Genomic DNA, 72,089 nt, shown 5'->3' on the forward strand with positions numbered 1-72,089 from the left:
CTACATATAAGGCATTTAAAGCTCAATTTTTATGGACCAGTAAACAAAGCTTAGTAGTACAGTTTTATGAATGCTGAACCAACGGAGATTGATTTAAGTGGTAAGCTGATCAAATTCGTTTAAACAAATTTCGATTTCAAAAAGTTTAGTGTATGTAATTATTTTGTTGGAGACTTATTCACCACAGCAAGGTACGCCACTTGAGTCGGGTCCAAATTATATTTTATTTTCCTTCCTTACAACCCAAGAAAGGACAAAAAATATTATATATTTTATGAATGCTGAACTAAATTTTCAAAATGCTCATGATTTATACTTTATAGCACATGGAATGAATCTATGAAGGAGAAAATTAGTCCAGTATAGAATGCTGGTAGTAATATTTAAATCATATATAAATATGTTATGGGATAGTCACCAAAAAAAAAAAATATATGTTATGGGATTATCAGTTATTAACATATTTTTAACAAATCATTTTACACTTTTAAATTAGTGTTACAATATTTCAGAATATATAAAAACTCTCACAAGGTTAAAAAAAATTTAAATATAAGAATTTTTTATAAGTCTCTAACAAAGAAAGAAATATAGAATAGTTTTAATAGTCCTGTTATATATACAAGTTTTTTTTATAAACAAATTTAAACAAGTTAACTCTAACCCAATAAAATCTATTTGCATAACGCACACGTGAAACCATGCTATTTTTCTTTACGTTTCTCCACCAACATTTGTATCCCGTGTTCCTCCTCCTCCTCTTTCTTCTTAGTCTCCTTTTTCTTTGCGTGCCTCCTCTTTTTTCTTTGCATTTCTTCTTCTTCACGTATTTAATCATCATCGTTGTTCTTTCTATTGTTGCATTTTTTTCTCCTCCTCTTTCTATTGATTTTGCAATATTATGTATTTTTTTCTTCTTTATTTGATTCTTTTCTCCCAAAAAGAATTATGAGAAAATAAATTAAAAATATCAAGAAGAAAGAGCAGCAGAAGATGAAGAGGAGGAAGAGGAAGAGTTTTGAATTCTGTAAAATTTATCAGAATACAAATATAATACATCGAAATTTTCCAAAATACACCGAAACGAGAATGGAATAGATTTATCACAATGATAATTCAGATTCAGAATTTCTACACCGAAAGTTTGCTACAAATGCACAAAAATGATTATTTTAATGCATTTTTTCCTTTTTTTTAATTTTTTCTTTCTTTTAGTTGAATGAATGTAAGTTCATCATCTTTCAAGTAATTTTGCAGCATTATGTGTTTCTTCTTCTTTTTTTTTTGTTTGATTTTTTTATTTTTATTCTTGTTAAAAGAGTAAAATAAGAAGAAACTTGAGAAGGTAAAACAAAAAAGAAAAAATAAATAAAAAAAAGATGATGATGATGATGATGAAAAAGAAGAAAAAGCAGCAACAGAAGATGAAGAGGAGCAAGAGGAAGAGTTTTGAATTATGCAGAACTTATCAAAATGCAAATAAACCGAAAATTTTTCAAAATACACCAAAAGATTTTCAAAATACACCAATTTTTTTTTAAAATACACCGAAACGAGAATGGAACAGATTCATCACAATAATAATTTAGATTCAAAACTTATACATCGAAATTTTACTACAAATGCACAAAAATGTTTCTTTTAATGTATTTTTTTCTTCTTTTTTTTTATTTCTTTCTTTCTTTTAGTTGAATGAATGTAGGTTTATCCGGCCTCTTCTATGTAATTTTGTAGTATTATGTTTTTATTCTTCTTCTTTGTTTTATTTTTTTGTTTTTATTCTTATTAAAAACAAGAAGAAATTTGAGAATGTAAAACAAGAAGGAAAAGACAAATAAAAAAAAAAGAAAATGAAGATAATGATGACGAGGATGATGATGAAAAAGAAGAAGAAGTAGCCTTAGAAGATAAGGAGGAGAAAGAGGAAGAGTTTTAAATTATGCAGAATTTATCGGAATAAAAATACACCAAAATTTCTTAACCATAACATATAAATTTCTTAGCTTTTATAATGAAATTTTGCTACAAATATACAAAAATATTTTTTTAATGATCATAACACATAAACTGAGTTTGAAAACAACACACAAAAATGATTGAACTATCAACAAAAACATATTTAAATTAATTTTGGATCAGGCATCGTCATCAATATGGTAAAAATTCTACGATAATGATAATAATAATGACGATAGCAATAACAATGATACGTATAAGAAGAAGACGACGATGACTATAACAATGATGATCATGATGATGATGGAGATGATAGAGGAGAACGAGGAAAAGAAATTCCAATGAAAAAAGAAGGAGAAAGAAGATGAAGAGGAGGAGGTGGTGGTGTTAGTAACGACCATAACAAAAGAGAAAATAACAAAAAAAAGAAAAAGAAGAAGAAGACAAAGTATTGAGTGACAACAATGACTTCGAAAAAAAAAGGAAAAAAGAATGTGCGGTTAAAAAAAAGAAAAACGTGTACAGTAGAGACGCAAAAAAAATTTCAGAAATTATTTTTGTTATGGAAAGGTGGTTGGTGTTTTGGGAGATTATTGGGAAGTGGAGTGATATACCGGGGGTGGAGGTAGCAGCCACCACACAGGGGGCGTGCTGTCCAAGCAGCCACGCCGCGTGTCATCGCCGAAGCACCATGCTGGGGGCGTGGTGACGCGGCACACCTGCAGAAAGCTGACACCACGGCGGGGGGGGTGTGGTGGAGGTGGCAGCGCAGAGTTCCAAGGCGGTCTTCACCACGGGGGAAGTGGGCGTGTTGACTGTGCTTCCATGCAGGGGACAGTCTTCCACCCCGGAAAATAGCAAGCAGAGAGTAGTGGCTCTTTATAAGGAGCCTCTCGGTCATTTACATGCAATAGTAGTAGTGTGTTGTGTTATGGAGAGTAGAAGAAGAGTAGCTAAAGTGTGTTCCAACCACAAGGGAGATTGGTGATCAACAAAGAGAAGGAGGGTTGCACTGGAAAAACGAGGAAGATTGGAAAATAGGAGAAAAAAATAATTTTTTGTATTAATTTTAAAAAATAGTTCGTAATTATTGTGTTTCGGAGGAACATATTATAAATTATTTGAATCATCCAATTTATATAAGTTGGTACATTATATTTTTATTATGTTTTAATCTTCTGTTATTTTTTGTTATTTAACATAGTATAATATATTTTTATTTTTTGTTATTTTTAGATTAATTTTATGTTATAAAAAGACTATAATATAATAAAATGTATATTATATGATGTAATAAAAATTTTATAATAAAATATATTTTTTTACAATAAAATATAAAAATACTATAGTAAAATAAATATATATTCTGTAAATAAATAAATATGTATGTAGCAAATATTCAAAATTTTAATATATAAGTGTTAAGATAATAAATAAATAACTACGTATTAGAAAATAATATATGCATTGTTATTAAAAAGTAGAAAAATATTATTTTTTGATGCAGGAGTAAAAAAAATCGCTCATTTATATCAATTTAAAAATATAATAATAATAATAATAATAATAATAATAATAATAATAATAATAATAATAATAATAATAATATACAAATAATAACAATATAATATAACATATACATATATCTATTTACGGTTTGTATACTAATAAATATATGCATAAACTTTTTAAATAGTAAATATTTTGAATTTTTTAACATAAATATGCGTATGTTAATAAATAAATAATATTATAATAAATTAAATAAGTAAGGCGTATAAAATATATTTAATAAATAAATATTATAATAAATAAGAAATTTAAATTTTTAATAAATAAATAAATAAATAGATAAGCTATGTTAAATATTTTAATAAATAAGATATTAAAATAAATATGTGAATGTTTATTAATATATTTATAAGGATTATTATTTAATTAATGTAACAGATATCTTTGTTGATGCAGTCTAATCGGAATTTGTTGGTGCGTAAACTGGATCCGCCACATACGTGGAATCCGATGGTGGAGAACTACTTACGCGCCACAGGATTCTACCACGTCTCTAGAATTGGAGTCATATGAGGATTTCACCATCTGTTAGCTGCTCTGGTTGAAAGGTGGAGGCTTGAAACTCACACCTTTGTATTGCCGATCGGTGAGGTTACAGTGACACTAGAGGATGTCGCTCATATTTTCGGCCAACCCATTGATGGAGAGCCTGTCAGTGGATGGACAGATAGTAGTGGCGAGTTCGTTCAAAGTCAGGGCATAGCGATATTCGGTCGTGGGCCATCAGTCAGTGGTAATGCGAAGTTATAAAGCTGGGATGGGTTCGACATATCAGAGACGCAGAGCCGTTGAACACTGACGAGTCTATCAGGAGATACGTCAAATGTCATATCTTTTGTTTGTTAGGGTCGACCATATTCACGGACAAGTCGACTGCATATATGCCCATGCGAAATATCTACTGTTGCTTCGCGATTTCGAGCGGATCCATACTTATAGTTGGGGGCCAGCATGTCTCGCATATCTTTACAGAGCACTATACCGTGCATCACGATATGATACAAAGGAGATGGATGGCCCTCTAAATCTCTTGTTTGTTTGGGTATGGGAGCGAATGCCATGTCTTGCTCCCGTACCGAGACAAACGCTTCCACCGGCCGAGATACCAGTTGCTATGAGGTAATAAGTCTTATTTTAGTTATGTGTTATATTCATGATGCATGTTTGACATATGATGAGTTATTTAAATTTTTTCAATTAACAATGTTTCATGTGGAGTCATTCAGAACGGACCATAGCGTGGTCATCGAAGACCGTGGAGACATTCAGGCATGATATAGATTACATGCAGGAGATAAATAGTTATGGTTCTTCTAATCCGTTTTTTGAACCTTTATTGTTAGGGTTCTAATATACCAATAATACTGTGGCAGTTTGAGTGGCGGCCATATGACGGGTTGATCGTCACCGACGACTTGCATCCCCATTTTGAGGTGTCTGACATCGTTGCTCCGTAGTTGTCATTCGAGTGTGTCGAGTGGCACCCTGCGGACCGAGTGATGCGTCAGTTTGGATATGTACAACCTCCTCCGGGGGTACCAAGGGATATTCCAGTTGACCAGCATTGCATCGTTATACGCAGAGTGCAGCTTCATGACTGGACAGTTTTGCATGGGCTATGGATAGTGGAGTGGGCCAATAGGCGACAAAGCCGACTGAGAGACCTGCACCCCCTTTCGACCTGGGATTTTTTACCGACGGCTGAGTGTAACATCCTACCATACAGAGTCTTATGCTTAAGTCATAATTCAGAGATGGCAAGGTATTACAACCTCTAAAATAAAAATTTAGTACGTATAGTAGTATGAATGATTGATTATAACTAGGAGCATTTGTAGAAAAAGGGGTAAACAAAATCACAATTCGAAAGCGCAACACTCCAATCGATAACGTAACGAACGAAGGATAAGCCAACGCAAGATTATATATATACAAAGGAGTGTCAAAAACAGGAATATCAAGACTCAAAATCTGGTTGCGAAGATAACCGGTTCGAGCATAGCAATATATACATATAAATAGAATAAGATACCCCAATAAAACCCAAAGGGACACAAATACAGAAAATCTATTCTCCAAAATCTCCTATAAGAGGAGTCATCACAGTTTGTATTATTTAATGGAGATAAAAGTATCTAAACAAAACATATGAATCAAAACAGAGTCCTGAGAACAAAGGATCTTCACTAATCCAGAAGTCTCCAGGATGCCTCAGCGAGAAACCTCACGTCTTGTATCTGAAAACCACAAAATCCGCATGGGTGAGAACCAGAGGTCCCCAGCATGGTAACAACTTCCACATATATAATACATAATAATAGAGGAAAGCCGAAGGCAATCCTAGAACTTTCTCCAAATAATTCAAAGCTTATAAACAAGCTAAACCATAAAGGACATCTGACTAAAGATTCTTCAATCTAGATAATACTTCCCTTTCCAATTTCTTCAAACCTCCCAACCACCAGCAGGAGTATAATATAGCAAACACAGTTATATCAGACAAGAGATATACAAATAGGAACAAGTAAGGCATTTAGACAAATAGCAAGTAATATGCAGTCAAATAGGCAATCTCAATCAATTCACATGGTATGCATATGATGAATGCCTGTCCCTAATGGCTGATGATATCATCTGTCGGTTATAGAGCCAACCCGACAAGTCCTAGTAGCTAACCATTGGACTGTCCCTCTGTTGCGCATCCCCAACTCGAGTTATACTCATCATAAACTTGATCATAATCATGATCTATATCCATCACCTTCACTGTGAATATTTACGGGGAAGAGCTACTCGGAAGAAACTTTGGTTAGGAAGATCTTGAGGAGTCTTAATAAGAAGTGGGAAGTAAAAAGCACAGCCATCTCTGGAAGAAATGATTTGATAAAAATCACCTATGATAAGCTAAGAGGCAAGCTACTGGCCTATGAAACTACTCACATGTCTCAAAACAAAGATGACAAAAAGAACAGTGTAGCACTGAAATTAAGAATGACAACCAAAGAAGAAGAATCTGATGACAGTTTCTTAGATGAAGAAATGGTGCTCTTTGCAAGAAAAATGAGGAGATTACTGAGATTCAAAAACAAAGGCAAAGGAAGTTCTTCATCCAAAAAATTCAAAAAGGATCAAACCAAGTTCACCTGTCACCATTGCAAGAAATCAGGTCATTTCAAGTCAGATTATCCTCAACAAAGGAAAGGCAAAAAATCAAAGAAGGAAAAAAAGAAAGTGATGATGAAAACATGGGAAGACTTGAAAAATGATACTAATTCTGAAGATTCAAATCAAGAGGCTCAACTATGCTTGATAGCCGATCACACTGATGAAGATGAGGTAGATCTTTCTGACCTATCTATTGATGAATTGCACTTCATTATCAAAGACTTTATTGTGAACTCTAAGAAACTCTTAGATAAATATGTTAAATGCAAGAAAAATAATGAAGCATTGAGAACTGAAAATGAATTTTTATTGGAAAAAGTAAAGGCAACCAAAGCTTGTGATGAAATTTCTTTAAAAGAAGAAAACAATGCTTTAAGAGCTGAATTAAACAAATTCAAACTCAAGCATTCGGTCACTGTCTCCACTAATTTAATTGCTGAAAATGAAAGGCTGAATAAAAAAATTAAAAGCCTTAATAAAGACTTAGCAAAATTTGTTCAAGGTTCACAAAATCTTAACAAATTATTGCTGGTCAAAGATTTGGTTGTGAAAAATCTGGATTTGGATTCAAAGAGAAAAGTAAAGCTGTTTTCAAACACGCTGTTAAAAAAAATTGAAACTTCCTCTTCCAAGATTGTCAAACAAAAAACTTTCAGTAGATCATAAAAATCAGTAAGCAAGAGTCATTGCTATAAGTGCAATAGAAAAGGTCATAATCCTCAACAATGCTTCATCTTTCTAAGGTCTTTGGTAATGATAATAAATTATATAAAATTTTTTATGATTATAATGCTCTTGGGCAACTAAAAAGATTTCACATAAGAGGATCCAAATGGATTTGGATACCTAAGGTCAGTTGAAGAACATGCAGGTTTGCCTTACATTCAAGAAGAAATTGGACATGTGGTATCTCACTACAAGAAAAAGCAATATTTATAACAAAAAAATTTGTTACCAAAAATCGAAATTTTGAAACAAAAGGATTTTGTAACAAAAAAGGGGTCGTTGCAGTATGTCCCGTTACAAAAAGTTTTTGTAACAAAAAATGAAACTGTTACAATTCAAAGTGATATTTTGTACCAAATTTTTCTGATACAAAAAATCAAAAGTCGTTACAAAAGTAGTAACAAATTTTGATCTTCAAGGTATTTTTTGTGACAATCTATTTTTTCCTATCATAAAATTTTTTTACAAAATGTAACTTGATTTTGTAACATTTTTTTTTCTTTAGTTACAAAAGCAAAATAATTATTTTGTAACAATTTTTTAATACAAATTGCATGCATAATTTACTAAATTATTTTTTAAATTAACTAATATATTAACTATTTTACTAAGCAAGTCTACATTTATATAATATGTAAAAACATATATAATTCAAACATGCCTCATTTAGATAAAATTATTTTAAAATAAAATAACATTAGTGAGTACATTGATTAGTTCTACAAGTTATATGTCTTGCACAAGTTCAACCAAAAGTTAAAAGTTCTAACATAGATTAGTGTCTATATGAATCAAAATATTCTTGAGCCCTCAAGGTAGCATGTGGTCACCATTTCAGCACTCCTGTAAATAAAAAAAAACCGAAACAAAAAATTAGAAATAAGATATAACACTAATTATATTTTTTTCCATTAAGTTTTATCCAAAATGTTTAGAAAAATTTGGGCAGACCCTCCCTTAAAACTTGGATATTTTCACTGTCTACAGTTCCAACAAAAACAACCAATTCACAACTTATTTCTCAGCCAATACACAACCAAATTTATCAAACCAAATAATAGGACATTTGTCATTTCTCAACCATGACACAAGTAAAATGTGATAAATAGATCCATATACAAACTAAACTATACTAATAATATAGGAATCATCTAGGAATATGTATTAAAACCATAAGCAATTTTAGAAGTACCTTTAGTTGTCTAGTTTATTTCATTGTCAAAGCAACGGCTTGTTGAACTTCCAATTGAGCTTTCATTTTAGCTAATTCTTCCTCTTACCGTATTCGTTGCTCTTCAAATTTTTTTAGTACATCTATTACACAAGCAAAATTTAACTAAAAAATTTAATAAATAAATTCAGTTTATTATATCTACCAAACAAGTTAATGTATCCTCTACTTTAGATGGCGACTTTGTAAACCATTGATCATGCTTGCATATTGACTATGAATAACAAGTTTTTTCTCAGTAGAATGAACACACTTTACTTGATCATTATGTTAAATGGTTTGATAAGTAGGATTGAAGTGAGATTTTCAATAAGTGATCAAATTCATATACGTAGTGGAAGCCCATACCTTTATTGTTTAACAGATTAAGTCCTCTTTCGTGCAAAATTTTAAGACGAAATGCATATCTAGCATATGCCAACAAGACCATTCCGGAATCTTAACCAAATCTGCTTGTATCTTTCCGTTAGTACCATTCAGATTTTGTGAATACTAATAACAAGTTCTATATATAGCTATTGTACCAATCGTTTGTTTTCTGAAGAAAGCAACAATACGATACATTTTTTCTATTCTTTGCTACTTTCTCTGTTTCAAATTTTAATTTACTTGTTTCATTAAATACCATAACAAACACCACTTAACAAAGAGATAGATATAATCCAATATAGGCTAGAGATATGTGATTACTAGACAACGAAACTAAGTTATATTGGATAATCATTACCCTCTTGGCCTAACTAACCTTCAAAATGGAAATCAAAGAAATTTCTAACTTATAACATGTGCAGAAACTTGTTTGAAATATCATTAACTTATTTTAATCTCAATCTTCAAAGTAGGATAACAAGGTCGTGCCTCAATTTTTACATTGTTTTCAAAATTAGAACCATAACAACGAATTCCGACAAATAAAACAGAATTTACAAACAAACTTAAAAAAATCCTAAGGAATCAGAACAAAGAATTTGCAAGTTTTAACAAGTAAACACAATTTACAAACAGAATTAAATAAATAAAAACCTAAGGCTTGAAAAATTTAAAAATCATAATAAATAAGAAATCAGAACAAAGAATGAACAAGTGATACCTGAGAACGACGAAGTATCATGGCTGGCATAGGGCCATGAATGACACGGTTGTAACTAAAATCAATGACAACAATATTCCCAGAAATTAAAGAAAATCAAAATCAGAGGGGAGAACGCCCTTACCGGCAGTGGATCCCGGCGAGGTAGCGTTGTTTTTTGACGACAGGGGCTCAGTGACGCAACCCCTAACAGCGGCAACGACGGTGACCCACGAACGGTGACTGGGCGCAGCAGCGCAAACAGCGCCTCTTCCTTCTTCCTCGGTCTTCCTCCCTCCATGCAACTGTCTCTCCTGCGCGTCCTCAACTTCGTCTGTAATGGGAGATGCGACGGTGGTTGAAGCTGGCAACAACCCGCTCGAGATGAAGACGACTACAACGGCGGCTTCCCTCAACGACAGTAGAACGTGAACTGATGGGGGGAATGGAGGCACAGCGGCGCTCCTTCATCAAGCAACTCTTCCTCTTGCTCAACGTCTCCCCCTTCCTGACAGCGACACGACGGCACGGCGACAGTGCCCGCCGGCGCCGTCCTCCCTCTTCCCCCTGTCTTTCTCTTGCTCTCTGATTCCAGTTTTTCCCTTTTTTTTCCTTTCTTTCCCTCTCCGTTCTTCCCTTTCTCTTGTTGTGTGTGTGTATTTTTGTATTGTTAGTGTGCATTTGGGGACTTGGTGGTGTGGTGGCTGGGAGGGTTTAGGGTTAAGGTGAGTGAGTGAGTGTGGGTAGAGTTAGGGTAAAATTAGGATTAGGATTTTTAATTTGAGAATTAGGGTTTATTTTTGGAAAAAATGTAAAACTAGATATTTTTAGATAAATTGAGATTAAGTAATTTTAATTAAATTAGGCTATACAGTATTAAGTATTTATGAAAATTATATAAGTTTTAATTAATTTTAAATTCGAAAATTTCATTAATTTGATTTAGTTATTTTTTAATAAATAATAATTTAAAAATAAAAACATGAATAACTATAATAAATCATAAATAATTTATTATTTATTTTTTAACAATAAAAAAATTTAAAGGCTTAATGGTAAAGGCATATGACCGAAAATGATACTTTTTTCATCCAACTCAACAAGTATGATGGAGGTTTTGTCACTTTTTCAGAGATAAGGGTAAAGATAAAATAAATATCATTGGTAAAGTTGGCAAAAATTTCTCTACTTACATTGATACTGTCTTTTTGGTAGATGGGTTAAAGCATAATCTATCGAGCATAAGTCAATTGTGTGACATTGGATATGCTGTAACTTTTAGGAAATTAGATTGTAGGCTCATCAATGAGAAAACGGGGGCTGTTTTATTTGTTGCAAAAAGAAATGATAATGTTTATGGCCTCACACTAGATGATTTTAAAGTTCAAAATGTGACTTGTTTCTCTTCAATAGAATCTAAAAAATAGATGTGGTATAAGATATTAGGACATGCTAGCATATTCCAAATCTCGAAGCCTGTTAAAAAGGGTTTAGTAAGAGGTCTTCCTAACATTAAATTTGATAAAGACGTCACTTGTGATTCTTGTTAAATGAGTAAACAAACAAAAATCTCTTTTAAACCCAAGGAAGATGTCTCAACTAAGAAACCATTGGAGCTATTACATCTTGATCTGTTCAGACCAACTAAGACTCAAAATCTTGGAGGAAAAAGTTATGGAATGGTTATTGTGGATGACTACACTAGGTTTGGTTGGGTGTTCTTTCTAGCTCATAAACATGAAGCATTTTTTGTTTTCAAAAAAATTCAGCAAGAAGATTCAAAATGAAAAGAGTTTAAAAATTATTTTAATTAGAAGTGATCATGGCAAAGAATTTGAAAATCAACACTTTAAATCTTTTTGTGATGAACTAGGCATATCACACAACTTCTCATGTCCTAGAATAGCACAACAAAATGGTGTTGTGGAAAGAAGAAATAGAAGTTTATAAGAAATGGCTAGAGCTATGTTTTATGAATATAAAGTTCCCAAATTTTTATGGGGTGAAGCTGTGAATACAGCTTGTTATGTTTTAAATCGAACCCTCATAAGAAGGTTTAATTTTTGAAGAAAACTCCATATAAACTTTAGAAAGGACATCCACCTAATCTTAATTACTTTCGTGTGTTTGGTTGCAAGTATTTTATACTGAATATCAAAAAAAATTTGAGAAAATTTGATCCCAAAACACATGAAGGTATCTTTCTTGGTTATTCCACAAATAGCAAAATTTATAGAGTATATAACAAGAACTTTAAAACTGTTGAGGAGACCATGCATGTCACATTCTGTGAGTCTAACTCTGTTCCTAGTGTGTGTATTGATAATAGTCCAGATTTTGAAGTTGAATTGACTAAGAATGCTGAGACAGTTCAACAAAATTCAAGCCCTCAAGAAATTGCATCTACAAGCAACAAAAATACTAATTCTGCAGGAGACAATTTGGAATTATCTCCTGTCGCAACATAAAATCCTGATGCAGAGGCAATTGTTGATCAAGAGGAACCTGAATCCTCAACTCAAACCAGAAGGCCTAGAGAATGGAAATTTATGAGAAATTATCCTGAAGAGTTCATAATAGGTGATCCCTCCAAACGAATGACTACTAGATCATCTTTGAAAAGAGACAAATCCAACAACATAGCTCTTATATTAAAGATTGAACCTCAAAATATCCAAGAAGCACTTGCTAATCCATCTTGGGTATTAGCCATGAAGGAGGAATTACAGCAGTTTGAGAAGAATCAAGTCTAAACCTTAGTGCCTCACTCAAATAGAAAGAAAGTCACTGGCACAAAATGGATTTTCAGAAATAAATTAGGTGAAAATGAAACCATTGTCTGAAACAAAGGAAGATTAGTGGCTCAAGGCTATGATCCAGAGGAAGGGATTGATTTTGATGAATCATTCGCACCTGTAGCACGAATAGAAGCCATCAGATTACTCTTAGCCTATGCGGCTCATTGTGGCTTCAAGCTATTCCAAATGGGCGTAAAGTGTGCATTCCTAAATGTTATAATAGATAGAGAGGTCTATGTGGCTCTATCTCCTGGATTTGAAAACAAAACCTTTCCTAACTATGTTTTCAAACTAGCTAAAGCCTTATATGGTTTAAGACAAGCTCCTAGAGCTTGGTATGAGAGGCTTAGCTCATTTTCCTGAAAAATAATTCTCAAAGAGGAGCCACTGATACCACTCTATTTATTAAAAATTACAATGATCATTTTATTCTTGTGCAAGTTTATGTTGATGATATCATTTTTGGTTCTACTAATGAAGCTTTGTGTGCAAATTTTGCTAAGCTAATGATAAGTGAATTTGATATGAGTATGATGAGAGAGCTAATTTTCTTCCTAGGCTTACAAATCAAGCAAATTGCAGAAGGCATTTTCGTTCATCAAGAAAAATATGTCAAGGAACTTGTCAAGAAATTCGGGCTTGAATGTGCCAAGCCAATGGGAACCTCCATGCATCCAAATATCAAGCTTGATAAAGATCAACATGCTAGAGATGTTGATGAGACTCGATACAGGGGAATGATTGGTTCTTTGATGTATCTAACCTCCTCAAGGCCTGATATCATACAAAGTGTTGGTGTGTGCTCAAGATTCCAATCAAAACCAAAGGAATCTCATCTCTCAGTTGTCAAGAGGATCATTTGATATGTGTTTGGTACCACTAATTATGGAACTGATTTCTTTCAATTAGTGGGTTATTGTGATGCAGATTTTGCTAGGGACAGAACTGATAGAAGAAGCACAAGTGGCATGTGTTGCTTCCTTGGAAAATCACTCAATGTATGGTCAAGCAAGAAACAAGCCACAATGGCACTCTTCACTTCCAAAGTTGAGTATATTGCAGCCTCTTCTTGTTGCTCTCAAAAACTATGGTTGAAATCTCAGTTAGCTTATTATAAACTGAAAGTATCTAATATTCTATTATTTTGTGACAATATGAGTTCTATAAATATTTCAAAGAACTGTGTGTTGCACTCAAGAATAAAGCACATTGAATTTAGATTTCATTCTAGAAGAGAACATGTACAAATGGAAATTTAGATATTCAATTTGTTAAGTTTGAGGATCAATTAGCTGATATTTTCACCAAACCATTGATTGAAGAGAGATTCTGCAAACTGTGCACTACATTGGGCATTCTTGATCTATCTAATTTTTTTTAGTTTTTCTGATGTTCTGGTTTAAGCGTTTTGTCTCAGTTCGAGGTGAGATTATTCTGGGCAGATGATGAGTAGACTTCACTAACTCATTGTAAAGCTACCTTGACTTGTTGATGGCACGTTAGACTTACTGGATCTAGTGTGTTTGCTCGTTTATTATCAAATGGGCAGCTTATGTTGAAGCACATTAAGCCCAATCTGGAGTTGTACCTGCTCACACTCCGTACTCCTCTCTTGTTGAATAAGTTGCATAGGCCCACATAGTTCATGACCCAGTAGAAGCCAAGCATTGTATAGTTCTTTGTGAGACTTCCTTGTTTTAGAACCCAGCCCCGTTTTATTTCTTCCTTCGATCCCTTCTTCAAATATTTTGGGCCCACTTCCTTTATTCAGACAAATCTCTGTAACCGTTCTTTCCGATTCAAAATCCGCACAATCACCAAAATCCTCAGCCTTGCCATTAGTCTCATTAATATTGAAAGAATTCGTTACCCGTTTCAATTGATACGGAGTTAAATGCTCTTGATTGCATTCATTCAAAAAAATATCTGGAGTTACCATTCTGCCCTTTTCTTCATCACCTTCCTCAACCCATGTCATGATTAGCTCAGCTGTCGGATCCCACACCGCCGCCATCGTCTCCATTCCACCGGCATGTGAACTAGAGCTTTCACCTGGCCGCACGGTTTCATCTTCCATCAAGCATTTTTCTCCATATACCTCACGTCTTACCTCCTTTACGAACACATCAAAGCCACTAGTACCTACAGTGATATGCACCCATTCCTTAATAATGTCAAAAACACAAGTATCAATTAAAATTTGGCCAGCACTGAATGATAAGGCGGACTTCGTCATTTTATTGCACTTGACTACTTCCCCCATAGACCGCCTATTGTATTGAACGTCTCCACTGACCAAACATGTAAAGGCACTCCATAATATTCTAACTAAATTCTTCTAGTCTCACTACGTTCCGATTCCTTCCATCTCCATACGCTATGAAAGAATTGTAGGAAACTATTCATTTTGAAAGTATACGCTTCCTCTACATTTTTCATGGAGTCGAAAACTAATAAAGCTTTGTACGCCCCAAGTTCTCTGACTTCAACAACCTGAGGAAAGTTCTTACTTATCGCTCTCCGTAGCGATTTGAAGTCAATGGCCACTGTCGTTCCTCCTACTAAACTCCTAAACAACCAATCGAAATTCCCTTTTGCTACTGGGACTTCAACCTTCTTCATCCAACCATTCCCATGTGAGTCCTTGACAGATTTACCTTTTCTAGTTTCTTCCATTCTTGTGGGCTTATCGTCTCTCCGAGGTTGTCTGCTCTCTACATCAGCTCTTACCTTGTCCCCTTTTCGTATCCCGGTGTTCTTCTCCTCCATTGGTCTTCTATACCTAGCCTCACCTACCGAGATCGTCGTTCCCCTTATACTCGTGTGATGCATTTCTGCTATAGCCTTCATCGCCCCTCATTTCATTGTATAGTGAACAAATGTAAACAAGTAAATATTTTCATTTTTCAATTTCCGACTTAGATAGATGTCTTTAATTCGTCCTGTCCAATGGAACAAATAAAATAATTCCTTATTCGAAATATCTTGTGACAGATTGATGACAAAAACAGAAAAAGAATTATTTTTCAAATGTTGATACTCTTCTCGATTTCGAATCCTAAGATCCTTTATCTATAAATTTCTAATTCTACACCTGTGTTATTTGTTGACATTTCATTAAGATAAAGGTTAAAGTCTTAAAGACAAAATCAATCTATTTGTTTTATTGTCTACCTCTCTATTCTTAGTATTATCAATTTTTCATGACTAAGATACTCTAAATAATTGCCTTCTACTTTAATTATTGATATTGTATTCTCTGAAAAAATGTAGTTTGCTTTTATTTATATATATATATATATATATATATATATATATATATATATATATATATATATATATATATAATATAAAATTTATATTTATAATTAAATATTATAAATAATATAGTCAAACTAAAATTATGTTTATAGTCAAAATACGAATAAAAATACAAAAATATCGTGGTACTTAACTTTTGATGTTCTGATTTTGTTACAAAAATTTTAATTATTTTATTGGTTGATTATTCTGTTGGAATAATATACAAAACACTTATAAATAAACTAATACATTAAAAATATGTGTAATGGTTATTTTAATTGGTGGATAATTTTTGGTTTTTTTATAAGATATTTAAAAAAAAGTTTAATTAATTTATTTATAATGTAAAAAATTTTATATAATAATTTAATCACATTTTTTTTATGATTATTTATATGGTAAATAAAAATGTAATTAATTATTTTTATTGAAGTAATGATACGTAATTAGATGCAATTAAATTTACTTTTTACTGATAGCATATTAAAATTAAAACTAATTAATATTTCATTCACATAATAATAAAAAGGTTATCTGGAAATTAATTTTTACATTTAAAAATTATTCAACTTGAGATAATGATTTATGGCATTGGGGACAAAAATATTTAGATAACTTTATTAGAAGTTCAAAAGTTTAATACAAGTATGTTTTTATTTTTTTGGTATATATTATGTAATATATGTATATTTTAAAGATAGGCAAGTTACCTAAATAAATACAACTAAAATTATTCGATTACAACTTTTTGCAATTTATTATTTGAATAAATTTTTTATAATTTTATGTAAATCGCTATAGCCCGGTTTACCAAACACACAAAAATTGCAATAGCCTTAAAAGGTATCAGACCCCAGAGACAGATTTTAGAGAAGAGAGAAGAGTAGAGAGAAAGTTGAAAGCTGAATTGAGAGTGAGTTGAATCTCATTATATAGAAAACGTGAATCACAAGTTACAGAGGAGAGGTATATATAGACAGCTGGAACCTTCTAGCACATGGACTAACTAACTCATCAACCCAACATCTAGCACCTAACTGTAACTGACTGAAAAATTAACTGATAGTCTGACACACACTTCTAGGAGCATCTGCAAGTACAGCTCAGCACTAAACACAGAAAACATAAAGAACAGAATAACCGAAAGCTGAAAATAGAAGGAGGGGCTTGCTGGGCTCTTGCTGGGCATGATGGTTGCTAGGTTCACATGATCTCTAACATTATCTCTAGTTTCCTTTTCTTCTGTTTTCTAAAAGAAAACACTGTAACCTTACATCATCTGTAGCTTCCTTTTCCGTTCTGCTGCTGATGATCTTGATTGGTGTTGTTGACTTCCTTGGTAATTGCTTGTTGGTCATTAATGTTGAGCTTGTCTCGAAGATTTAGAAAAGCTTCTGAGGGTATCGCTTTAGTGAGAATATCTGCTACTTGTACAAATCCTGGGATGTGGCTCACTTGGATTTGCTTGTTGTTGACATGATTTCTAATAAAATGGAGATCTATCTCGAAGTGCTTGGCCTTGGAGTGAAGGATAGGGTTTGTTGCTAGGAGTCAGCACTCAAGTTGTCATAATAAATCACTGGTGCTTCAGGGGCAGGCAGCTTCAGTTCCATCATCAAGTTTCGGATCCAGACTAGCTCAACCACAGTGTCTGCCATGCTTTTGTACTCAGTTTCAGTGCTAGACCTGGCCACAGCTGTTTGCTTTCTTGAGACCCAGAAGATTAGGTTAGAGCCAAGAAATACACAATAACCACTAGTTAATTTTCTGTCATCTGAGTCCCCATCCCAGTCAAAGTCACTATAAGCAACAATTTTCATAGCAGTACTCTGATCAGTGTCTCTCTTCATGTGTAGACCATAGCTGGCAGTGCCACTTAAGTATCTCAGCACTCGTTTTACCATTCTTCAGTGAGAGTCCAGTGGAGACTGGACAAATTGTTCCAATTTGTTAACACAATAGCAAATCTCAGGCCTTGTGATGGTTAGGTATAGTAAACTTCCAATGACAGACCTGTATAGACCTGGATCATGGAAGCTTGCTCCCCCAAGAGCTGTGATCTTGGTTGTGGAAGGGAGTGGAGTGTGGCAAGTTGCACAACCTACCATACCAGCTTTCTTCAAGAGCTCACCAATGTCCTTCTGTTGTGTAAGAACTAAGCCTCTATCATTTGTCTTGGTTACTTGTATCCCTGGAAAATAGTTTAGATCTCCTAGGTCTTTGAGGATAAATTTTGAATTTAGCTGCTATATCACTTCCTTAACAGCTTCAGCTGATTCACCAGTTACAATTATATCGTCTACATATACAAGGACATAGGTTTTGACATTGACATCATTTCGAATGAACACTGCTACATCTGATTTTGTGGCTGTGAATCTAAGTTCCTTGAGGCCGTTAGCAAGCTTACAATACCACTCTCTTGGAGCCTGTTTCAGTCCATAGAGAGCTTTGATAAGCTTACACACTAGTGAAGGATCTCCTTGTTCATAGCCTTGAAGCTGCTTCATGTACACTTCCTCAGCTAGGTCACCATGTAGGAAGGCATTGTTAACATCTAACTGCCTGATTGTTCATGAACTTGATAGAGCAATTGACAGTAGCACTCTTATAGAGGTAGGCTTCACCACTGGACTATAGGTTTCTAAGAAATCAGATCCTGGCTTTTGAGAAAACCCCTGAGCAACTAGTCTTGCTTTGTGCTTTTGCAGGAAGCCATCTGCATTGTACTTGATCCTAAAGACCTATTTGCTTCCAATAGCATCTCTGTTTGGGAAAAGTTTGACCAGCTTCTAGGTTTTGTTTTTTTATCAAAGCTTCATATTCAAGATCCATTGCTGCCTTTCATTCAGGTACCTTGAGGGCATGTTTGACACTTCTTGGTTCAACACTTGCCAAAAAGAGTTTTGGCTTAACAATTCTAGCTTTGCCTCTGGTTATCATAGGGTGAGTGTTCTGTGGGGCTGTTGTGGGGTTTGGTTCAGGAGGTTCACAACTAGGAAGGACAATTTCAATGTCATTAATAGGTATAGGGACGGGTGTTGATGACTCAGCTATAGGAACTTGGTGGCTGTGATGGTTAGGTGAAGGGTTCAGTGATTGAATGGTGCTGTGATCTACAGAGTCTTGCTAATTGCTTGAAGACTGATTTGGGCAAGAGAGATGACTTCCTTCAGGTGAGTTTGATGACAGCTTTGGTAAAATTGGAATTGTAGGCAATGAGAGTTCACCTACTAAAGATTCTTGGTTAGGATTTATAGTACTTTGCTTGAAAGGGAACTGATCTTCGAAGAACACTACATTAGGAGTTAGTATGACCTTGCCTTGTTGGGTAACGCACTTGTACCCTTTATGTACTGTTCCATAGCCACTAAAGGAACCGGGAGAGGATTTGAAGTCTAATTTGTGTTTGTTATATGGTCTTTGGTGTGGGAAACATAGGCAGCCAAACACACGCAGGTTTTCATAGGAAGGCTTTCTTCCAAATAGCTTTTCAGCAGGGGATACACCATCTAAAACTGGTGTTGGGAGGATATTAATAAGCTTTGTAGCAGTGCAAAAGGCTTCTCCCCAGAATTTGGTAGGCATGGAGGCTCCAGCTAGAAAGGTGAGTCCCATCTCTACAACATGCCTGTGCTTTTTCTCTGCTGATCCATTTTGCTGATGGACATGTGGGCAAGAGAATCGGTGTAGCACTCCCTTTTCCTGCAATGTCTTTGATAGGCTAATGTACTCAGTAGTATTGTCACTCTGTAACATCTTGAGTTTAGTGTTTAGTTGCAATTCAGCTATTTGTTGGAAATTTTCAAAAACTGTTTTCAATTGAGCTCTAGATTTGATTAAATAAAGCCAGGTATATTTAGAAAAGGCATCAATAAAATTCACAAAATACCAATTTCCATTACGATCTGATATAGGAGCAGGCCCCCAAATGTCTGAATACACAAGTTCTAAAGGGTGTGTTTACAAGGTTTGTGAAGAAAGGAATGGTAGTTGGTGGGATTTTCCAATGTAACAAGCTGAGCAGTTTATTTTCTCAGGTAAGGCAGCAATATTACAAGCTTTCAGGACTTTAGAAACAGCTAAGTGGTTGGCATGGCCTAATCTAGCATGACATATTATAAATTCATTTTTGTTTCTTACGGAAGAGGCATAGGCAGCTGGAATTGTTTGTAGGTTGTGTAGATTAGTAAATCTATAGAGACCGTTGTTTACAGTGCCTTGAAACACCACTTCCCCTGTCTCTTTAGTCTTTATACAATACCTATCATCATGAAATTCAAAGAAAACTTGATTGTCACAGCATAATTGATGCACACTCATCAAATTCTTTGTAATTTCAGGCACACATAACAGTTTTCTCAAGTGCAACACTCCAGAGCTCAAATCAGTTTTGAAACATGAATTTCCAACAAAAAAAATTTGCAGACCTGTGCCATTGTCAATTACAACTTCCTCTTTGCCACAGTACTCTTCTTTCTCCATCAGGTTCTTTGCATCATGTGTCATGTGGTGTATTGCCCCTGAATCAGGATACCAGCTAGGGTCTTGCACTATTGTTGGTGTTGCTGACATATTACAGAAGTTTGCTTCAGGTTGAGACACTTGATTGTTGCTATTGTTGTAGACTTCTCTTCCATAGTCCTCCTCTTCATATTGGTCTTCACTGTACCTGTACCAACAGGTTCCTGCAGTGTGACCAATTTTGTTGCATAATTGACACTGTGGCCTACTATTATTTTCCCTGAAATTGTATATTCTTTGTCCTCTGCTATATTGACCTCTTCCATTCTCAAACTGTCTATCTTCATTGCTGAACTATCCACCATTTGTTCCTTCTTGCATCTGTCTTCCTTCAGAATAACTCCTTCCTCCTCTGAATGATCGACCTCCTCTTCCTCTGAATCCACCTATAAAGCCTCTCTTTGCTTGAAAACGCTGATCATAGTTTCTGAACTGTGCTATATTGGCTTGAATAAAAGCCTCAGATTTTTTAAATTTTGCAAGCATGCTCTCATGAGCAAGCAATAATGCCTCTAATTCTGCCACTGTAATGCTTTCAGATCTAGCGAGCACTGATGTATATACTGAAGAGTATTCCTCAGTTAGGCCATGCAAGATTGCATTAACATGATCACTTTCTTTTACCAATTCTCCTACGGAGGCCAATGCGTCAATCGTGCTTTTGATCATGAGAACATATTCAGTTACAGATCCTGCAATTTGAAGAGTGCTAAGCTTATTTTTCAACTGCATCACCTTAGCTTTGATCTGTGAAGAAAAATAATCTTCCAATCTTTTCCATACTTGATGTGTATACACGCAGCCTACCATTCTTGTGGTGAAAGATTTGCTCATCGAAGCCAATAACCAAGACTTAAGAAGTGCATCTTGCCGTTTCCATTGTTGATAAGTTGGATTGATTGCTATGTCTGTGCCATTCTCCGAAGCTATGAACTGTTGAGAAATTTCTCTCCTTGTGATGTGACTTAGCATATCATTCCCTTCTATAGTTGCGATTGCTTGATCCTTCTACTGCAAGAAGTTGTCTTCATCCAATTTCATGGAGATTGGTGTTGCAATAAAGCTCTGTGCCATTGTTGATTGAGCAGCTCGTGGTTACTTGTGAAGTGTTGAATGTGAAGCCAATGGCTCTGATACCATGAAAGGTATCAGACCCAGAGGCAGATTTTAGAAAAGAGAAAAGAGTAGAGAGAAAGCTGAGAGCTGAATTGAGAGTGAGTTGAATCTCATTGTGCAGAAAACGTGAATCACAAGTTACAGAAGAGAGGTATATATAGACAGCTAGAACCTTCTAGTACATGGACTAACTAACTCAACAACCCAATAACTAGCACATAACTGTAACTGACTAAAAAACTAACTGACAGTCTGACACACACTTCTATGAGCTTCTGCAAGTACAGCTCAGTACTAAATACAAAAAACATAGAGAACAGAATAACTGAAAGCTGAATAGAAGGAGGGGCTTGCTGGGCTTGATGGTTGCTAGGTTCACATAATCTTTAACGTTATCTCTAGTTTCCTTTTCTTCTGTTTTCTAAAAGAAAAAATTGTCACCTTACAAGCCTAACACGGATTAGGAAGAGAAGCTGATTGACTAAAAACTACTACACAGTGTAGTGATTTTCGAAAGAGAATAAATATGCATAAACTGTTAGAGGGTGTAGTAGTTTATGCGAAAATAAAAGCTTATAGAATTTGTGGGAAAGAGCCGCGGATTATACATAGCTAAACTCCCTATATATAGCTGTGGAGGGCAAATGTAAAGCAGTTGAGTGTCATTCTTCACAATAAAGAATGAAGATAGTTTTCTATTTTTACATATTTAAGTATTTAACTTAATTCTGAATAAATTTTAAATTAAATAATTAACATATTTTATTTTTTAAGTATTATATTTTTTTATATCTTAATAAAAAATAAAAAATAAAGAAACATTAATTTGATTGCTATATCAAAATAAAACTATTTAAAAAATTTATACGATTTTTTTATTAAAATAAAACTATTTAATAAGATTTTTTTATATTTTATTACTCTATTTTTATTATTAAATTTGTATTTAATATTGTGTGTGGTATAAAATTTTAGTTTTAATTTTTTTTATATATGATTTTGTTTTTATATAGTTTACTATTTTTAATAGTACAGCAACTTCTAGACCCTAACAAAATATACCCATTTCATGTTTATTTTCTATTTTTATCTATCATATCATACACAATAAAACACTAAACATTAAATACTAACAATACAATAATTTTTTCACCTATCATATTCTACGCAACAAAATTTTTTATTTTATATTAATTATTTTTACATTACTAATCTATGTGAAGCGAATCATTAATCATCATTTAAATAAGACAATTCAGTTTAAAATACAATTTTATTGTTCTCTCTCATTTGAAGTGTAATTATTGTACTGTATCAAGGAGAGAACAAAGAAATTGTATTTTAAACTTAATTATCTTATTTAAATGATGATTAAGAATTCGTTTCACATATATTGGTAGTGTAAAAAAATTAATATAAAGTAAAAATATTTTGTTGTGTATAATATGATAGATGGAAAAAAATTATTGTATAGTTAGTGTTTAATGTTTTATTGTATATGATATAATAGGTAAAAATAGAAAACAAATATGACATGTATGTCATGTATGTTTTGTTAGGGTTTAGAACTTGCTTAACTATAAAAAAAATAGCAAACTATATGAAAACAAAACCATACGTGAAAAAATAGAATTAAAAATGAGATTTTATACTACACACAATGTTAAATACAAATTTAATAGTAAAAATAGAGTAGTAAAATATAAAAAAATTCCTAATATAAATAGTTTTATTTTGATAAAAAATGGTATAAACTTTTTAAATGATTTTATTTTAGTCTAGCAATTAAATTAATTTTTTTATTTTTTATTTTTTTATTAAGATATAAAATAATATAATACTTGACAAAATGAAATATATTAATTTTTTATTTTAAAATTTATTAGAATTAAGTTAAATATGTAACTGTCTTTAGAATAAAAAATTCTCTTCGCTTTCTATTATGAAAAATGATACTCAACTAATTTTACGTTTGTCCTCTACTGATATATATAAAAAATTTAGCTACTTTCTACAAATTCTATAAATTTTTATTTTTCTCCAACAATTTATGCATAATTATTTTTCTTTAGAAACTGCTACCAGATACTTAATATATTTACATTTTAAATTTTATTTTAGAAACACTTAAATGTTACCATAACAATTTCTTTTGTAAAACAATTTTTGGCTACTAAACCTAAATGGTTGATCTAGCAATGCCATAAAAAAAACGTGCTAATTATTAATCTATATGGCGATCTTTTATGAGAATATACCATAGAAGGTATACCACGGACTATGGAAATAGTCGCTAAAGGCCATAATATTTATTTATTTATTATTTTTCTAAACACAAGTATCTTATATGGGAGGTATTCAAAGGGTGGGATAAATTCGTTTATACCACACTAATCAAATTATGTAAAAGTTTTCCAACAATAAAATTCTTCTTTTTAAATTTAACGTAATATTTATTTTAAGGTACTGAAATTGAGATTAGAGAATTAAAATTTAATATCATGTTTATTGATATAAAAATTGATATTAAAAATTTAGTCTTTATTTTTAAAATATTAATATTTTAATACTTTCAAAAAATAAAAAATATATGAAACAAATTTTTGAAAACAAATAAATTTTAATAAATTTTTTTTAAATGTCCTCATTCAAAATTTTATATTTTAAATTTATCTTTCACCTCTTACTTTATCACTCAATTTTCGCTGTCAACAATAACAATACGGACAGCAACAACAACAATTTCATCAATCAAATTTAATTATGACAACAATTTCATAATTAGATTTAACAGTATAATAATTTCATAAATCAGATTGTACAGTAACAATAATATAAAAAATAAGAACAATTTTTTATAAAAAACAACCATCTCAGAATAGAAAAAGAAAAGAATGGTAAGACATAGAAGTGGCAGGATAACGTGGAATTGAAACAGGCAACACAGCAAGCACAAAGGATAAAGATGGTATGGTGGATTATCGGCGAGTATAGAAAACAGAGGTGCAATGGATTCGATCTTAAGTGTAAGATCTGCTACGACAGATTTAGCTCTATCTATCTCGTAGACGATAAAAACAACGGTGACAGAAAAGAGAGAAAGAGAACAACGATGACATAAAAGAGAAAAAGAGAAAGAGAAAGAGAAAGAGAAAAAAAAAACGGATAAAAATGGATGAATTTAAAATTTTATTTTTTTAATTAATAAAATTATTTTAATAATTTCAAATATTTTTATTTTTATTTTTATCTAAAATCAAAAAAGTTATTGAGACAAAATTTAATTTTTATATTAAATATAATACTAAAATTATTTTAATCTCAATTTTTTTAATTTTTATCTTTCAATTTCAATCTTAATCTCTTTTTCAAATGTTATATAATAAAGTTTTTTTTAAAATAAAATAAAATAATAATAAAATATCTTACATGTCTTCTAGAGACTAGAGTTTGGATGAATCCATAATGTGTTGGGCTGAATCAGTTTAAAACAATTATCGTGGCTTTACACAATAGTCATATCATATAATGTCATATTATGACCATACGTGGACCTTATCTCTTTACTGTTAAAATTTGATTTTAGACTATTAGTTTAGTTTTGGGTATGAAAAACACTTAAAATTTTACCCTAATTATTTTATTATTTATTGAAGTGTTTATAAATTAATAAAAAAATTAGTTATTGATTTATTGTATTCGATAAAAATAAAAAAATAAAAAAAGTTAGTTCACACTAAAAATTAATAATTAAATTAATTATGTATTATAAATATATATTATTTAATTTATTTTTAATATATATTTTATATTTTAATATATACTTTATAATTGTAATTGATTTTTAGTATTCAGGTAATATAATTAAAAAAATATGACAAAATTTTATAGAATTTTATTAATTTGTATCTTAAGCATATAAGTTAAATATATTATAAAAAATATTATAAAAATTAATTTTTTATATTTTTAATATATTAAAAAAATTTATTATATTTTTAAGATGTGTCTTTACAACAAAAATTAGGTAAATCCGTAGTATTATTATAAATTCAAAGATAACTAGGACTACATACACCACAAAGAAATCTCAGAGCCTCCACACTCAAATCCTGGTGAGTACTAATTATTCTATTTCCATCTGAATTTTTTAACCCTTTCCTTTCCTTTTTTTTTTATTTTCAATAAAGATTCTGTTTTTAATTTCTTTTAAAAATTTTCTTTAATCTTTCTTTTCCCCAATGATGTTGGTTTGGTTTGGGTATCGTGTGTATATATAGTATATACGATATACACAGTATATTCTTCAATCTCGTGAAGGAGATAACACTCATAAACGAAATCTTCGTTTTTTTTTTCTTCCAAAAAGGGTTTTTCTCTTCCTTTGCATGGAAGTGAGGTGGATTGCCAAAGCCTGAGCTAGAAAGAAGAAGGAAAAATCGCTTTTTGAATCCAAGGTGAGTAGTACTACTATTTAGAATCTTTCTTTTGTCTTTTCAATGCGATTTGTGATTGAATCATCAATGCTCATAGTTTGTTTCATCAATTGCGTTTGTGCTGTTTGTGTTAATTCTTCTGATGAATTGGTTTTGGTTCTGCTTGGTTTTTTGGAATTCATGTTTATGCAGCTCTTGATTTTGAACTTTTGATGCTCCTTTTGCATAATTTACGTCTGTTAATGTGAAGTTGTGCAATTGTTTTGTAAATGTATGTTTGTTGTAGCTATAACCAGCTCATTCACAGTGATTTCAATGTGAATTTTGTTAATTGATTAACGACACCCACCACCTGTTTGTTCTTGGTCTCAGCTCGGTTATGTCTTTTTCTTATTTTATCTTTTGCGGAAGTGAAATTAATTAGTGAATCAATGATTATCTTGCTCTTAACAACCACATGACTAATTAAACTGTTCAATGGTTGAGATTTTGGGTTAACTATTTTATTTGATAATTCATATCCTTTCTCTTATATTTGGATTCAAGATTAGGGGGTTGTTAGATCATAAAGCAGTTACTTGTATATGATGTTTTTGAGCTAAGGTTGCAATTGGAGGCTTTGCAAGGCCTTCTAGTTTGATGAGTTTAGTCACAATAACGATACATGCTGCTGAACAATTCTGAAAATGTATCGTGATCTTCCTTTAGTAGGAATTTAAATTCATATTCGTACTCATTTGGTCACCTTTAGTTCCACGATTCAAAGGGATTTTTATCAGGCGCAGAGCTAGGTTAGTTTTGTAAGGGGGGCCAAAAATAAAAAATCATGGGGAACTAAACTGAAAAATACAGATAATCTGCATGAGACATTTGAAGGTTGGGGGGTCATCACCCCCCTTTGCTTATATGAGGCTCTATCTCTGATTTTTTATGTCTCTAATGATGGCATTTATGTTCCCTTTCTTTGTCTATTCAACTGCTCAGCAAGGTCTAAATAAATAGTAGTGGTAGTTGAAAATGTAATATCGAACACCGCCTATGGATTGTAGTAATTGTTTAATCAAGTCTGAAAATCACTTTTTTGTGCCCGTAGTAACTTGTTATGTACATCAAAGGGTGGTATCAAATTCAGTCATTAATTGAATTGTGTCATTTGATTGAACCACAAGAGTGGAAATTCTATTGAAATTTCATCTACATTGAATTTGTTTGAGGATTGGTTTAGAAAACTTTATTAGCCAAATATAATACAAATTCTCTTAAGGATGTCTGATGCTTTTTAATATGATGTATATAATTGCTATGACTAATAGTGGGTTATCGATGAAACAGCAACTACTCATAGTGGTTTCATCAAGCCTTTTCATCATATTGTCGATACTCCCTAAATTGTTGATGCCTGCTGTTATTGGTGTTGCTTCTTTAATGATAGGAGGAATGTATGCTTTTGTTATATTTTCTTTCCAACTCTAAAGATTGTATTTTCGGTAATATTGTAGATGGAAGCACATAGCTATAAGGATGCACAAGTCATTGAAATAAGTGGAGATCATGATGAAACAAGGAATCCAGGAGGGAGTAAGATCTGTAGTGAAGCACCATGTGGTTTTGCAGATGCAGGATCCATCTCTAAAGATTCTGAGGAACGATCAACTTCCATGCGGAAGCTTTTGATAGCAGTGGGCCTTTGTTTTGTTTTCATGACTGTTGAAGTAATTGGAGGGATCAAAGCCAACAGTCTTGCAATATTAACTGATGCGGCACATTTGCTTTCGGATGTTGCAGCCTTTGCCATCTCCTTATTTTCGTTATGGGCTGCTGGATGGGAAGCTACCCCCCGCCAATCGTATGGATTTTTTAGAATAGAGATTCTTGGGGCTTTGGTTTCCATCCAAATGATATGGTTGCTTGCTGGAATTCTGGTATACGAAGCAATCGACAGAATGGTAGCTGGTCCTCGCGAAGTGGATGGTTTTCTAATGTTTTTAGTTTCTGCATTTGGTCTAGTGGTTAACATCATCATGGCTGTGCTATTGGGCCACGATCATGGACATGGACATGGGCATGGGCATGGGCATGGGCATGGCCACGGGCATGAACACGGGCACGGGCATGAACACGGACATGAGCATGGCCATGATGATCATGGCCATGGCCATGGATTCACCTTGTCTACACATGATCATCATCCCCATCATCATCATCATACAAGTGACGTGCACCATCATGCTCATGATGATCACACACAACATGGTGATGAAAACCCTCCAAAAGAGGGACATCATGGGCATAATCATGCTCACCAGGATGTTACTAAACCACTTCTTGGTGAACCTGAACTGGAGAAGAAGAAGCGATTTAACATAAATGTACAGGGTGCTTATCTCCATGTCCTCGGGGACTCTATCCAAAGTGTTGGTGTAATGATCGGTGGAGCAATCATATGGTATAAGCCTGAGTGGCAGATAGTTGATTTGATCTGTACTCTAATCTTTTCGGTAATTGTTCTGGGGACGACTATCAATATGCTTCGAAACATATTGGAGGTTCTGATGGAGAGCACACCGCGAGAGATCGATGCTACTAAGCTGGAAAGTGGGCTGCTGGAGATGGAAGAAGTAGTGGCTGTTCATGAGCTGCATATATGGGCCATAACCGTCGGTAAAATCTTGCTAGCTTGCCATGTTAAAATCAGACCCGACGCCGATGCAGACATGGTCCTAGACAAGGTTATTGACTACATCAAAAGGGTCCATAACATCAGCCATGTTACAATACAGATAGAGCGTTAGTTCTTTTTTCCATCAGGTTTTGAGATTATGAGGGAAGGATTTAGTTTAGACTTGGGGGGCATTATCATGTTTCTAGAACTCAAATTTCTCTATGACAATAATGCTTGCAGATTCTCTTTAGCAGTAGCAGTTTTTAAGATTGTTGATATTGAGAATTAGATATTTTGCATGCCAAATTTTCAAGCTACTAGACATTGTAAGCCAATTTTTCGCCCTATTCCATAGTTCTTAGCATTATATTGGGTATTTTGAGTTGAATTGTTACCTGGTAGTTGAATCTAAACCATTGAAATTATCCTAAATGGTTAAGATCCAAGAATTTCTGTACTCACAAAATTACAAGGTTCACTGAAGAATTGGCCAGTTTGAAAGTTTGAATTTTTGTTTGTTGCATCACAAGAGTGCCTTGGTCATATAAAAAATCCATTGTTACTTCTAAGAATCAAAAGGGTCCCCATCACACAGATTGGCACCTGCAAACTGTGTTTTAGAGTGTGTATTTTACTGACAAATTCAATGTCACAAGCACGTGAGACTGTAACTGTTTCTCAGAAATTGGTTTTGGTGATGGTGGCTATGACAAAATTTTACACCTCACTCTACCTAATGTAACTTTTTAGTGTCTATATGGATGGATAGTCACATCACCTGAATATATATATCTCTTAAGGTAGATTCCGTTTGAAATTTTCTCTCTTTGTTATAAAGGGGTGTTTGTATTTGAGTGGGATATGATTAAATTTAATTAGTACACGTTCATTTTCTTGGTGTTTGTTTCGTTTTTGCTTTTACAAACGAGTATTCGTGTGGATATAAATTTTTACCTATTCGGTGGTATGGTAAGAGAGAAACTCAAGAAAATTCAGATAAACAATATAAAATGATTTAAAATGTAAACATATCAAATAGTAGATAATCGACTTTATTTTGTGAAATTAGGCTAAATTGTTATTAATGGATACGAAGTTAGAGATGATAATACTACTTGAATCTGTGAGTATTTACTTATATGACAAATTGTCTTCATTTCTATAGCAAGTTTTGTCATGGGAAGACTGAGCCGGAATTAGTATGTACCTATTCAGATAAATATATAATTACTATAATTATTATAATATATAAAAATAATAAATTTATAAAATAGGATTTTAGTTAAGCATAATATATATATATATATATATATATATATATATATATATATATATATATATTAATGTTATAACCTAAATTTTATCAACTTAAATCTAACCAGTGACCAAAGAAAATTTAAAATGGACAAACGAACTGACAAGAGTGAACGAGTTTTGAATAAGATATGATATAGAAACAGATTGGATAGCGCTAAAATCTACTCCTATCCATCTTATTGTCATCCCTGTATAGGTATGGTTGGAGTTTCTCAGTGTTTAATAATTTTGTAAATTTTTATCAAAAAATAAGTTTTTGCTAATGTGTGCTTGTTTGAGTGTCATTATTTTGTTTAAAAAATATCTTTTTTCAATGAAAAAATATCTTTTTTATTTTTTAGCATGTTTGGCAAATTTCTAGTAATAAAAGTAAAAGCACTAGAAAAATAAAAAAATCTTTTTTGAAGCTGTAATTTATATATTTTTTTTAAAAGATCTTTTTTCCTTAAAATAGATGTTTTTTATATAATAAATAAACAAAAAAGTATTTTTATATTGTTATACCTAAATATAATTAATAGATAAAAAGATCTTTTTGCATAAGATATCCAAACATAAAATTACTTTTACTTTTTTATAAAATCTTTTAAAAAAGGATAATTCGAAAAAATATCTTTTCTTACAAACTCACCCAAACAAACCCTATGTTCTAACGGAGTAAGGTGTGTGCTTGGTTTATAGTTATTAAACCATAACTTAGACTAATTAACTAGAAAGCAATGCAACCTTTTTTTTTTTTGTGTGTGTGTGTGAATTCTGCTCAAACAATAATATATGAAATTAAAATTTACTGTGTTTACTTCAAACAATGATTTGGAATAATCATCCATTGTTAAAACAAACAAACACACTAGTTTCGGTGAATCAACAAAGTTAGAACCTGCTCCTTTTCTCTCCTACACATGAAGTCCTTTGTAAAAATCGAGAAGATTCTTTGGTCAATGTCTGATGAGCAAAGAGTTGAGTAACAGAGATTTTTGTATATTATGTAAATATTTATTTCATAATTTTTCTATAGTTTTAGAAAACCTTTTTAATAATTTTGTCCAGCTAACGTAACTTTGATGGATATATAATTAATTTCTATATTTTATTATTAGAATTGTGAATACTTGAATCTTTTACAGTATAGTTAAAAAAAAGTAAATACTAAATACTAACATATTCTGAAAAAAAAAGAAATGCAATATTTTTCTAAAAATCAATTTGTTATTAAACGTAAAAAATATAAAATATAAAATAAAATATTTTAAATTTTAAATTTTAAATTTGAATAAAGAATTAAGATTTATCTAATTAATAAAAAAAGTACTGTTCACTTATTAGAAAACGTTTAAAAATAAACCTTAAAAGTAATATTTATTGATAAATAGTGCTACTTTGTTACGGGACAAAAATTAGTACTGCCTAGAATTCACAAATATAATATATATTTTGTGTGTGTGTTTTAAAGGGTATAGACAAATCCAAGTTTTGCAGTGTCCTAAGATAGAGAGAAAGCTAAGAATGCTTCCTATTATTGTGATTGATGTCGTACAAATTATCATAGGAGTTCCGATACTATATTGCTTATGAATCCACAGTTCCAAGGCAACAATGTAGCACCAAGATAGTATTCAAGTGATTTTTTGGTGGTGTTTCCAAGTTTTTTTGTTTATTTAATTTGTCCAAGGTAAAGTGTTTTCAATTTTTCATAGCAATCATGAAAATTGGTGACATGACATTTGCAGACAAAGGAAAAACATCCTAAATTGCTCCTACCCCAATATAGACGGCATCTACAGTTATACATTATTATTATTATTATTATTATTATTATTATTATTATTATTATTATTATTATTATTATTATTTGTGTTTTGTATAAGAAGAATATTGAATTTATTTATCATTTGTTTTTAATTGTAAGTTTATTTGACAGATTTAGTGTGCATAGATGACATTATTCGATAAAGCATGGATCATTTTAGAGATGTTTATGGATCGGATTCGATCCGTATATCTGCGGTGTTTATCTGAATCCAATTCGAAAGTTGCAGATATAAATTCGATTCGCAAGATTATCGGATCGGATCGGATTTGATTCGCATACTAATAGGATTGGATTGCAAATTTTGTATAGGTATCTCATAACCGATCCGCATATCTGCGTATCTGCAAAAATAAAAAAATAAATAATTAAGTAAATATTCTTTTTATCTTTTATTTTAACTAATAATTATTATATATATTATATTATTTTAATTTATTATTTAAAAAAAGTATGTTTAATACTGTTTTAAGAATAAACATATTTAAAAGAATAGAAAAAATGAATTTTATTGCTATTTTTTAATAAAAATAAACTTTTTAAAAATATGTTTGTATTTTCTGGATATATCCAATATGTTTGTATTTTGTTAAAGTCATTTTTTTTGGGTCTATTTTTTTTTTTTTGGTTTCTAAACAACAAAGAAAAACACAAAACAATAAGACATAATGATTTGCTAAATAGTTTCACCAGATTCAGACCAAATAATATGATTAGGATTACTTCTAAATTCATACCTAGCTATCTAATCTGCAACTTTATTTGCTTTCTTACATATTCAATCAAATTGCATGTGCTAGGATTTTGATAACAACTCTTGAAATTTGTTAATTAAATCAACAATTTCATATTTACACTCCACCAGGAGAGTCATGCAAAAGATGAAGAATGTTCAAACAATCTGTTTCACACACTATGTCTCTCAATCTGCAATTCCAAGTTAAAACAAGACCCCTCCAAACTGCAAAAAATTCACATCGAATGATTGACAAGAAGGAGAGCTACCAGAACAATCCACAATCTAACTCTCATTAGAATTTTTAATAAGACAACCAAATCCAGCCAAGCTCAAATCAGTAAACAAGCTGGCATTATAATTAACTTTAAAGCTATTACCTACAGGAAGTTTTCAAGACAAACGGTTCTTGAAGGTACTAAAAGAAGTATCCCTGTTCATATATAACTTTAGATCCATGACTGTGCTTCTGATTAGAGCAACTACCTTGTGATCTATCCAATCATTTTCAACATTCGAAATGTCGTTGCACCTATGCCTCCACAACCACCACACTTCGGCCCTCAAAAGAGTCTCCTTACTAGACAAGACTTTCCGAAATCAAGCTTCTATAGAGAAGCCTTCAACTGAATCAATAACCCAAGGATTTAGAATGTAGCATCTGCCAAATAACTCTGCAATATACACAACTTCTAAGGCAATGTTCTATTGTCTCCGCAGACGCATTACATCTCTGGCACATAACCAAACTAGCTAAATGTCGTCTGAAGCAGAAGACCTCCATTGGGAGAGCATTATGAACCCCAAACCACACAATCAATTTGATCTTTTTCAAAAGTTTTAAGTGCCAAAACTAGTTCCAATTGCCAAACCTCTTTTCTTCTCTCAAAAATATTCTTTGAGTATTGAACCTTAGATTTACTAAAGTTCACCTTCAATCCTGATGCTTTGGAAAATAACTTCATAGTCCGTATAATCTCCTTTACTTGAGCTTTCGTATCTTTACAGAAAAACAGGAGATCATCAGCAAACATCAAATGGGAGATTTTAGGACCATGCCTAGAGATCGACACAGGTATTCACAATCATTTAGAAATCCGATGAGTAATAAAACAAGCAAGAACTTCCATACAAAGCACAAAAAGATATAAAGACATGTGATTCTCTTGCCTTAAACTCCTCTTCGGGTTGAAATTTTGAAGTTTCTCACCATTTCACAAAATAGCCAAGGAAGATGACGTCATATAGGTCATAATAATATTAATAGTAGCACTCGAAAAACTAAATCCGACCAACAAAATTTGAAGAAATCTTCAATCCACCCTGTCATAAGCTTTCTCTAAATCAATCTTAAAAGCCATAGTCCCCTTTCTAAACTTAGTGTTCCTCAAAAAATGCATAATTTTTTGCGCAATAATGATGTTCTCCGTAGTTTCTCTTTCTGGGATACCATCCTGGAGCACGTCAATGATCTTCGAAAAAAACGGTCTGACCCTGTTTACCGCACTTTTGTAATAATTTTGTAAAGAATATTACATAAACTAATGGGACAGAAATATCTTAACAAATAAGGAGCTTTCACTTTAGAAATCATAATAATGAAGGTCTCAAAAATAGCGAGATTTAAAATCTCGTCCTCAAAGGCTCTCTTGACTAACTCCCACACATCATAACTAAGAGAGTCCAAAAATTTTTTATAAACAGAGCTTGAAAACCATCCGGCTTAGAAACTTTGGAAGAATTCATGGTCATTACAGCTCTTTTCACCTCTTTTAATGCCACCGGTTTAACAAATTTTTGACAGGCCTCATTGTTAAGAGAGAGGTAGAAAAAATCTCTCATAACATTCAGGTGAATATTCTTCTTTGTAAAAAATAATTTTTTTAAAAAAAAAATTTCGTGCTCAAGTACCTACGTCTAAGTGGCCCAAATTCTATCATCTAATAACAACTTATAGATTTTATTCCTCTTTTGTCTAATAACTATCTGCAAGTAAAAAAATTTAATATTTTTGTCACCACATCGAATCACTGTTCTCTAGATTTTTAGTACTATAGAAATTCTTTTTGAAGAAGGATATAATTTAGCTTCTCATGAATATCTTGGTCTTTCATCCTCAACTCTGAGTCTTTTTTATTTTCGAAAAAAAATTGAACATCATTTAGCTATCCATGGTTCTGAAAACCGAACCGGACCGGCCAGTTCAACCAAAAAAACCGAGAACCGGTCACCTAACCGGTCCGGGTAAGATCAGAAACCGTCTGCAGAAAACCGGTGAAAAAACTGGTCGAACCGGTGGTTAACCGGTGAACCAGGAGAACCGGCCGGTTTTTTACGGTTTATTGGTTTGCATATTAAACTTCAAAACGGCGTCGTTTTGAAGGAAAAAAAAAAGAAAAGGGCTACGCAGAAGCCACGAACCCTAATGGCTAATTCGGTCCCAATCCTCATCTCACTATCTCAGTATCTCAGTATCAACTCTCTCACCCTCTCACCCTCTCAGGAACCCTAATAGCCACCACCATCGCCACCGCATCCCACCGCCATCGCCACCGAATCCCACAGCCCCTCTTCGCCGTCCCACAGCCCCTCTTTGCCGTCGCGGAGCTCCTCTCCTCCATCGCCGTCGCGGAGCTCCTCTCCTCCACCGTCGTCGCCGAGCTCTCCACCTCCACCGTCGTCGCCGAGCTCTCCACCTCCACCGTCGTCGCCGAGCTCTCCACCTCCACCGTCGTCGCCGGTAATACTCTGCCTTCCACCTCGGCTCCTATTTAATCGTCGCCTACTCTGTGATTAATTTTATAATTTTTTGATTTTTCTGTTCATGATTTGTTAAGTCTGTGTTCATCTGTTCATGTTTTGTTAGCTGTGTTCATCAGAAGTTCAGAACATGTTTATAATTTGATTTTTCTGTTCATGTTTCTGTTCCTATTTGTTCATGCTGGATTACATAATTTTGATTGCTGCTTGATGTTTATCTGGATTACATGATTTTGAGTTGCTGCTTCATGTATATCTGGATTACATGATTTTGGTTTCTGTTTGATGAATCTTCAATCTGTTTTTGGCTTTCTATTATGTTGCGTTTATTGGTGACTTGGGATTGATTGATGATCATTGCAAGCAAATTGAGGCTGGGGCGTTGAAGGCAGCTGGGGAATTTGTCATCCTTCTTTTCTCTGTGTGTTTATGTGTGCTTATTAATATTTATAGAGTTGTTTCTTGTTACTATGTGTGTTTGTAATCAATAGCCAATAGTTGTGGATTTGAGAATATTTTTTCTTTTTGCTGCTTCAATTTTGCTGCTTCATGAATCTGTTTAGAAATAGGGTTTTGTTGCTTCTGTTTGATTCAGTGACGAGTATAAGGGTAATTCATGATTCATCCATTGTTTGCTTCTATTTTCTTGCCACTTTGTTCTTATTGCTTCTTGTCTTTGATTTTCTGATTGTTATAGATGGAACAATCACAAAGTATAAGAAGTTTGCTTGAATAAAATTTTCCTCCAATGAGCAGTTACTTTAAAAATTGGCCGAGCCTTAGAACCTTGAGCAATTGCAATGTCATCTATCTTTGTCAAAGAGAACACTCCTTCCACAACAGGACTCAACCATTCAAGATGAAGCATCATGATCTTTACCTGCTCCAGAAACATTTGAAGCTTTGGAACAATAATACTCCGAAATCAATTGGTAAGGTGATAACAAAGCAGTGGCTAAATTGTTCAATGATCTTGAGAAGAACATTATTTATGAAACTTTTATTGCTGAGTATCTTTGTATCTGTATAAGACTTGAATGCTTTCTGTAAACATCTTTGACAGAGAAAAGTAGCCACACCCTTGTAATGCCAAAAAGAAAAGCTAGCAGTATTTAGTATTTACTATTGTGTCAATCACTAGTTATACTGTAGTATACTTCAAGGCTAAGCCTTGATTTTATATATTTAAAATTATTTTTAGATTTTTTAATAATTTTATTTAATATTTAATTAAACCGGTTGAACCCCGGTTGAATCCCGGTCGAACTAGTAAACCATTGAACCAGTAATTTTACCGGTCCGGTTCTCGCAACCTTGTAGCTATCTCTCCAATTTTCTCTTTTTAACAAAAATATTTTTAAATTTTTTTTATTAAAAGTAAGTGTATCCTTCTAAATTTTTAGTAAATTCTTGACAACATCAATGACTCCTTTTATTTTTAAAAAAAAAAAAAAGATACTACCAAGATCTTAATAATTTATTTGGTATTATAAAAACAATAATGCTAGTATATTTATAGAATATGAACATAATTTTAGATTAAAATAACGTAACATTATTGGTATTGTTAAAAGTTCAAAATGATTTTTTTTTTTTTTTGGTGCTACCAAGTTGTTAATAAATACAGTGGCCTGAGTGTTAACCTAGTAGTACAGACATAAAGTACATCACTTACCCTTGGATTCAAGAAAGGCATCTATGCACAGTGTCTAGTTTATACATGTTATTCAGTAATTGACCTACTAAGCGTCTTTTCAACTTTGAGTGTTTTTAAAGATATAAATATTTATATTTTCTATTAATTAAATTTTTTAGATAAATAATTTTATAATAATATAATATTAGAATTTTTTATAAATTAAATATTTAAAACCAATTTTTATTATCTGAAAAAAATCAACAAAAAAAAAGTTATACATAATTATTACGCTTCAAATTTAAAAGGAGTTCTTAAATAAAAAAATATATTAATAATATAATAATTTATATATTTTTCTCTGTTAATTTGATTTTTTTTTGGCATAAATTACTTTTAAGACATGTATGTACAAAAATTGAGTTATTTATTTATTGATGACTTTGCAATCTGTAATCAACTAATCATTTAAATCTCTTCCTTCAACCAACTTGCTTAGCTTATGAGTTGAATAATCAAAGCAAAGCTAATGAAAAATGTCTTTTAATTTTCTGTTAATTCCTCTGTTAGACCATTTTGGCACGGAAAAGAATACAAGATAAATTTGATTTTAAATTCAAAACATATGAACATTATTTTTAAGGGAAAGTATGAGGAGCCAATGAAATATTTATACAATGTGTACAATGGAGATTTATGGAGTATTAGAGATATAATTATTAATGTTACATTTTTCCATCAACTGAATTTTTTGGGATGAGTGGTACATGACATGATATAATTTTTCGAGAAGATGTTTATTATCCCTTGTACTCGGATGGTTATTCTAAATAGTATAGGGGATGTTCATTTCATAACTTAATAGCCATTGTACACATTGTATAAATAGTCCATTGTCTCCCTAGCGACATCCTATTTTTAAAACATCATATGTGAGGAATAATCATTATTACAAACCGGAAAATAGAAAATTACACTTCCAAAATTATTTATTTGTCGTGATAAATATAAATGTCCATTCTTTTAATCAAATCATTTGGGGCAGTTCAAAAACTTAATAGTGAATGGTGTAAATAAGTTTTTAAGGCTAGCTAGATTGTATATTTATGAAGCCATAAAAATATAATGTTTTTACGTGTATAAATAGAAAAAGTGTAGTTCGAGAATAATACACACAACAATAACAATAATCCTTTTTTTATATACTGTTAATATTTTTTTTTCTTTATGTTACTATATATATATTAAATAAATATATAAACTATCTCTATTATATTGAGTTAATTATATTGATGAATATTAATATTAAAATCTTCTATTTACACATCTTTATTTTATATTTAGTACATTTTTTTATTTATTTATTTTACAATACATTATTAACACAAGACTTTGATCAAATTTTAGGAAAACTTAGATAATAAAATTTTATTATGTCAAAACTCTCTTATCTTGAATTTAATGATCTTGATATATCTGGAAACAACTACTTATCATGGATATTAGATGTCGAAATCCATCTTGATTCAATGGATCTAGGAGATACTATTAGAGCTGAAAATAATGCATCCCAAAAGGATAAAGCCAAAGTCATGATCTTCCTTCGTCGTCATCTTGACGAAATATTGAAAAATGAATATCTCACACTAAAAGACCCTGCAAATGTGTGAAAAAACCTTGAAGAAAGGTATAATTATCAAAAGACAGTGATACTTCATCAAGCCCGATATGAGTGGACACACTTACATCTACAGGATTTTAAATCCATAAATGAATACAATTCAGCAATCTTGCAAATTACCTCACAAATAAAATTATGTGGGAAAAAGATAACTGATAATGACATGTTAGAGAAAACTTTTTCGACCTTCCATGGCTCAAATGTGCTCCTGCAGCAGCAATATCGAGAAAAAGAATTTAAAAATATTTTGAACTAATTTCTTACCTTCTTGTTGCTGAGTGTAATAATAAATTGTTTTTAAGAAATCATAAAGCGCACCCAGCTGACGCTGCCCTATTTCTTGAAGCAAATGCTGCAAATCATAACCCCTAGAAGAGGTAAATGACAAGGTTTTGGTGACAATAAAATTTATGAAAGGAAGAAAAATTATGTTCACATATGATGATACAACTATATCATAGAGGTCTACGAAACAGACGATTGCAGCAACATCCTCTAATCACGCTGAAATACTAGCGATACGTGAAGTAAATCGTGAGTGTTTTTGGCTCAGAAGTTTGGTCCAATATATTCTGTCATCATATGGACTGATTGATCATAAGATAGCTCCAACTATTCTGTTTGAAGATAATACAGCATGTATTACACAACTTAAAGGTGGATACATCAAAGGTGATAGAAAAAAGCATTTTCTCTCAAATTTTTCTTCATTCATGATCTTCAAAATCAAGGAACAATTGATGTCCAATAGATCTGCTCAAACGATAATTTGACAGATTTATTTACAAAGTCACTTCTAAAATCCTCCTTTGAAAGATTGATACATCAAATTGTGATGCGTCGATTTCGAGATATTAAATAATGGTGACAAGAGGGGGAGACTGTACTCTTTTTTTCTTAGTCAAATTTTTTTCATTAGATTTTTCTAGACAAGGTTTTTAATGAGACATTACCCATCACAAAAGATATTGTACTCTTTTTCTTTCACTAATTTTTTTTAATTGGGTTTTGTAACATCCTAACTTTTAGCACCTCATGATCGCACTAAAAGTTTGGGAGTCACCTACCTCTACTCCTTTAATTTCATACTATATTTATTTAATATTGAGTTTTTGCGAATACAAACCAAAATCCTTAATTAAGAAAACGGAAATTTTTTACTTTTAAATCACTTAATCATAAAAGTATATATTCACATAGTTTTATATACATAGACTTATGTCAAAGAACCTCAATTACAAATCCTATCTGTAAAATCCGGTTAATTAATGGCTAATTAACCCATAAATGAGAATTTATTCTAGAAAGCCCAAAATGTGATTTTTGTGGCTAAATATGATAGAGGAGACTGAGACGAGATTTTCGGTACCAATTTTATAGGATTCGGACCAAGATTGGACCGAACGGGCTAAACCGGGCCAACCGGACCCAAAGTGGGCCCTTGGCCCAACTAAACTAAACCAAAACCCTAGTTTTCAGCACTCTCTCTCCTCACAACACTCATATTCACGCTGAAATTAGAGAGAAAGGGAGGAAGAACACTCTCTCAAGTTCTCTCCCTTGGTTGATCTTCAAACCACCATAACTTTTGATCTAGAGCTCCGATTACCGCTCCGTTTGCAGCCACGCGTTCACCGCGGAGAGCTCTACAAAACTCATACAATCAATCTTGAGGTAAGCCACGTGTTGCTGTTCGAAATTCCAGCCCTTATTTTCGAGTTTCATGGGTGAAATGTTGAGATTTTGGGTTCTTTGATGTTATAGGACCCAACTCTCTTGAAGGAGAAGGTTAATCTTGTCTCCTTGGACCTTGGGTGTGGTAAGATTCTCAACCCTAGTGTATTTTGTTGTTTTATGATGTTTGGGTTTTGAGATGTTGTGTATGGGTATGATGATTGTGGCTTAGGTTGTGTATATGTGAATATTGGAGCTTGATTGGTGATTTTGAAAAGCTTGAAAAAGGGATTTGGTGGTGAAAAATCTGTTCTTGGAGGTTTTAAGGCCTTGAGAGCTTGTGGATAAGTGGTTTGGAAGTGCTCCGGGTGAGCTTGGGAAAATCGGCTAAGGTATGGTTTCGGTTTTCCGTATCTAATATGTAATGTGGTAGGAAATACTTAGGCTAGAGGCCCTAAGATAGGCATTGAATGGTTGATGTTGTTGAATGATTGAGATATATGATGTGGTCATATATGTGATGATGATTATTGATGCCTTGGTGGTATGATGTATGAGAAATATGCATGTTGTGATATATGCTTGATGATTGGTTATGGTTGAATTGTGGGTTGAACCATGTTGATGGTGAGTATGATGTTGATTGTGTACAATAATGATTTATTGGAATTGGTGTTGTTGAGAATTGGCATGAGGGGTAGTATATGATATGTCAATATGTTTGAGTTTGAGCCACTTGGGTGAAGTGGATTAAAATGATGAGATAGTGATTTTGTAAATTGTGGTAATGTGTCAATGTGTGAGTTGAGGAGGCTTGATGTGGAATTTGATATATTTAGATTGATTTCAAAGAAAAGGGATGAAAATGGCATGTTTTGGTTGATTTTGAAAGGAGTTGGAAATGGCTTGTTTTAAAAATGGCACTTTGTGGTTTTTATGAAAAATATGGTTTTTTGGCATACTTTGGTGGGACATAACTTGGACTACGGATCTCTGTTTTATGCCAAATCTATTTAGAAATGAAATTGGATCCGGGATGTCCATGCCGTTCGAAGAACGGGTGAAAAATGATTTAAAATGAGGAAGTTATGTCCGTCGGAAGATTGGGGTCTAAATCTGCGAATTCTGCAGATTTTAACTTAGAAAATTTTTAGCAGAATGACCCCTTGCACGTGGGCGCACCTGGCGCGTACGCGCCGATCTTCCAGAAAGCGTCATCCACGCGTGCGCGTGATGTGCGCGGGCGCGCCGATGGTGCTGCACCCAATGCCCAGCCATTTTCCAGAGAGTCATGCCAGAACTGTGCCAGTGTTGTGCCTGGGGCACGAGAACACCCACGCGTACGCGTGGTTGACGCGTACGCGTCGATTGGCAAATTGTTAATCCACGCGTCAGCGTGCTTGGCGCTTGCGCGTCAATGAAGTTTTTGAGGCCATCCGTGCGTGCGCGTGGAGTGCGCGTATGCGTGACCCTGTTTTCATCCCAAAGTTGATTTTTGAGTTTTAAAAGCCAAATCTCATATTTCTAAGCCTCCGATCTCACCACTTATATCTTAAATCATTATGACATGCCTAGCTATTAAAAAGGGGCTAGTGAATGAGTTAACTTGCGAGTGAAGCAAGGGAAAAATGAATAATCAATGAGGATCATTGATGATTATGTGAGATGTGGAGGATGGTGGTGGAAGTGCTTGTTATGCCATTGGCCGAAGGGCCGTAATTGTTTATGAATTGGCTGGTTCTGGATTAAACCGTGAGCCGTTATAGCTGTGTATGCTATGAATATTGACTGGTTATGGATTTAACCGTGAGCCGGAATGGCCGTGTATGATATGAATATTGGCTGGTTCTGGACTGAACCGTGAGCCGGATGGCTGATATGGATGTTGATCCATGGATGAGAATTCATGCATGTTTATGCTGAATTATTGATAATTGTGATTTTGCACTTCCACTATCTGAGATACGAGTTTCCCTGGGTAGTAGCAGTGGCTAGCCACCACGTGCTCCAGGTTGAGACTTGATACTCTGTTGACCCTATGTTGTAAGTGTGGCCGGGCACTGTGAAAGACCCGGATGAGCTCGCCCCCGTAAATATTCACCAGTGAGGGTGATGGATATAGATCATGATTATGATCAAGTTTATAACGAGTATAACTCGAGTTGGGGATGCGTGACAGAGAGACAGTCCAATGGTTAGCGACCAGGACTTGTCGGGTTGGCTCTATAACCGACAAGATGATATCATCAGCCACTAGGGACAGGCATTCATCATATGCATATTATATGAATTATTTGAGATTGCCTATTTGACTGCATATTACTTGCTAATTGTCTAATTGCCTTATTTGTCTCTATTTGTGTATTTCTTGTTTGATATAACTGTGTTTGCTACGTTATACTCCTGCTGGTGGTTGGGAGGTCTGAAGGAATTGGAAAGGGAAGTATTAGTTAGACTGAAGAATCTTTAGTCAGATACCCTTATATGGTTTAGCTTGTTTATAAGCTTTGAATTATCTGGAGGAAGTTCTAGGATTGCCTTTGGCTTTCCTCCATTATTATGTATTATATATGTGGAAGTTGTTACCATGCTGGGGACCTCTGGTTCTCACCCATGCGGATTTTGTGGTTTTCAGATGTGGGACGTGTGGTTTCCCGCTGAGGCATGCTGGAGACTTCTAGATTTGCGAAGATCCTTTGTTCTCGGGGCTAAGATTTGGTTTATATGTTTTGCTTAGATACTTTTATCTCCATTAAATAATACAAACTATGATGACTCCTCTTATGGGAGATTTTGGAGAATAGGTTTCTGTTTTTGTGTCCCTTTGGGTTTCCTTTGGGGTTTTCCTTATTTTTATCATATGTATATATTGTTATGCTCGGACCGGTTATCTTCACAGCCAGATTTTGAGTCTTGATATTCCTGTTTTTGACACTCCTTTGTATATATATAATCTCGCGTTGGTTATCCTTGCTCATTACGTTATCGATCGGAGTGTTGCGCTTTTGAGTTGGGATTTTTGTTTACCCTTTTTTTTCTATAAAGGTTCCTAGTTATAATCAATCATTCATACTACTATACGTACTAATTTTTTTATTTTTAGAGGTCGTAATACCTTGCCATCTCTGAATTATGACTTAAGCATAAGACTCTGTATGGTAGGGTGTTACACTATCCCTCTAAAACTAAAAACACTAAACGACGAAGGAGGAGAATAAGACTAAACCAAATACAGAAAATACGGATACATATATACATGATGTTCAGTCGCAGCTCCACGCCAAGGATTCCTGAACCTGTTACCGAAAGAAAAATCTGTAGGGAGTTTTATTTTAAAATTAACCATTTTCAATTTAAAAATGCCCAAAAATATAGTAAATAATTGCAAATATGTTAGTAATTATAACGCTATTGGATTTGGAATTCTTTGCTGTGGATGATTGGCTGTGATTGTAATTGAGTTTTTGGTTGAAAAAGTGAATGGTAATTGATTTTGATATTACTAAATAAATTATTTTACTAGGATTGGAATCATATGTCGACTATTGAGAACCTTGTGTTTGAAAAGCGCTGATGAAAGGCTGGTAAACTCTCAAGAAGTTATGAAAGTGAGGGAGCCCGTAAGAGTGGTGAAGTCGAGTTTTAAGGAGGGATTCCGCCTGTATTCTTGTAAAAACAAACGAAAAAGTGATTTTATTTTAAAAACTTGATTTTTATATATATTTATATTAAGAAATGATCTTAGATTGAAAAATATTTGGTTGCATATTTACTCATATTGAGGAAAGGATTTTGTATTCAAAGTCTGAGTTATAAAATTTATATTAAGGAGTGACTTGGGTTTGAAACCGTTGGAAAAAGTTTGAAAAAATATTGGTTTGATTCATTAGTAATTATTGGTTTGATTCAAGAGCAAAGATTTGAAAAAAAAGCTAAATTTTATTGAAATAGAATGTGGCTTAGTTTCAAAGGAACGATTTGATTATTGAGAATTATTTGATATTTGAAAATGGTTTGATTATTGAAAAGGATTTGATATTCAAAATGATTGAGAGATTGTTTAGTTGGGACTTTGAAAGGGTGGCATAGTCCGAATTTTAGGGAAAATGCTGCCAAATTTTTATAAAACTCTAAGATTTTATTTAAAATGTTATTTAAAAGCAAATCTGATTTAAGAATATTATTTGATTTCGATTTATTACGAAAAGAATTTTTTTCAATTCAATTTATTAAGAAAATGTAACACCACCTGGGTAAGATGCAAGGGTTGAGGCAAGGTCTCACTTGCTCCGTGTTTGGTGTTCTGTCCAATGGTTAGCTACCAGGACATGTCGAGTTAGCTGTATAACCGACAGATGAGCTCATTAGCCATAGGACAGACATGCATCATATGCATTTGCATGCTTTGTTTGGGTTTGAATTTGTTTTGGTTTGCCTAACTGATTAACTGTCTCTAACTGCTATATGAGCTACTTGCTGTAATTGTTACCTATACCTGTGTTTTTCTTCTCTATTTTGGCTGTATTTGTTCGGGTGTGGTACTTTTGAGATTGAGTTTTGGTGCTGAATTAATGATAGTGTTGGTTGATTGCGTGATTGATTTCTGGTTGAGGTTTAGTAAAGTATGAAATATCAAACTGGTTCAGCATAGGTTTAATGAACCTATGTTTAGAACAAGTTAGTCATTCATATTGTTAGAAAATTTTTAAGATTCTTTTATAAGAAAAGTGCGTTTTGGATTTCTGGATACTTAACTGATTTCTCTTTAAATATCTTCTTATGACAATTCTAAAATTCACTGGTGCCGTGTGGTTAGGTTCTCACTCCCCTACAGTTTTTATCTTTTCAGGGCGGACGAGGAAGTTTGCACAGTTTTTGTTAAGTTCTTAATTATGTTGTTTTTGTTTGTATACATATGTTATAAAATTTTCTTCGCCTTTATTATTATATTTTTGTAAGAGGGATAGGAGTCGTGACTGTAATAATATGTAAGTATATAATGCTTGTAAGTTGCCTAAGTAAGAAGTTTTGCATATATGTATAAGCTTGTTTATTTTCAGTTAAAAAGATTTCCATTTTTATTAAAAAGAAAACAACGATACGATTTCGAGTCAAAGACTTCTATTTTAGTATTAAGTATATGAAGTCGTTGTAATACTTCTTGTTATCAGAGTGGCGCAGCCGGAAGTATGATATTCTAATAGTGAGGGTGTTATAAGTTTTTCTTTAGTAAGGTTTTAATGAGGCATAATTCTAAATGGACATCTAATAGGAGTGTTGTGATAAATATGAATGTCCATTCGTCCAGTTAAATTATTTTGGAGGTCCAAAAACTTAATAGTGAACGGTGCAAAAGTTTTAAGGTTGGACTTCACATTTATAAAACCAAGAAAAGAAAATCTTCTACATGTATAAATAGAAAAAGTGCGGCCAGAGAATAACACACACACAACAATAACAATAATCCTTCTTTCTTTATGTACTGCTAATATTCTTCTTTCTCTCTTTATGTTACTATATATATATATTAAATAAATATATGAATCATCTCTATTATATTGACTTAATTATATTAGTGAATATTAATACTAGAGTTTAGGGATGAACGCGGATCGGATCGGATATGACCAAAATTTCGAATTGATCTGCACTAAAATTATCGGATCATATCTCATATCCACAGTTTTTAAGCTTGGATCCTATTCGTGCGGATTGAATCGGATCGGATATTGGATATATCCGCAAAATACAAAAATATTTTTAAAAACTTATTTTTATTAAAAAATATCAATAAAATTTATTTTTTTTATTTTTTTAAATATGTTTACTATTAAAATAATATTAAACATATTTTTCTTAAATAATAAATTAAAATAATACAACATATATGATAATTATTAATTGAAATAAAATATAAAAAGAATATTTACTTATTTATTTCTTTATTTTTGTGGATACGCAAATATGCAGATACCTACACAAAATCCGCAATCCGATCTGATAGTCTTGTGGATCAGATCCATATCCACAATTTTTGGATCGAATTCAAATAAATACCGCGAATATGCGGATCGGATCCGATCCATGAACACTCCCGCTAGAGTCTTCTATTTATACATCTTTATTTTATATTTAATACATCTTATTTATTTATTTATTTATTTTACAACATTATTATTATTTTTTGGTTTTTCACGGTATCTCTTACCCCGACAAGTTAAGAACTAATCCGTTGCGGATTAGAGCTCTATTTAAGAGTTTGTCGTTGGTCAATGGATTACTGCATGCACAAGGCGGAATTCAAAACTCCAACACTTGTTTAAGCAATCTAGTGAATTAACTACCAGACTAATCGAGTTCGAATCCCGCCTAGTGCATGCAGCAACTTGGCCAGCGACAAACCCTTAAATGGAGCTCCGATTTGCGACAGATTAGTCCTTGACCTGTCAGGTTGGAAGATACTGTGGACAAAAAAAAAACTACTAGACTAATCTAACTTTTTTAAAATTATTTAGTATTAAAAAATAAATATTCACTTTAAGAATTTGATTCTTAAATAGAATAAATATAATTTTGGTTCTTATAATTTTGACCAAAAATTAAAATCATCCTAAAAAATTTATTTACGTAATTATCCTAATATTAAATTTAATTTTAAAATCATTCTTCCCACAAAAAATATCCTTATGTTCCTTATCCTCTTTCTTTCGTATTCACTCTCCTCCAAAAAGCTTTCTTTTTTCCTCTCCATCACCTCCTCCATCACCCTTAATTAAATAAAACATCAAGTTTATATATCTCATATAACTAATTAAAGTCCCTAAAGAAATCCACCGATAAAATATAAACATACATATGAAGCATTTTACAAATTTAATTAACATGTAATTATTTAAAGGCTATAAAAATGCCTCTCCATTTTTGAATTTGTCGATAAAATATTCTCTATTTTAAGATATTAAATATATATATTTTAAATATTAAATTTTGATGTAATTTTTTATAAATATAATTTTAAAAATGAGATATTTTTATTCTTAGAAATTTATAATTTTATGTTAAGTCTATTTTTTTATTTTTTTCAAATATACTAAAATTAGTCACTAAAATCAGCCACCAATATATTTGTGTATAAATATATGTATGTGTGATTTAATTTATTTTTAATGTATATTTATATTTTAATATGTATTTTATACCGATAACTAATTTTAGTGACTGATTTTAGTGTACACATAGTATAACTCTTTTTTCAATTATCAAAAATACTTTTAAAAAATAAAAAATTTTAAAGATTAAATTTTAATTTAGTTTTATATATATATATATATATATATATATATTTTAAATAATTATTCAAATATTACTACAGAATTTTGAATCAAATACATAAATATTTTGCTGAATACAAAAGTCGAAGATATTTTTGTTTGCATTTTCAAAAATTACAGGTAATTTTGGTAGTTTATTCGTGTTTAAAATTAGGTCGATATAACTTAATTGATACTACTTTTATTATGTACGTGTGAGAAAATAAAGTCGTCCTTCATATAGGGTTTTAAAAAAGTGATGTTGAAATAGCATCATTGAGAATATTACCGTGGGAAAGGGAAATATTATGACACTAAAATTCGCCTTATACGACAGAATATTTGCTGTGGTATGATAACTATCAAAGTAAAAAACAATATTTATATATCACATTGGTCCAGCATGCATAAGAAATTGTCCGTATTAGGCCTTAACGAAATTTGAATGTGTAAATTATATATCTCATAGGGGATTATCATTGTACCAATTGACTCGGCAGAAAAATATAAATAGTGGATAATGTTTGTAGAATTTTGAGGCCAACCATTGGTTCGTGACATTTTCTTGATAATATATATATATATATATATATATATATATATATATAAAATTATTTAATTAAACTTATATATTTAAATGATTGTTTAGTATAGTAAATTTTAAAATTAATTATTTGTATTTGATATAATAATATACAATTAGTTATATATGTAAAACTCTTTTATATTAATAGTATATAAAAAGTATATAATATATATATATATATGTGTGTGTGATTTAATGATATTAAATTTTTAAAGTTTAAATTAATAGTGAAATACAGATGGCAAATTGTATTTTTAATACGTTTTTTTTTATGCAAGATTTTTTTTTGAATTTTTGTATAATTATTTTATTTGTCTTATGATAAAATTTTTTATTTTTTGTTAGAATCACTATTGATCAAATTCTAAATTTTTAGGTTATAAAAATTTTGATATTAGGTTGTAATATTATTTTTTTAAAATTTTAAATTAATAAAAAAAGTATATATATGTGTTACTTTTATAATGTCTATTATTTGGTATTTAATTTTTATTTAACTTATTTTTTATAATAAATTTTAAAAATTATTTATTTTTATATTTTTAAATTAAATATTAATTTAAATTAATATTTTGGCGAGTTACACTCTATGGTTAAGACACCATAGCAAAATTTTGTATATACGAGAGCTATGAGAACTATGAAGTACGGACATTTTACTGATTTGTATTTGCGTATCGCACACATTTCAGACACGACGTTTATCGACACTCGTCCGATACGCATATTAGCTGTGTCCAACCGTATCTTAATAAAAAGTAAAAAAAAAAGTTTCGGACATATTTAGACACATTTAAATACCATCATGTGTCAGCACGTTCAGTCTTATTCTTAGCATATATTCTTAAAATAAGTTTAGAGATAATATATATTATTATTTATTAAAACAAAAAAATATTTTAAATACTTGATATAATTAAAATAAGACATTAAAAATAATTAAAAATTTTAATTTATATTTTAATATCAATAAAATATCAAATATCATTATAATTTATCTAAAAAATAGTTTATATTTCATATGTATGCATGCGTGTTCTCGTGTCATGTAAGATTTTAAAATTTACGTATCAGCGTGTCCTATATTGTGTCGTGTTCTGTGTTCGAATCAGTATCCGTGCATCATAGGATATGAGATACATACGTGGTTAAGATACTAGGTTATTCATTGCCTACTAAGCTATCCAGATTAAATTATAGTAGCCACCGTCCACACTTTCTCTTTTTAACTTACAAGAGTGTCAAGTCTAAAGCTACTTAAACATTTGAGAACCAAATTTGTGATTCATCAGTTAGTGTGGATTTTCAAGATATAAATGATGATAAGCGACGACCAAACACTAAAATTGGAGGTATCTGAACGTGACCTTGTTTTGGTTTAACTAATATTCAAGTTGCCCGACATATAACATGTTTCAAAATATAATATTCAATTTGCATAATTTAAGCCACATATACTTATTTTTAAATGATAATGTAAATTGAGTTTCAGTTTATTATACATAATTTACACGTTTAAACATTCGTGGATAACAAAGCTAGCAACTGTAAAAAACCAAGATTAAGAGCACTTTATAGTACTATATATAAGTTTAAAGTACCATGTATTGCATTATATTATACATAATTTTTTAATATAAATTGAACAAAAAATTGAAACATTTTGGGATTGAGTGAACTAAAATTAATTTTAAAACCTAAAAATCCATCTATTTAGCTCCAAGATGGGACAAATTAGCGTTTTAATCAAATTGATTGACATTCTAAGAACTTCTTTTCTAATTAAACCAATAAACAATTACAAAAAATATTTATACAAAATTACTACATGTGTATAAAAAATTAGTTACCAAATTAATCATAATATAATTATATATTATTTAATTTATTTTTAATATATATTCTTTATATGTGACTAATTTAATAGTTATTTTTTGTAATGTAAATATAACGTGGTTGATACTATATAAATTATCGATAATGTTAGAAAGAAAAAAATAATTAGTTTAAACAATTCGAATTTGTCTTGTTTAATATTTTTTGTGATAAAAAATATTAAATAAAACCAAAATAATAAGTTTTAACCATTTTTTACTAATATTTTTGATAAATCATATATAAAAAGGGAAAAAGAAAAAGGGAAACATGGAATAAAGCCAATCTATCCTTCACTCATTAATTGGCATCACGCTTAGAATAATAATTTATGTAAATAAAAATTTCTTGGTGATATTAAATACTATAGATATAAAAATAATAAATAAGTCTAAAATACTCCTTTAAATATAGCCAAAATATAGGACAATAGGATTATATTAAAACAAAAAAGATATATTCGAAGACACAATTAATACGAAAAATGGAAGCGTAGCTAATGTCATGAAGCCACAGTCCAAAATTTAATCAATTTCTTAGCAACAAATTCCACAGCTAGCTACATATATATGTTCCTGACAACATATAAATGAGACAAACAAGGACGAAAGGTGGATTTTAACTAACAGTTTTTGGACTTCTTTTCATGCAACAAAATCCCGAAATTCTTGATAGAATTGTGAATCTGAAATTGGTTAGAGTTCAACGGAAAAAGTAAAAGTTTAGGCACAATCATAGCTAATGTTTATGTTTACGTGTCATGTTCATGTTTCACATACATGACGAATTTTTAGATTTTTTTTAAATTAATTTGTTTGTTACTACTGTCATTTAACTGAATTAATATAAATATCTAATGAAAATAAAGGATAGAATTTTGGTTTGAAAGATAATATAATTAAATATTTTTAAAAATTTTAAAGTTGTGAGTAAATAAATAATATAATAATAGAAAATGTTTTTGAATTTTATATTCTTTATATATTAATATATGCATGCATGTCACTTTATTTTTTGTAAATAAAAAATAATATTTATTAAATTTGTTAGTTGTTCAACCAATTTATTTTATTTATTGTGATTCATAAAAGATTTTTTTTCTCTTATTTTTAGTAAAAAAATATATGACAAAATAAAATAAAATAAAGTCAGTATTTATTTATCAGATCACTCAATTTTTATTAAGTGTAATAAAAACAATAAAAATCAATAAATAATTACTTGTTAGATCACTCAATTTTTGCTTAAGCAGGTTTGGAGGTTTAGTGTATATAACTATTCTTGCTAAACGACTTATTCATCACATTCAGATGTGTACTTAAGGTCGAGTTTGGATTAATAGGGATAAAATGACAGATACCAAGTAAGTAACAAAAAAATAATAAAATCGAAAAAAGACGATGTTAAAATGCAGTCGTGGAGCAATCTGTTAAATTTGCCAAAAAAATAGATCGGTCTAAAATTTTGAACTTGTCGAACCACAAATTTTAGTGAGCCGGCCGGTCAACCCAAAATTTTCTTTTTTTTTTCAAAAAAAAAAAAGGAAAGTGGTGATTACGGTAAGAATATATGTACAAAAATTTAAAATTATCATTTTTAAACACATTTCGTTTACTTTCTATTCTCTTTTTTTCTTTATTTATTTTATTTTGTCCTCTCATATATATATGTATGTACGAAGGTATATAACTTAACTTGTTTCTATCACAAATTTATGTTTTTATAATTGATTTTATTTAAAAATTAAATTAAAAATATTATTTTTTAATTTTTATAGTAATTTAAAAATAGATATTATTATAGACAATTATTGGCATTGAGAACTTAAAAACAAAAGATTTATAAAAAAATATATTGTAATTTAATTAATTTTTTATTTGAATTTGAATTATAATTAAATTTTTATTAAATTTTTATTTTTTTAAATAAAATGGGCTGACCAACCGCTCGATCAGTCTATCATAAAATGGGAGCAAATTAGCATTTTATGATTGTTTTATTTTTATGGGCTGACAGGTCTCGCCTTGTTTTTGAGCGAGTTTTGGTTTTGGATACATTTATTCGATGGTAAAAAGACTTTACGTAAAATTAATATCTAAGAGTCATTAGATAAAAATTTAGTTAAATTAGTCAAATTATCTAATGACTCTTAGATATTAACTTCACGTGAAGTCGACTATACTTGAGTTTTTACATACGTTTTTGTTGTATTTAATCGAATTTTAATAATAATAAAAATTTTCGAGCACATTTAAACACACTAAATATATTATCATGTGTCAGCGTATCCAAGTTTATTCTTAACATATATTTTTAAAATGACTTTAAAAATAATATACGTTATTATTTATTAAGACAAAAAGTATTTCAAATACTTTATATAATTAAAAAATTAATAAAAATAGTTACAAAAATTATTTTACATTTTAATATTAATAAAATATAAAATTATTATTATTATTATTATTTAAAAATGTTTTATAAGCTTTATATATATATATATATATATCGTATCTCTGTATTTTATAAAATTTTAAATTTTATGTATTTACATATTCTTATCATGTCATATTTCATATTCGTATCAGTATTTATACATCATAGCGAAGAGAATAACCCGCTTATACTTTATATAAATGATATAACATTGAACAATAAACACTATACTATATATATTAAATAGTAAATACGCATCCAAAATTATTTTCAACAATTTGTTAAATTAATAAAATATATATTAAAATAAAAAAGTGTTTGTCGAGTTATTTTAAACACACATGCATTTAGTTTTAGTTTTAACTAAAACTAAATGATATCGTATAAATAATTAATTTCAAATTACAAAAAAAAAATTACACTATTACGTCATCTGGTACAATAAACACTAAATTTAACCAAGTATATATATCGTGATGTATAACATTTTGTTACATTATGTACATTATTATTGCATTTAGACAAACATTAAACCTGAAGTAAGGCATACTTTTTTCGTTTTACCGCAAGAAATAACCCGTAAAAATAAATTTGAGGCGTAGAAACTAAATTTACACTATTTATAAAATAGCGAAGTTTATAACTTAAAAATAAAGCCAAAATAAATAGAAAAAAGACAAAAAAAATTAAAAGGTACAAAATTTTAGATATATAATTATTCTTGTTCCTTTCTCTATCAGCTTAGGTTTAAAAAAAATAATTTTATAATAGAAAAGAAAATAAATAGAAAGAAAAAAAAAGGGAAAGATATATCGAAATGAATAAACTTACTAGATTTATTTATAGTTGCGGTGACAGAGGCCATGAATGTGATAGCAGTGGTGACCACAACATTAGTATTGGAGTTTTAACGATGGTAAAAAACTGATTTATTGATACCGGGGTTAAGACTTAAGAGAGAAGAATAATTTTAGAAAAAAAAATGCTATTAAAAGGTTTTAAAATATTAAAAATGACTTTAATATTAGTAAGCAAAGCAATTCTTTATACTCAATTTAATTAATGTTTGTATCTGTTAAAAAATTTCTTAAAGTTTGCGTAAATTTTTATATGATTTTTTATGTTTTTTTTTTTGAAAATTTTAAATATTAAATTTATAAAAGTTTTAATATTATATTATAAAATTATTTCTTTTAAAATATTTAATCCGATTTAAAAAGCTGCTATATAGTTTTTGAAGGCGTACGTGGCATGGTCCCATCCCATGTGCTGTATAAATTGACAATTAGTGGCACTTTAGCCTGGATAAAATTGAACGTTCAGTTTTGACTCTTTAGAGCTGAGACAATGTTAGAAAAAAACAATTTTGTAAAATTCTAGTTTGACAACTACTAGTCAAGTAATATTAAATGTAGTTTTCAACAAAAAAAAAAATATTAAAATTAAAATATTATATTTTAAAATGTTGTTAAGATTTATTCTAATTTCCTTGATCTTATAATTAATTTATAATTATATTATGTACATACTAAAAATTAATTATTGTGTATTTATATATATATATATATATATATATTATTTAACTTATTTTTAACTTAATTTTTTGTGTATATATATACCTTATAAAATGTGAACACTTTGCTGAGTTATCGTGTCCACATGTTAAACACATTTCAGACACAATATTTATTGATATTCGTCCGACATATGTATTTGTTGTGTTTAACCGTATCTTAATAAAAAATAAATTTTTTTTTTCCAAAACATACTTAGACATACTTAAATACCGTCACATATTAGTATATTTAGCCTTATTCTTCGCAATATGTTTTAAATAAATATTTTAAAATAGAAAAATTAAAATAATAGTTAAAATTTCTTATAATACAATCAAGTACAAATAAGTAAGGCACTATAAATGAATATGTTAACCTAATGCTATATAGAGCTAGATAATAAGAAAGTAAGAGGATAAGCTCTAAACATGGACACTAACAAATTTAGTGTATTGTCTAACAAAATGCCAATGCTAGAAGGGAGTATCCAATGTGAAAAATGACAACCAACAATTAAATGCTATAAGTTATAATATTTACAGGGTGAATTTGTTGAAGATTTAAATGAATGCATCGGGGATATATGTCAGGATTTACAAGATACCATCCGAATGTTTTTCTTTTACAGGCTAGAGTTGTTCTTTCAAGTGGGGCGTTTCTGGGCTAGTCTCACCACTAAGTCTAATTATAATTGTTCTAAGAACTGGACCCAACTAATCGTACAATCAAATTAATTAAAAATTATCAAGTCAGTTCGGTTCAGACTAAAAATCAGTCGACAATAAATCAATCAAAAAATTAAAAAATTAATCAAACAACTGTTATTCGATTAAATCAGTTCAATTTTTAATAATTGATCAATTTAAAATAATAAAATATAAAAAATTATTTTTTTAAATATATATTTTATATATAAATATATTATTTTATTATATTCAATTCAATTTCAGTGAAACTCCGATTAAGTTTTTAAATTTTTAAAATTTTAAATTTTTAATTTTATTGATTCGATTGTCGATTTAATTTTTAAAATAAAAAATTTAAAATAATTACATAGTTAGACCATACAGAGTTTACATGTCTCTTATATTATATATCCTTCATTTTTTTTTATATAGGACTAATTTTTTTCTTCTCTGTACTTACTGATAAATACATTCGACACGTATCTTTCATCTGTCAATTTTTTATATTATCAATTATAAATTTATAGATCTAATTTCTTAAAGACTTATATATATATATATATATATATATATATATATATATATATATATATATATATCACAAAATTTTATCAAAATATTATTATTCAATACTTATTTTGTTAAAAAACCTACAAATAAATTCATGGCAAAATTTCTGAAGAATGTATTCTTAACACTCATATTTTATATGGTTGACAAATTGGAAAAATTAGTATACAGTATGAAGACCAAAATAATATGCATGGCAGAATAAAGTCAAACCCAAAACAATAAATGAAAATATATAAAATCCATAAGAAGTAATAAAGTTTTTTTTGAAGGTGTTTCTGCCATGAAAACAGCTAGCTAAACGTTATTTTGAGTATTTTTGTGATAGATAAATGATCCATCCATCATATCTTATCCGACCACACAATCCATGGAAGCCCTTTCCAAAGCTCTGCTTAGCCTGCCTTGCCGTACACTCTCTCCTTCTCACTAGTCAATATACATGAGAGAGAGAGAGAGAAATCAACAATAATACAATTTTCTTTTATTCTTTCTTGTTTATGGATATATAGATTTTTTTTTGTTGCTTATTAAATCTCTTATCATCTTACTTTAATAGGTTAATGATTAATTTATCGTAAATTTAAATTTATTTAAAAATTTATCACTAATCAATAAATTGTTACATTTTTAAAAACTATTCAAATTTTTGACACTAAATTAAATAAATAACTGAACTGACCATTTAATCAATCTAAATTGGTACGTATATATAGATGTTACATATATATAGATCTTATTTAAGCGTCTTCATACTTAAAGTAATAATTGAATTATTGACACTTTTTTTTTCCAAAGTTAAGAATGAAATTCAAATTCAAAATCTCTAAAGTAATAATGAAAAGATTATATCATTTGAATTATAGCTCGTTAAAAATTAAATTATTAATATTTAATTAAAAAAATCACTTCACTTCAATTATACACACTCTAAACTATAGTAATATATAAATTTACTTAATTAAAAAGAAATAATCACTTCAATTCAATTACATACTTTAAATTAGCAATAGTAATATATAAATTTACAGATTTGATGTTAAGATTAACTACTTATAAATCTTAATTATTACCCACTTTTATATAAATATATGTTTCAAACTCAAACTAAATGAATAAATTTATTAAAAATATAATAATTCAATTTAGTGTCTGTATAGTACGTCAAATTTGTTTTAAGAATTTTTTTGTTAAAAATTTAATTTTTAATAAATTTTGATTATTAAATTAATTTTTTATTTTATTAAACAGATTAATTTTCACATCAAATTTAAAAATTAGATAAAATCAGTTCTTATAACAAAAGTATACAAATCTCTAAAAAATTTAAAATTTTCTAATTAATTCTTTTATATAAAAAAAAGAACAATTAATTTGTTGAACAGAATAAAAAACTAAAACACAAGTTCAAATAATTAAAATTTATTAAAAATAAAAGTATCATATAAAATATTTTCTGAAAACTAATTCCGAATATTACTTCTAATATTTAGACCTTATTATAGCAAAGAGAGAAGGGTAGAAGAGAGTCCCACAACCTTGTGTCCCCCCTGCTGGACAAAAAACTGCCACCGCCAATAATGCCTCTTTGGGACCTTATTAGTTATTTAGTCCTCCTCTTTTCTCTCTCTTATTTTTTATAAATTTAATAAATTAAAAACTAATTTTTTATGAATAAAAATTTATTATTAATTAATAAATTATTATATATATAAAGATTTAAATTTGAATCTCGTTAGAGAGAGTTAATGGAATATTTGTACATTGTATACAATAAACTATTTATTTGGCTTAATATGAGTTAAAAAATAAATATTTAGAATAAAATACTATTAATTTTTCAAACACAATACATTCATTTTATTCAGAATAACCATCCAGTACCAAAAAATAATAAACATCTGAATCGAACATCCCTAAATCCCTATTATATATATTGTACGGATATTTCATTAACTTTCTATACTCCATCTTTAAATTTTTAATATTTGATTAAGTTGGGGAGTGATTTAGTTACTCTAGTAACACAAATTGATTTCTTGTAACCCCTTTATGTATTCATAACTTCAAATGCATCATCTTCTACTACTATATACCAGCATACTACTATATTAGTAGTATTATTATCTATTCCTAAAAGCTCAAACCCCATTTCTCAATTTCCCACCTTTCATTTCTTACCACCTTCCCTTCCTTTCCTTCTTAGCTTCCACTACTGTTCCAAGTTTCAACTCTTCTCTATCTAGCTATCTAGGCCCCAATCAACAACCACCGTTGTTTAGTTTCTTTCTCTCTCTCTCATCTTCCTTTCTTTCTCATTCTCAAAGTGCATAGTAGTAACAAGCATTTATTACATTCCTCTATAGACTATAGATATATAAAGGGGGAGAGGGAGAGTGTAATAGGGTATATATGAAAGTGCACAAGAAGAAGAAAGGAATATAGTGATGATACTCAAATGGGGTCCTATACTCCTGCTTCTGCTTCTGCATTACATTAATTACCATTCTTTTCATAGTATTCATAAGAGGGAAACACTATATATACTATTCTAAGGAATGTTGGTCACTCTTCTCATCTACTAGAAACAAAGAAACAATTCAAAACCATTTCTACTATTCATTCTTCTTCACCCTTCAATATGGAGAGCCTCCAAGGACCCCTCAATTCATGTGTATGTTTTTTAATTTATTAATTTTAATTATTTTCTACAATCTCCATTTTCTTTTTTCTATAGACTCAAGGAATTGAGGAAAAGGTACCACTGCCATTTTGCTCATTTCAAAACACTTTTGCATTAAATGCAACATTGCATTGCCATTATTACTTTTTTTTTTCTTCTGAGAAAAACAAAAGGAGAAAAAGATGTATCTTCTGTGCTCCCTCTCTGCTGAAAAGGTTCCCTTCTCTGTTGACATTCTACTTCTGCTCCCTATTTTATTTATGTTTTTTTGACTTTTTTTTTCTTTCTTCAATTCTGCATATATAGCTAAATAGACTTATAGACTTGACCCTTTTCTAGCTCCATCCCTCCATTAATGGTAGCATAATATATATTCCTTACTTCTTTTTGAAAGGTTTACTTTTTTGGGTGTGTGAGAACTGAAAAATAAAAAAATCCCAATTTTATTTTAATTTTTTATAATAATAATTATTATTATTATCAAGGCTTAAATAAACCTAGTAGTGTAGACAAACAAAGACAAAAACAAAATTTAATTATCTTTATTTCTTTTTTTTTTCTTGTAGTTCTTTGGTGAGTCACATTTGGAATTGAACTATTTAGAGCAACAAGGTTTGGTTTTGGATTCAGAATCAGCATTGAGGCTTGAAGAAGAAGAACAAGTCTTAATGATATCAAGCTTAGAAGATAACATGCCATTCCTTCAAATGCTTCAAAGTGTGGAATATTCTCCAAACTACTCATCACAACAACAATGCTTCTTCCCTTTCAAAGATCCAACAAACTTTCAAACTCTTCTAAGGCTTCAACACTTGAAAAACCATAACAACAACAACAACAACAACAATAATAATAATGTTCAAGAACTTGATCAAAAGAGTTGTGTCACACATGATGTCATGGTAGAGATGCAACAACAACAACAACAACAATCACATTCACCAGTGAAATCTGAGAGCTATGAGCTTCATCAACAACACCACCAAACTTCAGCCTCAGCTTCATGTTGTGTTGAGAATAATAATAACAACACCACACCAACAAAAGCTGTTACTGCTGCTATTGAGAAGTGTGGTGGAAGAGGAAATAGCAACACTCAAGAAGTGTGCCAGAAATCTCAACAGGTGGGAAGTGTTGCCACAACAACAACAAGGGAGAGGAAGAAGAGGAAGAGAACAAGGCCTGCAAAGAACAAAGAAGATGTGGAGAATCAAAGAATGACTCACATTGCTGTTGAAAGAAATAGAAGGCGCCAAATGAATGATCATCTCAGTGTTCTAAGGTCCCTCATGCCCCCTTCCTATATTCAAAGGGTATGTTCTAAGTTTATATTTATGAATTATGAATGTATGTCAGATTTTGAGTGTTCTTTTTTTTGGCATGAGTTTCTGAATGCTTCAAAATTAATTTTTTTTAACTTACTTTAATGTACAAAATTTCAAGGACAAATTACAATGGAATTATTATTTTATATTCATTACATACTCATTACTTAGTATATTATTATTATTATCAAATAATGGGTACAAAAAATAACAGGTTACACTGATTTTTCTCTTTGAATAAAACAACCCCATTTCTAAAAAATAGATTCTTTTACTTGGTTCATCATAAAAATTCAATCTTTTTAGAGTCCCACATGCTAAAGTTAAAGAAAATTTTCTGCATTCTGTAAATAAACAAACCCCATTTCTTCAAAATAGTTTCTTTTGCTTTGTTAATGATAAAAATCCAATCTTTTTCAGTTTCACATGTTAAAACACAGTAAATTTTTCTTTTTTTAAAAAAAATATATATATATTTTAATGCTTTATTTATATTTTGATGATGATGAAGTGTTAAATGGGGTGTGGTAGGGTGACCAAGCTTCAATCATTGGAGGTGCAATTGATTTTGTGAAGGAATTAGAGCAATTGCTTCAATCCCTTGAAGCACAAAAAAGGATGAGAAGAAAGAACAATAATAATAGTAGTAACAAAAATGAAGATGCTCTTGGTTTTGGTTCTTCCTCTAATTCTTCTTCAACAACAAATGGTGGTTATGATGGAATAATGAGATCATCAACAACATCATTATCATTATTATCCACTGAAGAAGGAAACTTTGGTGGTGGTGGTGGTAATGGTGATGAATTAAAAGCTGAGAACAAATCAGAATCAGCAGAGATAGAAGTGACATTGATTCAAACACATGTGAACTTGAAGATTCAATGCAAAAGGAGGCATGGTCAATTGGTAAAAGCTATAGTTGCTTTGGAAGATCTTAGGCTATCAATTTTGCACCTCAACATTACTTCATCTTCTGATGATTCTGTACTCTACTCCCTCAATCTCAAGGTATTACATTGTCTTTTCTTTCATCACTTCATATACTATACATTTCTTTTTCTTTTTTAAATTTTTGGTCAAACTCAAGAAAGTGGAATCAAGTCAGTGTACTGTTCTCTTCTGACTTGCAAGCTCAGCAAAAATTAAAAAAAAAAAAAGAATGGCTTCCCTATTTCCAACATTGTTGTTAGTTAATATCTTGATAAATTGAAATTATCAGCTAGTTCATGTTTAGGTTATTTGAAATTCAAAATTTCAGTGCAAAATTTTTTTTATTTCTTCATCTTCCTAATTTCTATATTTCAAAATAATATATAAACAAAAAGAAGAAAACCATTATTATACAAAAAGTAAAATTTAATGGTATTTGCATTTATAATTTTTTTTCTTGTTAATTTGGTTTAAACATTTTAAAAAAATAAATAAAGCCATCCCCTATTTCATTCTGTGGTTCAAGTTCATACCTGTGATTCAAGATGATGATAGAGACAAATTTTACTTTCATTTAAAAAAAATCTTAAATTAAACCAAAACTACTAAAAAAAGAAAAAAATTACATGTGTCAATACAACAATAAATAGTAATTTTTTCTAAAAAAAATAAAACACTTTTTTTTACAGTAATCATTACATCTATCTTAATCTAATTATTCTAGAGTAGACAAGCCTTTAATATATTCTTTTTGCTGTAGCACCATTAAATAGATACATGTACATTCTTTAATTTTTGTGTAATAAATATAAATAAAGTTGGCATGTTGTGTGGTGAAGCAGATTGAAGAAGGGTGTAGGCTAAGATCAGCAAATGAGATAGCTGAAGCAGTTCATCACATATTCAACTTCATTAATGGTTAGCTTCATTATTCTATTATCAAAGAAGAAGCTTAAGGAATAAAAGGACCAAAGCAAAAATGGCAGAAATGGCTGGGAAACGGGGAACACATGGCACTCATTATCTTGTCTACATGTATCAATGTCCATGTTAGGTGATTATATTATTATAGAGGGGGGTTACTACTCCAACTATATACATGTGATCATATATCTATTTTGATATTTTTTTTTGAATGTGTGTGTCATGTGTGTGTGTGTGTGGGTGTTAATTTTTCTTTTTAATTAGAAGTCTAATATTGTATGATATGTTTTTCATATTGTAATTTTTAATTGTTTGAGAAATGCTCTTGTTTTTTATTTTTTTTAATAATATATAGCTAGTTAGTTATCATTAATTCATGATTATATATTATACTCTTACCCAATATATTATTTGTTTACCATTGGATAATTAAGGTCTAAATTTAATATATACATTTTTTAAAGAGTGAAAAATAAAATATTTTGTATAATGAAAAGTGTAAGTTTTTTTCATGCATGTATATATCCAACTTTTTTTTTGTATTTTTAAATCCTTAAAAAATGTAACAGCATTCATTAGCCAAAATCTATGTAAGTTAATATTTTTTTTTATTTTTCGGTTGAAAAGAATAATAAATAAAATTTATTTACATTGATCAATATATTAATTAATTAAAGAGAAATGCTTGTTAAATCTACTTTAGACATAGAAGGATGTTATTATCTTTTTGCAAATTTTGGTTAATGAGATGAAGAAGACCAAAAGCTCAATGCATTAATAGAAGCAATAAATTTTGCATTAATGAGATGAAGAACACCAAAAGCTGAATTTCATCATTTGAATGATCTAGGAAGATGAAATTACCTAGTGTTAGCAAGTTAGTTATAAGAAATAGAAGCATTAATTATGCTGTGTTTGATTTTGAGAATAAGACAAGATAATACATTGAAAATAAGACACAACACAAAGATACAAAAATTAATATTTTATATTTTATTTAATAATAAATTAGAATAAAATATAAAATCCAATATATCAAAAATAAAAGAGAACTAGCTAAAACAGAATATAATAATAATAATAATAATAATAATATTTTTTTTGGCAAAGCGCTTAATTCAATAGTTTATATTATCAAGAACTTGATGGATTTAATTTAACTTATAAAATATATAGAGTCGTGTTAGATCTCCTAATAACAAGAATTGTTTCTATTTTTAAAATTTTAATCTAAAATTTTGATTAAAAGACTAAAATATTTATCACTTTAACTAGATTAAGATCATCCATTTCATTATTATATTTTTTATATTAATGTTTTGTGAATAAAAATCATATATATATAAATTTTCATCTATTATCATTTTCAACAGTTTTAAAATTGTTTTCAGTAAGATTCTCATTTTTATTAATAAAATACAAATAAAATATAATAATGAAACAAGTGGTGATGGTGATCTTATTCCATTGAAGTGATTATTAATGATGAAGATGAATAGGTCATAGTTTAAAATATGATTGAAGTATTTGAGAGATTTGGAAGGATGGATTGTGGTATGGGAATAGGAGTGGGTGGTATGGGGCCAAAGATGTTTCACTTTGAAAATGTTGGAACTCTCATCATTGCAAAGGAAGAGGAATGATGCTTCTCTTTCTACATTGACTTTGGGGTGTCATGTCCCTTAATACTATAAAAATATAAAAAGTTTCATCATTACAAAATTGGCATGCACCCTTTCTGCTTCTTTCTTTTTGGCCTTCACTTCACGGCACCGTGATTCAGTTTATTGCCAAAATCTTGCAAATTTTACAGAAGAAAAAAAAAGTTATAATTTTGCAAATAAAGAAAATATGAGGCTAAATTTTTTACTTATAGGACTCAAATGGTTATAGCCCCTAAAATTTAGGCTTTTTGGGAATTTCTCCAAATATATATGGAGAGTTGGAGACCATTCAAAAAAATTGTCAAATTGTAGAGACTAATTAAAATATATTTTTTTAAAAAATTTAATTATTCTTTTAGTTTTTATAATTTTATTAAATTTTTAATTAAGTTTTATATTTTTTTATTAAGTATTTATACTGTTTTTAATTTTGTAATTAGGTTCTTTTTATATAAAAAATATTTAAGTTAACATAATATTTCTCTCAAAATATATGCAATAAAAAATCTAATTAAAATTTGAATTATGAATACCTTCAATTTGTAAAGAAATATTAAGTTAATTTTAATATTTTTTACACTAAAATTAATTTAATTATAAAACTAACAATAACGTAAAGATTCAATAAAAAAATATAAAGACTTAATTATAAATTTAATAAAATTATAGTTATTAATAGAATAATTACTTTTTTTTAATTCATCAAAATCAAATGACACAGTGCAATTTTCATGAATCAACTTTTAAAAATTTTTTCTATTACACAAATTAAAGGTGAAAACTCATATGTGAAATTGATAATTGAGAATCGTTAGATGATAATTTAGTCAAACTTATTAAATTATCTAACGGTTCTTAAATTTTAGCTTCACATGAAGACAACTGCATGTGAATTTCCACCCAAATTAAATGATTCGATTTATACCAGATAAAAATTTTAATTTGTGAATTTCCACCCAAATTAAATGATTCGATTTATACCAGATAAAAATTTTAATTTATTAAAATACAAATCAAACGGTACAAATTGATCCTTAGAAATTAGACTATCCTATTTTTGACTCACCTAATTAACATCGTCCATAATCTTAGATTACTCCACATTTGTCAATCATAGTGTATTTTATTATGTGCATGGCCATTTGAAAATTAAAGTCTGAAAATATGAGGGCCCTCAAAGAAATTAAATAGTATATAAATTCTATATTATATATTAACCCTTATTACAATCATAGATTACCCAAAATTAGAGAAACTAAACTAGCTAACGAAATCATTTGCTATGCCAAATCAAGTTACAATGTAAAAATCAATAATTAGTTCGTTGAGCATTTGCTATGCCTAAACTTTACCCCTATGATTTGAAAATTAGTAGACTAGAGGTAATAGATTATGTAAAAGTAGTACAATTTTTATGTAAAAAAGTTTCACACAACACTAACACTAACACTAACTAAATAGGACAAATCAAAAGTGCAAGCAAAATTCTTTGTTTATGTAGAGACTCTAATTATATACACACTCCAGTCTCCAGTTATAGATGTACTATATAGGCTTAACTATTCTATTTTTTTTATAATTTTACTAAATTTTTAATTAAATATTTATAATTTAAAATTTTATAACTAAACTTCTACGTTAGATAAAATTTTTTAATTTAGTCCTTGTTGATTTTTTTTTGTTAAACATACAAAATATACTTAAAATATTTATTTTTGTATTTGATGTAAGATGAATTGTGAAATACCATAAAAGTAAATAATATAAAATTGTTGTATTTTTTTTTAAGATAACCATTAGTAAGAATTAGATTAAATTTTTTATTTACGAGATGAACTAATTATCAACTTTTAAACTATAAATATCTAATAAAAATTTAATAAATACTATATAAATTGACAAAATAATTAAATTTAATATATAAGTTGTTTTTCATAAAAAAACATATACACTAAAAATTATATTAATATTAACAATATTTTAGTTAACATATTTTTGCTCTAAATTAGTTGCTTCATGCACATATAAATATATTACAATTAATAAATAAGATTATAAATAAATATTTTAAAATATGTTTTAATTAATGAAACGAGAACAATGATTCCAATTTACATTATTGAATATATATATATATATATATATATATATATATATATATATATATATATATATATATATATATATATATATATATATATATATATAGAGGAAGCAGTTACAATTTTTTATTTTTATTTTTTTTTTTTTATTACCAGTTGTAAGCCATGATGTAAACGTTACCCTAAGGATTCACCTATTTTTTTGGGTCAAGGTAAGAATTCACCTTTGATAAGACAGAAATGTAAACTAGGAGCTAGATCCTCTGATGATATAATATCATATTTTTATCCTACCTATGATTAAGACACATGTAGCTGATAACGACCTATATTACAAACATTCGATCTCTTAATATTTAACTTTTTCCCCTCTCAAATTCAATCCTCATACTTTTGTTATTTGAATAATAATAATAACAATAATAAAATTTAATTACTCTATTGCTGGTCTTTATTATTTTTACTAAATTTACAATTAAGTTCTTATACTGTTATTAAGTAATTAGTTTTTTTTAGTATAAAAAATATTAAAATTAATTGAACATTAATTTCTCTGCAAATTAAATATATCCAGAATTAAAAATTTAATTAAATTTTTTATTGCATATTTTTTAAAAAATATTTTATTAATTTTAATATTTTTAACATAAAAATAATTTAATTAAAAATTAAAAATAATATAAAAATATAATTAAAAATTAAAAATATTTAATAAAATTATACGAATCAACCGAATAATTAATCCTAATGATTATAATAATAAACTCTCGCTATAATCTATATGGATAGTTAAACTTGTTTCTCTTGTTTATTTATTGTTTGAAGTTATAAAAATGAAATTAATAAGATTTTCACAATTGGATCATTTCTCATCATTATTTATTGTCCTATTTTTTTTAACTCTTCGAAATTTGATGGAAATAATTTTATGAAGGGCATAGAAATTAAGGTGGGACAGAAAATAGCACCATCCGCTGGCAATGCCATGTTTGAACCATTCGTGTGTTATTTCACATTGCCATCATTCCAAACACCAATTACATAAAATGGCAAACTTATTATAATTACAGATACGTGTCGGAAATTCCATTGTGAAAGCTGTTTGACAATAATAAAGTGATCAAGGTGGTGAAGTCAAACTCAAAATAATCATGAAACTATTCAATCCCAATTCCAATTTCAATTCTATATGAATAGCCCCACACCACAGTTATAATAAGACATTTTTCACAAAATCGCATTTCATAACCAATAATTTTATAAATTAATATGTAGTTATTATTAATAGACACGAGAAAAAATAAAAAATAATTAACTAGTTTTTTTTATATCAAAGATAGGAGTGAAATTCGAAGTTGCAATCTCTAAGTGAGTATAAAAAGATTATACTATTTAAACTATAAAAAGATAAATAAAAATAAATTATTAATTATATATACTGAAAAAACATTATTTTTTAATTAGTAAAAAAATTATCATAGTATAATTTTCTATAAGATTGAAAGAGAACTGTTTGTATTTATTATATATATTTTAAGAAATTGATTTGAGATTATATATATTTATATTATTCTCTTAATAGTGGATTATTTATGTTGTCTATTTCTATTAGTTTAAATTTAAAAAAATTACAATATAATATTAAAGTTTCATATTTAAAAAATTCAATAAATTCTAAATAAAATAACATAAAGTAAATAAAAGAAGAAAAAAATATTTATATAAAAATAAAGTAAATTTTTTGTTTGAAAAAAATATTAAAATTATAACAATTTATATTATATTCTTCTATCTACTTAAACTTAAAAAAAAATAGTATTACAATATTGTACAATCTCTCAATCTCAATTTCAATTCCATATGAATAGCTGACACCATAAGTATAATAATATATAAGATATTTTTAACAAAATTTTATTTCATAACCAATAATTTTTATATTATATGTAGTTATTATTAATATAAAAAAATTAAAATTAATTAATCAATTTTTTTATTTTAAAAGAAAATGAGTAAAAATAAAATTATTAATGATATATATTAAAAAAACATTTTTAGTCACTAGACTTTTTAAAGACATTGATTTGAGCTTATTTATAATTAGATAACATATATGTATATAATAATTACTCTTAAAAATGTGAGAATAAAATAAGAATTATTTAATATATAACATCAGTGAGAAAAAAACAAAGGGAAAAGAAACACACATCCCCATGTGCAAGTGTAGTGTGTGTGTCAGAAGGACAAAACAACCCCTCTCCTTTTCAGCACAGCTCGAACCCCAAAGCTTATTTATAGGTAAAAAAAATTATTAAAACATTTTAACTAAAACTCTTTTAGAATATTTATTAATTAAATTCTTCTTTTAATAAATAAATAATAAAACTATCATAATTTTTCTCTTAAAAATATTTTTTATATTAAATATCTTTATAATACACGTAAGTCCTCTTTATAAATGTATCTGAAATTGTAATCATTCACGAAAATTAATTAAATATGATAAAATAATATATTTATTTATAAAATATATAATTTTTAAAAAATAATCATTTTAATTTATTGTTTTATATTATTTAACCATTAAAAACTGAATTAGTTTAATTACTAACTGATTTTTAATTTATTTTTATATTTTTGACCAATTCATTACCGAACAATTTTTGTTTTATATCAAATCGATCTGATAAACCAATTTCTATTAATTGAGTCGAACAAATTTATTCATTTTATTGGTTATCATAAAGTTTAATTATTCTGTTAGTTTTTAGAGTTTCGTTAAATTTTTAATTAGGTCTTTATATTTTTTTTAAATTATATCCTTGAACTAATATTTTTTTAATTAAATTTCTCTTGACAATAAACATTATAAAAAATATTAAAAAAATAAATTTGTCATTATATCTATTATTTATTCTTTACAAATTACTCATATTTAGTAAGATTTTAACTCTTCTCGTCTCTCTCTAATTTTTCTCCTCCTCTGTTTGACTATATCTGAAAATACAAATATTATATCTATTCATCACAGATCTAATTAACGGCTGAATGTCTTTAACAATCTCATTTGTGTACAAAATTAGAATAATTTTTAATAAAATGATGTAAAAGAGAGAAAAAAGGAGAAAATTTTCTATAATTAGCATATGAACCTTGACAAGTCTTTGGACCAAAAATCCGATCGAACTGAAAAAGTTTTTTTTTCCATCTTTCGATATTTTAGATGGATCTAAAATGAATAGAGAACCATCCCCTAATAAAATCAATAACATTCTTGGATTCATCCTGAAATGAGAGTCTAATTTGGTAATAAATTCGAATATTACCTGTGATTTGAATTTAAAAAGTTGGACAAAATTAACTTTGGTTAATAATATATAAAGAAAAAGTGGTCATTAATTAAATAAGCAATTAAAACATTCAACCTTTCAAATCCTAACCATATTAAATAATTTTCTATTCTCTTCTACTACTTTATTATATCCATCAGCTTTAGTTGTCATATCCTCTGGTTGACTCTCTGAATTCATATAGAGTTCATTAAAAAAACTTTGAATTTGTGATTGCATATCCTTAAAATTATTCTTGGTTTTCAACTTTAAAGCTAAGATCTTAAAAAAAAAATATAGGATGTTATAAGTATTATCACAGTAAATACAGAAAATCAAATCTCTAATATTTTTAATACCAACTTGTAATTAATAAATCTTCATAAGTTTAACATTTCGTCTATATCACATACTGTCATTCATTAATGCTGTCACAAATCGAAGAAAGAATTTATGGTTAGGTTAATAATATAAATCATTAGATATGGTGTTATTGGTGGTGCTGATAATAGAATCAACAACAAATAGAAGAAGAAAAAAATATTTTAAGTGCATAACAATGACAATAGAACCAACAACAATTAGAAAGAAAAAAATACAATCGGTAGAAAGAGAGATCTCCACATAACTCAAAAATCTTAACAAAAAAACTATTATGCTGCAAGTAGCAACGGTGAAAATTAAAATTGCTCGTAATGGTATGTTTCGTGCAGAAGAAGATGAGGAAGTATGATTCTAGTAAAAAATTTTCAGCAGACACACCTTTAACAGTGGGAATAACAACCGTAAAGCGATACCCTCTAACAATGTTTCAGTGGTGGAGTTGAGCTCAAGAGATGATTGTGTGCGCCAACAAAGAGACGGAGGAGGAAGTGAAGGAAAAGGGTTTTCGTTATTCTTGAGATGACTAATTTTATCCTTCTGAAAATTCAAGAGAAGAGACAATTAGGGTTTTAAAAAAGTTAAGGTATCTTTAATTTGGGGACGAAAAATTCTGTTAAATCAAATATTTTTGTTACGATAGGGACTTAATTGAAAAAAATAAATGGTTCAGTGACCCAATTGAAAAGAAAAAAAAAGTATAGAAACCTAATTAAAAATTTGACGAAACTACAGAGGCCAACAAAATAATTAAACCTTCTCATAACTAATACTACTAAGAAAATGCAAGCAAATATAAACTTTTAAAGGGTTAACTATTAATTCGATATTCAAAAGATTCAAAGATCTCTAAAAGATGTTATCGAAAAAACAACCCCTGAATGATTTAAAAATACGATAAAAAATCAATAAATATTAAGTAATAAATTTTTTTATATTTAGCAAACGGCTTATCTATTAAATCTAAATTGTTATGGTAACATTTGAATAAATATTTAAAAGATGTATAAAAAAAATTAAAACAAAATTTGATCTCTAAATTTTTTTTATTTTTTAGAAAAATATGGTCATACACAATAAAAATGTTTTTAAAAAAATTTACTTTATAAAAAATTATAAAAATTTAAAAATAAAAATATCTTATTTTTTTAATAATAATTATAAAAATTTATATCAAAATTTAATTTCTAAAATCATTTTTTAGAATATATATCTCTGGCGAAGACTTATTCATCGTTAATAAGTGATACGATTTTTCAGATGAGGCAGCTTGCTTTGCTTCTCTACTTCTCCATGATAATCTCAACAAAAAAAATGGATACATAATATTGGAGCTAGACGTGTGCACAACAATAGAACGTGAACAAGTTCTTAGTAGGTCCAGCATTTTCAAAATAGTATTGCAAATTAGTTAAAATTCTGTTTAATTAACCACATGCATTACCGATTAGGCTAATTTTTTTTATACGAAAAAAATTGTCTGTAATTTATTATTATGAATCATTGATGTGTTTTTCTTGAATATGGATTAATTTTTTTTTTAATTTTGAGTAACAAATCGGACCCTCAGATTTGGAGAATAGAGAAATCTGAGGGTCAGATTTCATAGAGTTATAAATTTGAGGGTTAGATTTGTATATTAAAAAAAATTTAAAATAAAAAAACTCAAATTTAAGAGTTAGATTTGTATTTTTTTTAAAAAAAATTAAAACTACAAATCTGATTCTCAAATTTGTGGTTATCAACAAAAAAAAAAATTAAAACACCACAAATCCAACCCTCATATTTGTGGTATCTATATAAATAAAAACACACAAAGTTTTCACCTTATTTAAAAACATCACCTTCTACCTCCATATTAAAAATACAAAGCGTACCAATTACAGCATGTGATTTTTCTTAAACCCGTGGATTATTCTACATTGAGCATTTCAAATTTATAATATGTAGCAATCAACGATTTAAATTGTCTTTAACATTTGGGATAAGTTTTAAAATTATCTCTAACATTTAAATCGTCCTATTTAAATTTCTAACGTTTTAAAATTGATTCAGTGTTGTCATGCTGTTAGGGATTTATTAACAGAATTGACGATGAGATAAAATTAAGACGATTTTAAAACGTTAGGAACTTAAATAAGACGAAAACATTGAGGACAAAAACGATACATATAAATAAATTTTAATTTTATCCTTCAATAATATCAATTTTTCACAGTATATAGTTATTCAATTATTTTTTATTACATCTAAGTAAATTACACTTAATCACATTACTTTTATTCTAAATCAATTAAAAATTTTTATTCATCGTAAAATATTTATAGAATGATTAGTATATAAACTTGTGGAAACAAAATGATACATATACAATAAAATAATGTGATTCTAGTCATTCTACAAATATTTTATTATGATTAAAAATCTTTAAGAATAAAATTATAAAAAAATTAATTTATTTAGAATGAAAGTAATGTGATTAAATGTAATTTACTTAGATGTGATTAAAAAATAATTGAAAAATTATGTATCATAAAAGATTTATATTATTAAAGGATAAAATTAAAATTTATTTCAGGATATCGTTTTTATCCTTAACGTTTTCGTCCTATTTAAGTGCTTAACGTTTAAAATCGTCTCAATTTTATCTCGTCATCAATTTTGTTAACAAATCTTTAACGAAATGATAATATCGAATCAATTTTATAATATTACAAACTTAAATAAAACGATTTAAATATTAAAAATAATTTTAAAATTTACTCTAAATATTGAAGAGAAAAACAATATTTATTTTTTAATAAATAATAAATCACGAATCATGTAAATGAACCAAATATATATATATATATATATATTCATGGCAAAACCAATGTCTTCGGGTAACACATCACAGTATTGACTTGAATGAACAATACCTGAAAGGAACAATGGTCAGAACTTTTTGAACTAAGTGACTTCTTTATTGGAAAAGAAGAGAGACACACCCTTCCATCCTCTCTCTTATTATTCTTGCATTTCCATTTAGTTAAGACGCAAAATAGTTTTTGACATTAAAATCTTAGATTAAAATTGCTCATGAGATTTTAATTATATTAATTATATTTTTAAAATTGATAAAAATATATTATATTAATTTTTGACTCATTTTTTGTTAATAATCTACTGATATAATTTGATGACGTAAATTATTAGTAATATATATTACTTTAAATTTTGACTACGTGTAATAATATGCGATGTGACATATTAATATAGACGGTTGTGCAACATATTATAATACTATTTGTTTACGTGTCACCTTGTGCCACATGTCGTCATCGTAACATTATTCGTTTAAGTATCATACGTTTTGTTATTATTATAGAAGTATAAAATTAGTTTTTAAGTTTGTTTTAAATGACTTATGTTCGTTTCTAAAATTGAATGTCGTGCATCAAATTAGTCTCTTCACTAGCTTTTGCTATTTTTTTTGTAAATTTAAAATTATCAAAATTTTAAGATACACTAATTTCAATAATATTTTTTCACATGTCGTTTAAATACAAGTATTT

General features: G+C 29.5%; 3 protein-coding genes and 1 long non-coding RNA gene across 5 annotated transcripts; 3 read left to right on the forward strand and 1 right to left on the reverse strand.

Annotated features, from left to right (window-relative positions):
• Window positions 1-8,066: 8,066 nt before the first annotated feature.
• On the reverse strand, window positions 8,067-10,511 carry LOC112734480 (uncharacterized). The gene is made up of 3 exons (XR_003168380.3): window positions 9,865-10,511; window positions 8,612-8,733; window positions 8,067-8,262 (listed from the first exon to the last, which is right to left on the reverse strand). It is a non-coding gene; the product is annotated as an uncharacterized lncRNA (long non-coding RNA).
• A 2,512-nt stretch (window positions 10,512-13,023) lies between these two features.
• On the forward strand, window positions 13,024-13,612 carry LOC140176470 (uncharacterized mitochondrial protein AtMg00810-like). Its single transcript, XM_072207982.1, has 2 exons — window positions 13,024-13,308; window positions 13,445-13,612. The coding sequence occupies exons 1-2, from the start codon at window positions 13,024-13,026 to the stop codon at window positions 13,610-13,612; spliced, it is 453 nt and encodes a 150-aa protein (XP_072064083.1).
• An 11,873-nt stretch (window positions 13,613-25,485) lies between these two features.
• On the forward strand, window positions 25,486-28,925 carry LOC112734485 (metal tolerance protein 1). Of its 2 annotated transcripts, XM_025783823.2 has the most exons (3): window positions 25,486-25,575; window positions 25,830-25,917; window positions 27,396-28,925. In XM_025783823.2, the coding sequence occupies exon 3, from the start codon at window positions 27,396-27,398 to the stop codon at window positions 28,686-28,688; it is 1,293 nt and encodes a 430-aa protein (XP_025639608.1). In that variant the 5' UTR covers window positions 25,486-25,575; window positions 25,830-25,917; the 3' UTR covers window positions 28,689-28,925. The 2 variants fall into 2 exon arrangements, with proteins under 2 accessions (XP_025639608.1, XP_072069752.1); XM_072213651.1 differs by lacking the exon at window positions 25,486-25,575 and having other exon boundaries at window positions 25,774-25,917.
• Window positions 28,926-57,185: 28,260 nt separating this feature from the next.
• LOC112734492 (transcription factor bHLH67) lies at window positions 57,186-61,429 on the forward strand. Its single transcript, XM_025783835.2, has 4 exons — window positions 57,186-57,865; window positions 58,441-59,187; window positions 59,731-60,210; window positions 60,975-61,429. Exons 1-4 carry the CDS (start codon window positions 57,833-57,835, stop codon window positions 61,053-61,055), a joined length of 1,341 nt encoding a protein of 446 aa, XP_025639620.1. The 5' UTR covers window positions 57,186-57,832; the 3' UTR covers window positions 61,056-61,429.
• Window positions 61,430-72,089: the final 10,660 nt, after the last annotated feature.

Source organism: Arachis hypogaea, chromosome 2 (genome assembly GCF_003086295.3).
Source record: "Arachis hypogaea cultivar Tifrunner chromosome 2, arahy.Tifrunner.gnm2.J5K5, whole genome shotgun sequence".
NCBI lineage: Eukaryota > Viridiplantae > Streptophyta > Magnoliopsida > Fabales > Fabaceae > Arachis > Arachis hypogaea.

Excerpts from the sequence above, each read along its gene's own strand:
- LOC140176470 (XM_072207982.1), top strand. The coding sequence starts at position 13,024 with ATGATAAGTGAATTTGATATGAGTATGATGAGAGAGCTAATTTTCTTC. Across the intron at positions 13,309-13,444 it reads GGCCTGATATCATACAAAGT|ATTTTGCTAGGGACAGAACT; the intron begins GTTGGTGTGTGC and ends ATTGTGATGCAG.
- LOC112734485 (XM_025783823.2), top strand. The coding sequence starts at position 27,396 with ATGGAAGCACATAGCTATAAGGATGCACAAGTCATTGAAATAAGTGGA.
- LOC112734492 (XM_025783835.2), top strand. The coding sequence starts at position 57,833 with ATGGAGAGCCTCCAAGGACCCCTCAATTCATGT. Across the intron at positions 57,866-58,440 it reads AAGGACCCCTCAATTCATGT|TTCTTTGGTGAGTCACATTT; the intron begins GTATGTTTTTTA and ends TTTTTCTTGTAG. Across the intron at positions 59,188-59,730 it reads CCCCTTCCTATATTCAAAGG|GGTGACCAAGCTTCAATCAT; the intron begins GTATGTTCTAAG and ends GGGGTGTGGTAG.